The following is a 72,089-nucleotide window of genomic DNA, read 5'->3' as shown; positions in this document are numbered from 1 at the left end:
CTGGCAGTTAAAGCAGATCATTAATTCAAATATCCAACGTTTTCAAACACAATGCAAAATGAAAACAAAAAAGGCATTATTCTATGCATATATTCATGCAAACATAAATCCCGTATATCTGTCGTTCAAAGATGGTAAATTAAGCAACTCTTGATGTAACAGAAATACAGGAGACCATCATCATAAGCAGCGAGGACAATGGTTTCAGAAATGATTATCTAAACTTACGACATTGTAAGAATGTTACATACAAGTCACCACTCAATGAGTGGCGGTAAAGAGAGAGAGAGAGAGGAAAGATTAATGAGAGAGGGAAAATAAATGAGTTTCATCGCTAGTGGTTGGAATGATTGGCACACGGGACCATTATTTCATATAATTATAAAGTGCACATTTCCATTCTTCCAGTGACAGGCAACACAAGCCCGTTCCATATTTATATAATAAATTCATCAGCTTCTGCGGCTGTCTCAATAACGTTTAAAATCATGTGATTCATCTTGACAGTTGAAGTCATTAACGCAGAACATTCTTTTTTAATGTGTCAAGGAAACTTAAGTGTGACGAACATCTTTAATTTGGAATGGGTATATAGAATGGTGTTGACTCTCTTTTCTCAGACTGGTCATAAGCTGGTGAAGAGCATTCGTAATAGGTTGTCCAGGCAAACAGCTCACAATTGGTTGTACTCCTAGAAATCTCTCAAGGTAGCTTGTATTTTCATTAACACATTCATTCATTCATTCATTCATACATTATATACATACATTCATTCATTCATCCATTCATCCATTCATTCATTCATTTATTCATTCATTCATTCATTCATTCATTCATTCATCCATTCATTCATTCATTCATTCATCCATTCATTCATTCATTCATTCATTCATTCATCCATTCATTCATTCATTCATCCATCCATCCATTCATTCATTCATTCATTCATCCATTCATTCATTCTTTCATTCATTCATTCATTCATTCATCCATTCATTCATTCATTCATCCATTCATTCATTCATTCATTCATCCATTCATTCATTCATTCATTCATCCATTCATTCATTCATTCATCCATCCATTCATCCATCCATTCATTCATTCATCCATCCATCCATTCATTCATTCATTCATTCATCCATCCATTCATTCATTCATTCATTCATCCATTCATTCATTCATTCATTCATTCATTCATTCATTCTTCATTCATTCATTTATTCATTTATTCATTCATTCATTCATTCATTTGGGATTTGATGGTGAATCGGAGAGATCCTAGCCACGACACGAACACTCTGTTGGGCTGTGATAGTTCTGTATAGTGCAGTAACCTCGCACTTGCGTTTAGGTGTGGCAGTGTACTAACAATGGCAATAATATCGGCAGTAGCTTTTCTCATCTCTCTTCCCCTCGTAACGCTCTCCGGGGCGATCTCGATTTACATCATCCACACGAGAGAGGAGGTGTTCGAAGGAGCATAGAAGATTCTCTACCAAACTTTGTGCCTGGTGGACTTGGTGAGCGGTGCTGTGAGATGCATTCTACACGCCATCCTGAGTCTAAACGACGGGGCGTGGCCGTACGAGCAGCAGTTCTCATGCCAGTTCATGGCAAGTTTGGGATACATGTTCCTTGCCGCTTCTCTTTTCATCGTTGATCTGATAAGTCTTGAGCGCTACATCGCAGTTGTCCGCCCTCTTCACCACGTTACCATGGTAACGTCGACTAGAGTCAAATTGGCAGTAATAATCGTCTTATATTACGCAAGTTCTGGAATCATTTCCTTCCTGTTAAATTTTTGTGATTCGCGAATTATGATGGATGAATTTTGTCGTAATTATACCACACCTTTCAGATATAACTATCGACGCTCGGATAAGATTTGCCTATTAGTCTTTGATAACATCACTGCGATAATCCTCGTAAGTATTATAGCTTGTGATCTGCATGTGCTTTTGATCACCTATAGGCAAGCACAGCGAGCCCGCCTTCTTGTTGGAGCCGTCCCGGTCCGCAACAGTAACCATGACAAGGAGCATGATCCTCCACCGGCAATTAAGAGAGTGAACGTTAAGGGCGTGGCTACCATCCTTCTAGTTACCTTTAACAATGGTGTATCGGCCATAGCTTTCTACGTCCCTTATACTGGGAAATACCTGCTTGGATTGGACATTCCAGTTTGGGCTTTGGATCTCTCCTTTTTGCTGGCTTTAACAAATAGCATTGCAAACACATTGGTATATATTCGCACGAACAGTTTATTTCGTAAAGCATTTCTCAGCATCTTACATTTTCATTGCTATGAATAAGTTTCATGGGGCAGCTGAAAATACTCCTTGAACAGTCCAAAACTATATGGATTATTAATTTTTCACTATCAGTGGATTTGATAAACATTAACGTCTGAAAGCAATGACGCAGGACTTAGTATTTCAATGCATTTCTTTTCAGTGATTGAGAAAAGTTGGGATGAATTACAGATGTCTTGGAAACGACTGTATCTTTAATATTTGTTCTCGGAGTCGTGGCTGAATCAAATGTTGTAAAATAGTCGAAACTTATTCTTTGTTTGACATACGTAAATCTATGTTTTTAATGCAAACAGATGCGTAAAGAATGTTATTTTTTGTATATGGATTTAATGTTAATAAAATTTTGTATTGATTTGGTAGCGCTAAAAGATATTTGAAATATCCTAATCTTTCGAAGAAAGGATCATATATGAGAAATCAGCGTGATCGCCAAACGGTTTTACATACACTGTATGCCTCCGAGAAACACGAGTTATTATGATTTTATTTAGCATATGAATACAAGTGGAGTTAGGAACAAAAAAATCAAAGTCAAATATCAAAATGGAGTAAAAGACAGAAGGTAAATATACAGCATTGCAAGACCTAGTGAATGCGTAATTAACTGAATACATGTACAGTAATCATAAGTATGCGAAGTAGGTCTGGGCCTACTTGTTAGCTTTTACTCAGTGCTAGCCACTCTCGTGGTGTTGAAAATCATAGCTATGATACACTCAACATTACAGTGAGTAAGAGAAATTCTCAAAATGGAAGGATATCATTCTTTGAATCTGGAATTTAATGAATGTTGAAAGTTTTTCATTAACATATTTGTACCTATCATACTAGCTGAGAAATGCAATGTATGTAACTTAACCAATGGTTGAATGCATGTAAATTTTCTATTGATTTAGAGTAAACAAGTGTTGTTGATCTTAAATGAGACCGGTGAATGCTTCATTATGTCATGAGAGCCAGTGCTTTAATTATGTGATTTAACTTCAGGTGTGAGTTTCGTCAATTTGTCTCCCTCTGCAATTTAAATTTGTGAAGATCGTAACTGCTGATCTGTAAATTAACAAACATGTAGGAAAAAGGAACCAGTTGGACTCGAGCCTGTCATCTACTGCTTTCTGGGCAGCGACACTACCACCAGACTGTCCCTGGTTGCCGGACACGATGAAAATGAAGCAAATACCCAAGCTCCAAAATTCCGACATTGTTATATTAGGTAGTCTAAGGCGGACATGACATTTCAAAAGAAAATAAAGATAATTATTCGGAGGTTCAGAGGGGTGAAAGTTCAGGTGTGAGTTCTTCAATTTGTCTCCCTATACCAGTTCAACTAGTCCCACTGGTTTCCTTTTCCCGACATGTTTGTTAATTTACAGATCGGCAGTTGCGATCTTAACCAATTTAATTTGTAGAAGGAGACAAATTCACACCTGAACCTTCACCCCTCTAAATAATATCTTTCTTTTATTTAATGTGATTTATCTTTTCAATAACAATCACATCGCTGCCTATAATATAACACGGCTATGGTCAACTCATTTTTTATTTCATTTTTTTTTTCATTCCATTAGTAGGACAGTTCTCGTTCATCTGTTAACTACACATTGCAATATAAAAATGGAAAATATCAAACTTGTATTCTCTTAAATGCATTAAGTACATATCTGTGACAATATTTGATGTCAAAACTTGTCTGAAAAAAAGTGTAGAAAATAGATGAATAGCAAATAAAACGACAGGAAATCTGAAACCTAACAAACGAGTGTAGCACAATAATTGCTCTTCATTACATGTTATGTCGAAATGTTCAGAACAAATATACACCTAATCTGTTGAAACTGATCGCAAAAGTCAATTAGCACAGTTAAAATAAAATCAATAATCATCCATAATGATGTTGCTGGCCGACTCAAAAGTAACATTCGACTAAAATGAATCAACTCTACTTTAGCTTTCACAAAAGCCGAAAACGAAGAATTAGATTTGTAGACTTAAGCTCTGAAAACACCGTACTATAAAGCATATGTATCAAATTTCCATGCTTTGCTTATGCCAGGTTTCTAAACTAATGTTCAAAAAGAAACAGCTGGAAGAGCTACATACATGGGAATAATGCTTGCAAAATACAGATCCTGAAATTCAATCTCATTACTAAACATGCTAAATGAACAAAAATTTCAAAATATCGACATCTTAATCGTTGTATTTATAGCAACAAATCCAATTACATGACTTACGGTGGTTTTACTTTAATGCAATGCATATAATATATGCACACACACACACATATATATATATGTATAATATATATATATATATATATATATATATATATATATATATATTATACTTTTGCATATAGTAGGGCTGCAGCTTATAGCTGCATTTTGACAAACGTGTATAAATTGCTTTGAAAATGTTGTCAATAACATCATTAACTTTTATTCTCATAGACATCTGCAAACCAATAAACAATTTCAATGGGTGATGTCGCCCATGGGTGAGATGATTGACAGAAATATTTTTTTTTTTTGTGGCTATATTTAGAGGTAGTGCGACAGGCGACATAATTATTGGTTTCATATCTTCTCCATATGACCATCAGTGACCATCTCACGATCTTTTGACATGTTGACAGATACAGCATCAACGCTGAGAATTTTCTTTTAGGAAACCTCAGAGTGGATGACGTATATCAAAGCCATCGTGAAACTGTGTAAACTGTGGTGCTGACTCCCTTTTATCAGACTGGTCGAGAAGTATTTTTTGATGGTTGATTATGCACACAGTTTATAATGCGTTTTAGTCCTGTATGGAGATCTTGAAACTTTGTTGGTGACGTGCATTTTATGGATGAAATCGAACAAAAATTCGTCGCAGGAGGCAATGTGCTCGTCAGACAGTAATCATTTTACAGCTGTTCGGCAGAGTGACGACAGGTGTGAAAGTTCAGTTTGCAATGGGAATGATATCGGCAGTAGCTTTTCTCATCTCTCTTCCCCTCGTAACGCTCTCCGGGGCGATCTCGATTTACATCATCCACACTAGAGAAGATGTTTTCGAAGGAGCACAGAAGTTTCTCTACCAAACCTTGTGCCTGGTGGACCTGGTGAGTGGCGCCGTGAGATGCATTCTTCACACTATCCTGAGTCTGAACGACGGGGCGTGGCCTTATGAGGAGCAGTACTCTTGCCAACTTGTGACAACCTCGGGTTACATGCTTCACGGCTCTTCTCTCTACATCACCGTTCTGATAAGCCTCGAGCGCTACATTGCAGTTGTTCACCCTCTTAAACATTTTTCCTTGGTAACGCCGCTCCGAGTGAAAATGGCAGTTGCAAGCGTCTTCCTTTACGAGTTGTTTTCAGTTCTTTTCTCTGTTTTAAATTTGTGCGATTCTCGAAATATGCTGGACGAATTTTGTCGTGACCACACCACATCTTTTAAGCATTACTACCGACGGTCGGATGAGATTTGTCTAACGGTGTGGCAAAACTTCAGTATAATACCACTCACAAGTAGTATAGGCTGTAACGTGTGCGTACTTCTGATCAGCTATAGGCAAGCAAGGAGAGTTCGCCCACTGTTTGCCCAGAGTGACCGTGACAACGAGCGACAAGCTCCACCCCCAATACGGAGATGGAAAGTTAAGGGTGTGATCACAATCTTTCTAGTAACCTTTACCAATGGTTTGACGGCCGCAGCTTTTTATGTCCCGTACGCTGGGAAATACACTTATGGATTGAACATTCCTACATGGACGCTGGAGGTATCCTTCTTGCTGGCTTTAACTAATAGCATTGCAACTATACTGGTTTACATTCGCACCAACAATTCATTTCGCAAAGCATTTCTTGACATCTCACGCCTGCATTGCAATGACTGACTTTCCTGTGTAGTGTGATGGCATACGCCCTCCACATCCAAGTACCTTCTTCACCATCACACTAATGTAGAGGACTTTATCTAATTTACATAAACGCCTGTAAACATTGACGCAAGAATAGGGCATTGAGTATTGTCTAGATGCGTAATCAAAAGCGACCAGACTGGTGGAGGAAATAGTTATCTTTTATGTTACACATTTCATTCTTGGGATATGTAAATTCTAATTGGATTTGAACCCATATCACAGTGAATAAGGTAATTCTCTGTTAAGAAGAAAGGCAAATACTATTTACCGTCATGCTAAGTGATACTGGTTTTCGATTAAATTTTGATAGTAATATACCTCTAGACTACCGAAGACAGAACAAATCTTAACTGGTTGAATATCAATGATACGTTAAAAATAAAGAATATTTTCTTGTAGATGGAGATAAGAATTGTACATTAAATTTTTATTATAAGAGATGTACAAAGTAGTATGAGCTCGTGACAGAAAACTTAAAACGGTTTATGTCAATTTTATGATAGTATGCAATACTATGATGCAATAAAAAGTAGATATGAATGATATCACACCATCTGATAGTTGTTACGAGCATGAATAATGTGTTCTTGAAAATATGGTATCATTATGTACTCTCTAAAAAAAAAATCGAGTGAAAATTTTCACTCTAAAAGGGGTGAATTTCGAGTGAAATTGGAGTGAATTTTGAGTGAAAATGCTCACTTTCACTCATTTTGGAGTGACGTCAGGGATCACTCGAAGATTTTGGAGTGATCCCTGACGTCACTCCAAAATGAGTGAAAATGAGCATTTTCATTCAAAATTCACTCCAATTTCACTCGAAATTCATTCTTTTTTGTATTCACTCTTTTTACAGTGAAAATTTTCACTCGATTTTCTTTTTAGAGAGTAACCAATATATTATATACATACACATATACATATATATATCCATATGTATGTATGCATATATATATATATATATATATATATATATATATATATATAGATATCACATTTAGCGAAATTAGATTACTATCGTGGACAACTCGCAAATACTGTCATACTGTCATTTTCATATGATTACTACTACGCCAGGTTATGTCTAAAACAAGAATGAATAACGAGAAAATTTCAATGTTCTGAAAGATGCATGATAACATAACCCTCGTTCAAATTGCACGTAAATTACCTATCAGTAATAGTAATAGTAATAGTAAAAGTAATGATAATAGTAGTAGTAAAGATAATGATAATAATGATAACAAAATAACCATAATAACAATAACGATAATAATAGTGACGATAATAATAATGATAATAATGCGCATATTTCCATCAAAGTCGCTATGCGTTTTTATACTCCGTAGCCGAATAATAATATTACAAAATACTACAAATTGTATGCAAAAAAAAAGACACTGCTACAATTAACAGCGATTTTTTTTTTTTTTTAAATCGATGCGTTTTGAGAGGTCTTAAAGGTCACTTGAGTTTGTGCAGTACAGACAGAGATGGGCAAAGTGTTTCAGATGGGCGCCATGACAGAAAAGGCACTTGAGCTGTAGTATTCAGTGTCGAAGCGGGGATTAGATTAAAGTAGTTGATACATTGATCGGAGTGCACGAGGGGTGTATACATGTAGACGTGCATGAGGTCAGATATGTAGGATGGAGTTTCACCAGTGAGTTGGGTTTTTTATGTAAGAAGGAGTATTTAGCATTTTACCAGCTATAGGGAGCCAGTGGAGGTTGTTGAAGAGAAATGCATGGTGCATGCGTGGTGCTGGTATGTGAGTGGTCGCTCTCTCTGTGATTCTTGCTGCTACACGTTCATTGGTACCAGTCCCGTCCTGTTGAAGTTTAGCTATGATAGAAATAAATTTATGCAATACGTAATCATGATCGTATCACCACTAATAAGGATTATTGCCCATTTATCATGTATATAAAGACGAATTTGATGATGATATTATGTCATAATCATTCGGAAGAAATAAAAACGTTTAGCTCTTGTTTCGCTTACAATACTACTACTACAAGTGATAATGATAATAATAATGATAAAATTTTCTTCTGTTCAGAAGAAGAAAGAGGGCACGGGCGATAATCCTTGACGGAGTTGGCGTCAAAGATTGTCGACCCGTCAAAGATTGTCGTCTGGAGACAATCTTTGATGAGGGCTGGCGGCAAAGATTGTCGCCTTATTTCATATCCGGATAAATAAACCTTCGGCATGAATTGTATGTAATTGATACATCGCCGACTGGATGATGATTTTAAATGCTTTTACTATTAATTGTGATTTGTTTACGGGTTAATCTAATGTTAGGAGCAAAGGCAATAAACACTTTGATTGAGTGATAAGGTCAGTCCGTGGGATGATTAACACAATATTGCTTCTTCTTTTTTTTTTTTTCAAAACGTGCTTTTTTGCAAGATTGCGGTATAGGTAATACAAGTTTCACCTTTATACATGTACTTCATACATCAGCTATAATGGCGACATTTACCATTAGTTAATGCTTTTTTGATACAACATGACAGTAACCATCAGCGTGGAGCATTTTTCTTTTTGTCAGTGACCTCAATTTGACTGTCTGACGAACGTATAATCATCATATCATTGATATGTATGGAGAGATTGTACACTTGACTCACTTTCCTCACGTTAGTGGAGAGATTTTTCGAATGGATAGTCACGTAAAAACCCAAATGCAGCTGACCTATCCTGGTAACCATGCAAGTTTGTTTCTTGCGTGTTTTTTGGTGTGCGGCAGCGAGTGATTGTCATCACATGAAGACGGCGCTGATGGAAGTGATAGTTCTGTTGCAGCGCTCAACGCACATTTAAATTCAGTTTCCGTTTTCAGGTTATGTAGTTTGGTTGCAATGGGAATAATATCGGCCGTAGCGTTTCTCATCTCTCTTCCCCTCGTAACGATCTTCGGGACGATCTCGATTTACATCATCCACACGAGGGAGGATGTATCCAAAGGAGCACAGAAGTTTCTTTACCAAACTTTGTGCCTGGTGGACCTGGTGAGCGACGCGGCGCTGTGAGATGCATTCTTCACACTATCCTGAGTCTCAACGAACGGGCGTGGCCTTATGAGCTGCAGTTTTCTTGTCAGTTCATGACAATATCGGGATACTTGGTGCTCGGTTGCTCACTCTTCATCATTGTCCTCATAAGCCTTATTATATATATTGAGGTCTTGCACTCTCTCCACTACGTTACTATGGTAACAGCGTCTAGAGTCAAAGTGGCAGCGATAATCGTCTTGATTTACTTTATTTCTGTTGTCGTTTTCTTTGTTCTCGATGTCTGTAATTCACGAATTGCGCTCTAAAAAAAAAATCGAGTGAAAATATTCACTCTTGAAGGAGTGAATACAAAAAAAAGAGTGAATTTAGAGTGAAATTGGAGTGAATTTTGAGTGAAAATGAAAATTCACTCCAATTTCACTCTAAATTCACTTTTTTTTTTGTATTCACTCCTTCAAGAGTGAATATTTTCACTCGATTTTTTTTTTAGAGAGTACTGTAGATGAACTTTGTCGCAATTATACAACACCTTTCCGTCACGAGTACCAAAGATCGGATGAGCTTTGTTTAATAGCCTTTTTTAACGTCAATACGTTTCCACCCATAAGTAGTATAGGCTGTAACGTGCATGTACTTGTGATCACCTACAGGCAAGCAAAGCGAGTCAGCCCTCATGTTGGAGCCGCTCCGCTCCGCAACGGTAACCATGACAACGAGCTTGTTCCTCCACCGGGCATTAAGAGATCGACTGTTAAGGGTGTGACCACCGGGCTTCTGGTTACTTTTACCAATGGTCTGTCGGCCTTAGCTCTGTTTGTCCCATATACTGGGAAATACGTTTATGAATTAGACATTCTTTCTTGGACGCTGGAGCTCTGCTTTTTGCTAGCTTTAACAAATAGCCTTGCAAACATACTGGTTTATATTCGGACGAACATTTCATTTCGCAAAGCATTTATCGACATCTCCCACCTGCATTGCAATGGTTGAGTTTCATACAGTGGCGTATCTAGGGGGGGGGGGGGGGCAAGGGGGGCACGTGCCCCGGGCGCCACTCCTTGGGGGCGCAAAAAAAAAACGAAAAAAAAAAGAAGAAGAAGAAGAAGAAAAAAAAAACAGAAAAAAAACCGAAGAAGAAGAAGAAAAAAAAAAAACAGAAAAGAAGAAGAAGAAGAAGGAAAAAAAAAAAAAAAAAAACTCGCCCGGAAGAGGGAGGGAGAATGGTGGGGGGGGGGGGGGGAGGCAGAAAACCAAATCAAACAGGATAAAAACAAAACATGATGATGACGCGGAAAAAATGACAATGTTTATTGTCTGATTGTGTTCACACAAAAATTCCATGTTCTGTGAGCTGAATTACAAAAATTTTCGGCTCGCTTGCTGCGCTTGCTCGCCAAAATTTATATAAAAAAGAAGGTAAGAACAAAACGTGATGATGACAAAATGACAGTGTCTATTGTGTTCACACATGTCATTTCATATCTATAGCAGGCAAAATGTTTTCACGGAGCAGCGGCTGCAATTTCTTTCGTTCTGAAGCGATCGCCAATTGGATCAAAAGAAGGCGCCAACAGCGGGGGGGGGGGGGGGGCGCAAAAAAAAAAACCAAATCAAACAAGATAATAACAAAACGTAATGATGACGCGGAAATATACAATTTTCGGCTCACTCGCTCGTACTAAGTAAATTTAGAGTATTTTTTTCAAGTCCTCAGTTTGTTGGTATAAATCGTTATCTATAAGGCCGTCACTATATCTTGATTAGAATTATAAGATTCAATAAGCAAAAAATGACAAGAGTTTCATGATTTGTAAGCTGAAATAAAAAAATTTTCGGCTCGCTCGCTACGCTCGCTCGACAAAAAAAAAAAGAGAAGAAGATAAGAACAAAACGTGACGATGACGCGGACAAAATGATAATGTCTATTGTTTTCACTCATGTCATTTTATATTTAGCAGGAAAAATGTTACACGGAGCAGCGAACGGTTTCGAACATACGGGGGAGGGGGGGGGGCAAAAAAAAATCAAAAAAGATAAGAAAAAAACGTAATGATGACGCAAAAATATACAAATTTCGGCTCACTCGTTCGTACTAATTTAGAGTATTTTTCAAGTCCTCAGTTTGTCGGTATAAATCGTTATCTATAAGGTCGTCACTACAATTGTGAGATTTAATAAGCAAAAAATTACAAGAATTCCATGTTTTGTAAGCTGAAATACAAAAATTTTCGGCTCGCTCGCTGCGCTCGCTCGCCAAAATTTATATAAAAAAAAGATAAGAACAATACGTGATGATGACGAGGACATATACAAATTTCAGCTCACTCGCGCGCACTGTAGAGTATTTTTTAAATCCTCAGTTTTTTGGTCTAAATCGTTATCTATAAGGCCGTCACTATATCTTGATTAGAATTGTAAGATTTGGTAAGCAAATAATGACAAGAATTCCATATTTGTAAGCTGAAATACAAATATTTTCGGCTCGCTCGCTGCGCTCGCTCGCCAAAATCTATCAAAATTCATTACATTTAAATCACCCTCAAAAGATCCCTTTTAAGTGCTTGAAAAAGCATCATGTGGACTTAAAGTCCCTACCGGGATGGGGATGGGGTTGAACACTTTTTCAGAAATTAGGGGCGCAATTTTCGTGCTTGCCCCGGGCGCCGTTTTCCCCAGATACGCCACTGGTTTCATATGGCAGCTTCAAACAATATACATTCCAAAGCTTTGGAAATTTTTAACCATCAGAGGATTACACTTGATTTTTATGAACGTCTGAAAACAATGACTCAGGATCAACTATTATCATGCATTAATTTAATGTTCCCCACGATTGACTGACTGATAAGAAGTTGGGTGAATTGCAGTTATGTAAATAATTGTATCGTGAAAAATTCGTTTGCTGACAGATTACATGACTCTTAATAGAAAATAATCTCTCGTTCGCCTGCAGTTAAAGCGTTTATAGAAATACGTAAACTGAAGCGTTAATTTGATGTTTGAGCTATAGCCGATAAACACACAGGAAAGTATACCTTCTTTTACTTTTGAAGAGAGGATGAATATGATAATCAGGAGAACTGTACGTGTCATACAAATTCGTAAAATCCTTCCGTCGAGATTTACGTCGATGTGGGGCAATTTGTCAATCAGTTGCAATGGACTGTGTCATTGTTAAACTATTTTGATCAAATGTGTTAAGAACATAAGATAAACATACTGCACTACAAGAGACGTACCGTACTGAGTACAATGATCTAGGTGCTATAAATAAAAGTAAAAAGAGAGGTACTTGGTTGTTGTTGTTTTTTTCACTCGGCTCTAACCACGCTTGTGGCGTTGAGATTCTTAGCCATGAGAGACGGAATTTGTCTCGGAATACCAGGTAACATAAATTCTCAAAACAATGATGGTGTCAATATATACGCCCCATTAACTGTGTACAACGAAAATATAACGGCGTAACTTTTGAACCAATGTTTTGAGTTACATAATTTTGCAGGGGTATTTTTACATTTATTGACTAAGTTAAGTCTGAAAAATGAGTATGATTTGGTTAGTCGTGATGATAGAGTGAGCACACATTAAAGACAAAATGATAACTTTTCAGAGGTCACAAGAGTCATTTTGGGGGGTCTGTGAAACATTCTATTTCTGATTCATGTTTATCTAGTGCTTTATCTATTAAAATTTTTATGAGCCACCTTACGACCCCCCTGAAAATAAAAGAAACACACACACTCTCTCACACACGCACACATCACACCCACCCACCCACACACACAAACACACACACACACACACACACACACACACACACACACGCAAACAAGCACACACACACACACACAAGCACACAAACACACACACACGTAACACAACTCTTATCCTGGCACTGGTCTTGTGTTTTCCGTCTAGGTGAACTCAAACTGTAAAATCCATCCTGTATATTGAAAGACTGGGGACCGTTTCATAAAACTTGTCATCAGTGACAAGTTGTCATATAGATGTGACAAGCTACTGAAATCCTTGCATCTGATTGGCTGAGAGCAAATTTGTCATTGAAATGTGGCAGTTGTCACTGATGACAAGTTTTATGAAACGGGCCCCATGGGACAAACTTGCCCGGTTTTGACTGCATTACTCTCAGGTCACGTTCTGTCTTTATCATGTTTATCCAGGGGTATTTCTATTAAAGATTTCTCCGCTTTTCAACATGTGACTAGCACATTGAAGCCTTACAGTAGTGAACCATGACTCTATAGTGACCGCATATCGGTAAAATTTAGAAGCTTTGAAAGCTTCCAGATCTAAATTATAGCCAAGAAAAGTGGAGTAATAACGGAAAAGCAGACAAATAACCCCAATGAATCGTATAGGAACTGCGATGCGCGAGAGACAACCGGAAGCGACAATGGCATCGAGGAACCCCACAGTGCATCAGTGACAAGAATAACTCTTCAGCGTACGCAGAAGTTTTCTGCTTGTTGGCGACTCAATATACTATGGTTTGTCAGTTAACGACATGCGCAAAGCAATGATGACGAACAGTGCCTATTAGAGGGAAAATGATTGACATACGCAGCTCTTCTTCTTTCCTGGTCCCCCAAGCTCGCCTGTTACCACAACTGCGACAAGCAACACAAATTGTTTTCATACCTGCCGCCTACAATGAGCTTCAGCGGTTATCTCGTTATTGATCACGATCGTTTGATGCACCATGATAGTTAAATCATCAGCGCACAGCTATTAAACCTCAGTGTGGCTGATGCATATCACAGTTTTCTTTGAATTAGGACACTGGTGTGTTGACTCCATTTTCTCAGACCTTTTTAAAAGATTGATCATGCACGTGGCTCGCGCAATACAATGAGTGTCTGAGTTGAACGGTTTTGAGTTGAATGGAGATTGACATCCTTAGGAAGGATGTTAGGTACGAGCTCATTCTCCTTGTACGTGGAGATCTTGCAAATTTATTGGCGCCTTTTTGTGGATGAAGTCGAGCAAAAATTCGTCGCACGACGCAAGGTGCTGTTCAGGAAGTGATTATTTTGCAGTCGTCACGACACAAAGTGAGAGGTGTGGAAGCTCAGTTTGCAATGGGGATAATTTTGGCAGTGGCTTTTCTCATCTCTCTTTTCCTCTTGTCGTTCTCCGGGGCCATCTCGATTTACATCATCCACACGAGAGAGGATGTGTTCGAAGGAGCACAGAAGTTTCTCTACCATACATTGTGCCTGGTGGATCTGGCGAGCGGCGCTTTGAGATGCATTCTTCACACTATCCTGAGTCTGAACGACGGAGCGTGGCCGTATGAGCTGCAGTTTTCATGCCAGCTCTTGACAATCTCGGGATACATGCTTTTCGTTGCTTCTTTGTACATCATTGTCTTGATAAGTCTTGAGCGCTACATCGCAGTCGTGTGCCCTCTTCAACATGTTACCATGGTAACGCCATTTCGAGTGAAAGTGGCAATTATAAGCGTCTTATTATACAATCTGTTTGGAGTCCTCTTTTCTTGTTTAGATGTCTGTAATTCCCGAATTATGTTGGACGAATTTTGTCGAAACTATACCGCACCTTTCCGGTACCGACTCTCGGATGTGATTTGTCTGACATTCTGTGAAAACTTCAGTATGATGCTACTCACAAGTAGTATAGGCTGTAACATGCATGTGCTTATGATCACCTATAGACAAGCGAAGAGAGTCCGCCGGCTTGTTGGAGCAGCCCCGGTCAGCAACAGTAACCATGACAACGAGCTGGTACCTCGACCACGAGCATTAGAGAGATCGAAAGTTAAGGGCGTGGTCACAATACTTTTGGTTACCTTTACCAATGGTTTGTCTGCCGCGGCTTTCTATGTCCCGTACGCTGGGAAATACACTTATGGATTGAACATTCCTACATGGACGCTGGAGCTGTCATTCCTGCTAGCTTTAACAAATAACATTGCAAATATACTGGTTTATATTCGCACGAACAATTCATTTCGCAAAGCATTTCTTGACATCTTACACCTGCACTGCAACTGCAACGACATATTATACACACCATATTTGAGGACCTTCTTTACCCCAATGATTAGTCTTGATCAGCATGAACTCTTGAAAACGTTGACGAAGAAATGTGCATAATGTATTTCCTTCGCATAACTGATAGCAGGTTCTGGTGATTTCGCAGTTGCCATGCGAAGAAAATAATAGAATGTTAATAGAATGTTCAAATGTTGTAAAGTGAACGGATATCAATCTAATGACAACAAGCAGTAACTTAACTGTTAAGAAAGATACAATAATGAAAAGTGAGTAGACGGGTATAGGACCTATCACACGGACTATAATAATCATTCTGCTGTGTGCAAATTGTAATCAAATCAAATTAACTTTAATATAGTTTGAATCATATCGAAGTGAATAAGCTAAATTATTTTAATTTATTAAAAAAATACCCTCGTTCTCCTTTACTCTTGAATGATAGGAGATACTGATTTTTTTTTTTCAATTGTAACATACCTCTAAACTAGCGCACAGAGAACAATGATTTTTAACTGAACAAAATGGTTGAATGTCAATAATGAGTGAAAAAGTAAATAGCACTCCGTTGTAGATGGAGATTGGAATAGTGAATTACAAATTGAGAGGGGCGTCCAAGATAGTGACAGCTCTCACTCGTAGTATAACACTCGTAACTGTTCATGTCAGCTTTACAAATAATGTCAATTTGTGCATTTTCTTTTTTTTTTTAGCTTGAGAACATCGGCTGTTTTTAATCATAACTTCTAGAGTATTCCTTGCTATAGTGGGGTATTGCCGGAAAGGTTTTGATCGACTTACATCGAAATGTTTATAAAAAAAATGGCGCTTAGCTCAAGTAATTTGCAATAAAACTCAGTTGGAGAACTGAGCGAGCATAAAAACCCCAATAATTATATATGATTAATCTACCTAGTCAAACCTCAAACGTTCACCTCAAATGAAACGAACTAATTTTTAGGGACGTCTAAAAAGATGTGGAAGGAGATCTTTTTTTACTATACCAAATTCAATTTATTTACTAGGTAGATTTGAGCTGTTTCTCAATTCAGACTTTCAAAAATGGAATATAACGTCTATGTGCAAACATCAGCTTCCATCCCATTTCATTTAGAATTGAGAAAACTGGATTCAAATCATCTACAGGCATGTCTGTTTGAAATATCGTCCATAGCCACGGGAAGTTCAGTATGAAATGCTAATCGGTAATAGGGAGCTTTAGATTTTATACGCGCGGACGTTCAAAGGGAAACACTGCGCACGCTCAAATCATGTTTTTTTCCCTTTGAACGTCCGCGCGTATAAAATCTAACGCTCAGATCATGTTTTTTTCCCTTTGAACGTCCGCGCGTATAAAATCTAAAGCTCCCTATGATACAGGAAAACGGTAAATATAAATAACTATACATTATTTGATTTTTGTTTCTGGCCCGAATAATGCGTTAGTGAAAATGGGATGTATTTCTTTTGGAAAATAAGTACACATCCATCGATAACTCGCGTATACAAGCATTTATTTGATCTTTTAAAATTACTTCTTCAGGTTATACCTAAAAGAGAAATGAATGGACATGTTTTAAAACATAATATTACCCTTTTACAAATTCCATGTATGTTGCATGTCTATCAAAGTAAGAATAAGATTCATGTCATGCGCAATTGACAGTACGACAAAGTAGATTATTGGGCCCACCCTTTGACTGGTCTAAAATATTCAGAAGAACCTTATTTTAACTATTAGTAAGGAGAAGAAAGAAAGCTGGTAGTTTAATTCTAAACTTATGTTTCATTTATTTTGTTAGTTGAAATAATATGTTAAAAGATATGTATATCACGACGCACGCTGCGCCGTTTTAATGAAGATATCTTTTATAATATATGCTTTTACTGGATGTAATTTCATCAAAATTGAGAACTTTCTTTTTTAGTATTTAGCATGTTTCAAAATTAAACTTGGAATCACAGATATAACATCTCCTGAAAGCTAATTTGTAGAATGAATTCGCCTAATTTCGGATAATTCCATTTTGGCGTGATATCAAACGATACAAAATATGGCGGGAAATACGAATACGATTTACCTTTGATGAATAATATCGAAATAATGAAAAAAATATGGAATGTCAAAATTAGCACCGCTGTCTTTCTCAATAGCGGTTTCATATCTTGTACATTATTCGCTTTATTATACCTCCCAGAAGACGAATTTGTTCATGTGATGCATTCCTAAAATGTTGAGATATAGGCCTGGATAACGAGTATACTTTATATAAGAAGTTGGAAAAAATCTAACCTTTTTAAGTGACCTCGATGTAATGGCTGTATTATAAAGCTTATCAGAATAAAAGACTTTTATTTGATAATTTGATTACATGCGTGTTTCATATCATTCATTACTTCTTGATGTCTCACTTTTCACGGAAGACCAATTAGATAGACTTCCATCATTCAAAGAGTTGTGCAATACTATTTTTTATTCTGGTGTATCCGTTACCTTGGTGATGACGGCCCAATTCTCTAGAGATTGTCTCAAGCTGACCTTCTCAAAGATCGTAAAATAATCACTTATTATCATGATTGCTATTGATTACATCATTACGATACGATTACGTTAGATAGTTAATAAAAAGTTATCTTTTTTTTTTAAATCATGTGTAACTTTCGGATATATTTCTGGAAAAAAAATGGATTCTAAAGTGAATGATTCAACTCTGGTTTATTATGTATTCTTAGAATTTATCAGCTATCTGCAAATTACAGTATCATTACCGCAAGAGTAGGATTTCATCGGGGTCATCCCACCAGCCTGACACCCACGAGTCATAATTATGGCCCACGAGCTCGACACTAAAAAGAGGTCAATGAGTCACACAGCCCACGAGTCAAACATCCCATGAGATCGACACTTGGCAAACAAGGCTCATGAGGAAAAAGGCCCACGAGACCAACACTGCGTACATTTAGCGCCATATGATGCAATTAATATGTGTTGGACTCATGGGCCCTTTTTTCCTAAGGTGGGGCTCGTGGGTCTTGTTTGCCTGTAGTGTCGGAATCATTGGGCTCGTTTTTACTTATAATGTTGAGCTTATTGAATGTATGACTCGTGGGCTGTGTGACTCATGGACCTTTTTTATTATTTATTTACCGGGTGCACAGGTGCACCTCTTCTTACAGCCGCTATTATGACCATGATGAATTTGAAATCAATCGACGTAGATAGGCATTTGGTATCACATCTTTATATAGACTACTACGAGGAACATGATTGGTCAGATCCCAATAGGTGTGTCAAAATGCAAACGATTTGACACATAGAAAGTCACAAGTTTATCCCAGAGAATTTTAATTAAAGAATAAATCATGTAAATGGCATCATAATATTTCTGTTTTAAATTATGTTCATGTAATTGTATACTAATTGAAATGAAAGACTGTCCTTTGAGTGATTAGTTATATTTACATTAATTCGCAAGGTTCCTATACTCAGGTATTCAGTTATAATCAATATAAATGAAAACAATCAAAATCTTCACACGATCCATTGATATCTGTAAACCACTGTAGATTCCATGAATTAATGCTCATGGTACTAATTTTACCCCAATATTATCCTAACTTCATTTTTTCAATGTAATTTCATACATACACACGCTATAACCTCTGACCACACGAGCATTGAGAATCAGGAGTTTATGCGACAAAAGTTACTGTACTATAGGGCTCTCCATTATAGCTCAGTTGGTATACCATCGGTCTAGCAATCCATTATTCGAATCCCGATGGACACCCGTTTTCTTTGCTCAAAGTTGTCTCTAATAAATCAATAAATCATTCGGTTCTGGTCAGTTTTCCTTTTTTGTGCTTGCTTTCATTATACATATTCTATATTACATATATTATATATATATATATATATATATATATATATATATATATATATATATATATAATTCCATTAATGAAATGTGAAATTCATAATGTTGGCCTATCTTTCCAAAATTTAAAGTGACATAGGCGTTCGCTGTGAACAAATGATGAATAATTATATTTATGATATTTCAAGATTATTTTGATATTGACTTTCCACCGTTCTCACATATTGCATATTGTCAGTTGTGTTCTATGGGAATTAGTTGCTCTCAAAAATAGATTTCAGCAATAGTGTAATTTCCCCTTTAATCTCATATCATGAAGAAACGCAATAAATGTTTTGGATGAGTGACAAGATCCTTCGGCTCGATCATGACCATGATCGACTGCCTTTTTTTTTCATGCTTTTACAGATTGCATTTTGGCATGACTGCAACAGGCGACACAGTTTCATATTTACTTCACTCATCAGTTTCATCATTGTTGATGGCTATCTAATAATCAGATGGGGATCTTTTTCATATCATGACCGTTTATTCATCAATGAAGATCATTTTCCCTTGCCAGTGTAGAACTCAGTGTGACTAACCAACAAACGTATAGTTATTGGTGTTTATGGAGAGACATTGCAGCACAGTTTTGGCTACCATCCTTCAGAGTTGTGGAGAGCTTTCTCCAAGGGCTGTGGCAGATTGGTTAAAATGGGGATGATATCGGCTGCAGCGTTTCTCATCTGTCTTCCCCTCGTAACGCTCTCCGGGTTGATCTCGATTCATATCATCCACACGAGAGAGGGTGTTTTCGAGGGAGCTCAGAGGTGTCTTTACCAAACTTTGTGTCTGCTGGATTTGGTGAGCGGCACTGTGAGATGCATTCTACACATCATTCTGAGTCTGAACGACGGGGCGTGGCCGTACGAACAGCAGTACTCTTGTCAGCTCCTGATAGCCTCGGGATACATGCTGCTCGCCAATTCACTCTACATCATTGTCCTGATAAGTCTTGAGCGCTACATCGCAATTATGCGCCCTCTTCATCATGTTACCATGGTAACACCTTCCCGAGTTAAAGTGGCAGTTATAATCGTCTTGGTCTACTGTTGTTCCTCCGCTGTTTGCCCTGTCATAGATGCCTGTGATTCGCAAATTATGCTAAACGAAATGTGTCGCAATTATTCCACGCCATTTCGATACCGCTTCGGACGCTCGGATAAGAATTGTCTACTCATCTTTTTCAACATCAATGCGATACCACACGTCAGTGGTATAGTCTGCAACTTGCACATACTTGTCATCACCTATAGGCAAGTAAAGCGCATCCGTCTTCTAGTTGGTGCCGCCCCGGCCGGCAACAGTAACCATGACAATTCCGAACTTGTTCCCCCACCTGGGATTGACATATCGAACGTTAAGGGTGTGGTCACCATCCTTCTGGTTACCTTTACCAATGGGCTTTCGGCTCTAGCTCTTTATGTTCCATTTATTGGGAAATACATTTACGGATTGGACATTCCTACTTGGACACTGGAGCTTTCATTCCTGCTAGCTCTAACAAATAGCATCACTAACATGCTGGTTTACCTTCGCACGAACCGTGCATTTCGCAAGGCATTTCTTGACATTTGTGGACCCCTACGGAAACCATCTTGGCTGTCAGAGTGCTTCACCCAATGATGAGGAAATGAATTCAATTTAATTCAACTTTATTCATCTCACACTTGCATTGCAATGATTAAGTTTTATGTGACAGAAAAATAATAGTCTAAAACTAAGGACCTTCTTTACCATCAAAGGATATCACCAATCATGACAATCCATGAACGCCTCCAAAAATGGAGGCAGGAATATTCTGTGTGGATTTCTCTTCAACGATTAATCACAAGTTCTGGGCCCCGTTTCATAAGATGCTAGGATGACAACTCTTGCTGGAATGGCAACTTCCAATAGCAATAGCCAATCAGGAAGCTGGATTCTTGTCGTTATCATGACAATTGCCATTCCAGCAAGAGTTGTTATAGTATCAACATTTTTATGAAATGGGGCCCTGACGAATTGCTGTTCTGAAACTTTCTGTGTTATGAATATTTTGTTCGTTGATAGTTTGTATATTGCAAAGTGTACAGAAGCGTGAGTAGAAATTTGAACTATGTTTGCTGAAAGAACACACTGAAAATTAATGAACGGACTATCTTTAAAGGACTTAGTAACTGCAGTACAAATAAACGCATGTTGACTTGTGCTGATTTACAATTAACGACTTGATTATCACTTATGTGGATAGTGGCCACGTGGATATCTTCAGTGCATACTTTAATACATTATACATTGTTATATCACTATCATTATTATTATTATTATTATTTTTTTTTTGCTGTTTGTCTTCACTTTGTTTGGAGCCGGCAATGCACACACACACACACAGATTTTCCAAACCAAGATTCTGTCAGTGATATCCTCTGTCAATCTTTGTTAAATAGCCAATAAATGCGATAAAGAAAATACATTTTAATGAACCTTCCCCTATATAGACTGAGCATAATCCAAGACCTATATACCAAGTCACCTATAGGCGACTCCCGTTATAACGAAGTCCACGGAACGGGCAGTTTTCTCACGTATATCAAAATGTCGTCATATCAGAACAGATAACTTGTATAAAGATACCTATGGCTAAGACTATAGCTGACTAATTTTGGGTCCTGAATATTACTTTGTTGTATCCGAAATTTCGTATTAGCCGTGTTCGTTATAACGGGCGTACACTGTACAATGTCTTTTGTAAATATCTTTTTAATTTCTCATTTACGTCAACGATGCAGCTCTTATAATATTCCGGTGAAGTACATTTTGATAAACATCAGTACACGATCAGTACACGACAGTTAGACCTTAACGTTACCATGGTTACCGTCTGAAAAGCACAAGTCATCGTAATTAAACAGGCTCCTATGGGATGCCTTGATATGAGGAGGATGTTCACGTAGAGTAGCCAGCCCATGTTCCGCATTCTTTTGTGCAAACACAACTATATGCTGTTTTCGAATGTTGATATAAGCCTTTATCTAACTGATCACAATCTTTAGTTGTTCAGTCAGGAGTAACATTACGTTTTACACTTCACTACAACAGAAAAAATACAAAAAATGTCATTTTCTTTTTATAATCGCTGAATGGAGAATGTTTAGATGATGGCATCATTAGCACGTACATTACTATTTCAGTCTTGTGTTTGTAAATTGCAAGTCCTTTAATTCTTGTGCGGATTGTCTTTAAAGCAACCACTTAAAGCAAATACGATATAGGTTTTATTCGAAAGACCATTTTTTTTTTTAACATAGGCCTAATGTTATTCGATGTTGTGAATAACTTCTTTAGATTGGTTGAGGTGAGAATTCAGCTTTTAAGCTTTTGGCCAGACACTTGGAGACAACTGTAAGAAATGTTAAAAAAGCATACATGGAGAGGAATTGAAAGTTTATATGATGAAAATTGGTTTGGAAATAAATTGAGATATCTAAAATCAAAGTAAACAAATTGAGCCTAATAAAAGGTGGAACCCCAGATAGGATCGCTTTGTTTTGGACATCTCAGCTAGTTTCAAAACCAATATTCATCAATTAAACCAGGGAGGTGTAAGAAAAGGAGAGACAACTCCTGCTCTCCTTTGAAGGATGCGCGGCACCGCCGAGAAGTTATGCGCTTAACTACAGGTGGAAAGCAGGTGCTTTGACAAAAGAGAGCATCAATAATCGGGACTAGCACTCTCATATCTAGAAATACTTGCCCCTATTGCATTTCGCTCTCTCTCTTTCAATGTGATGGCAACAATGAATTTGTGTACCTTGAATTGGAGCAGCGAATCAAAATGCAGTGTAAAACTGACAATTTCAACAGCAAATAGTTTAACAGCACGCTGGAGCACGCTTTAGCGGAGTACATTATTTTGAAAGATCAAAATATCCCAGATTAAAGGCTAGAAAACTAACATGCGGAAATGTGCGCATTATGGAAAATATTAGGTTTTTAAGAGGCCCTAATTTTCATTTCATTTCGATTTACGCATTACGAAGAAACTATAAATACATGTTTATAATATTGAATTCTTTCCTCAACTACTCTTAATCAATGCGAGTATTCGATTTAAAATTTTACGGGGAAATAAAACTTGTAATTCGACGAAAGGTGAAATGCGTTTTTCGTCTCCGAACTTCGCCTTGCAACTAGAGCGGTGCAGAGCATGACTTCAAAGCGTATAGTGGAATGCTAGACATCCCATTGTATAGTAAAGCTGGTATCTCACTGAGCGGCGAACGCTTGCGAACGTAGCCAATTTGAGATTCGCCAACTTTTCTGACGAACGTTTGCGAAAAATCAAGGTTCGCTTCTGCCATTAGCGACAGTTAGCGACTTTTAGCGATGTTTAGCGACAATTAGCAACACTTTCAAGAGCGAACGTTTGCGAAAGTGTTTGCGAAACACAGATGGCGACTATTAGCGAATGTTAGCAAATGTTAGCGACAATTTTGCAAATGTTAGCGACAGTTTTGCAAATATTAGCAACTGTTTGCAAATCCTTTGCGACAATTTTGCGAATGTTCTTGGACCTAGAAAAGTACCAGGCGATTATGTATAGTCAGACCCATAAAACGAACGTAAAACCTTCCACTGAATTCAGATCTCTTGTGACAACCGTTCAAGATGGATTTCCAGTATATGGAAATAAATTTCTGCCAAGAAGAGGCTCAAGGTGTTGCTATCCTTGTAGAGCTGCTTTGTCAGGCTATTGTGCAGCATAAGAGAAATAAAATAAAGAAAAACAAGAAAGGAAGAAGAAAAGAAAGACTGGGTCAGAGAGTGGTTGCAGAGGACAGACTTGCAGCAATTACATGATGGAGATGTCAAGAGCTTCAAGAACTTTCTTAGAGTGGAACCATGTCTGTTTCAGAAGCTTTTATATAGGAACCATATGGTTACTTGTTCGCTAGCAGTGGCGAATCAAATAAAAATGTTAGCGACACCGTATTACGACCGTTTGCGAATTCTTACAAGTGTTTTGCGAATGTTTGCAACTGTTAGCGAAAATACAAATTCGCAAAGGTTCGCAAAGAAATTTTGAACATGTTCAACATTTCTTTGCGACAAGAAAAACTGTTTGCGACAATAAAAACCGTTTGCGAACTTGCTTGCGACTGTTAACGAACCTTTTGCAACCCTTTACGAACCCTGGCGAAATCCCAAATTCGCTACGTTCGCAAACGTTCGCCGCTCAGTGAGATACATGTGTTTGCATGAATTACGAGGGAGTTGTCTCTCCTTTTCTTACACCTCCCTGATTAAACTTTGAATTCCTCTGAGGATTGTGCTCTTTCATATTTCAGAAGTATTTACTCATTATCTCACAAATATTAATAAAAATACGTTGGAAACCTCAAGCTTCATCTCAACCAAAAATGGTTTTTAGAAATATGCTCTACTCTATTTCCCACTTCAAGTGGACATCGCGAAAGCAGCACTCTCGGGAGCAGGTTCCGTGACGTCATTGAAACCACATATTGCGAATTGTTTCGGCCGACGACACGCTTGCGTCGTCCGCAGAGCCAGAGCGCAGTGCAGAGCTGGGAAGTACAAGTGGCCGTCGCAAGTAAGAATATAACACCCAGAGATATTGCCTTTACTTAATTTACAGCCCTCCTCTACCCCATAGTAAGGAATACTTACTGCATGTATGATTTTCCTTTGATAAATAACTGAAATAAGTCTTGTGATGTTATCAATTGATACGGTCATTTTAGCACGTAGTCCCATGCATATCAAAATATGAAAGTGAAGGGTGCACACTGTTAGATGTAACGTCGTTAGCAATGGTTAGACGTCTACATTTTATACAATCCTAACGGTTTGTTAATGAGTAATAAGTAAACTTAATAGCTCCTATCTTTACTATCTAATTCGGTGCCTCTGATTCTAGATCTAGATAATACTAACGATGCAGTTCATTATCCTATTCCGGCTATTCCAAGCAAGTATCGGACATGTCGGACACCGAGAAGTAAATTTAGAAGTAGGACAACGTTAGACGTCTAATTAAAACTAAAACGTAGTAATAGGGTAAAATTTATGTTAGCTATCACAGTATCAAAAGGTAAACTTATTATTAGACCTAGGTTCTTCTTCTTTTTTAATCTTCAAAGGGCTCTATTAGGGTTCTACTATGTATTTCTTTCTCTTTTTGGTAGACTTTGCTACAATCAAATACAAATTGTTCACATGAATTCTTCGATTCTATAGTGATAAAAAAAAAAAAAAAAATTGACTCCTCCGGGCTCAATTAAGTTTGTGAGGTCTTTTCATGAATGTAAAGCAATGGCAATTAAGCCCACTTGTGTAGCGAGTGAGTCTTAGACTGTTTTCAAAATGAAACAAGCATTCAGTTCTCACTGATCCACGAAATAGGCCTGTGCATAATATGTGTTATAAAATGGGCCTGTAAATTCATGAATTCATCCTTTTTTCCCATCTTGCATCCCCCTACACCTGCAATACTGTACAAGGCTTGAGCCATGCATTTCGATTTTGCCAGACACATGGCTCAGAGTGGATCAGTAAAAATCAATGCATGATAATTGATTGACCAATCAGATTGCAGAGATTCTGAAGCCCATTTTATAATAGTTTTTAACTGCATAATAAATTATTGTAGATGATTGATCTGTTGATATTGCTTTCCAGAAGAGACTAGATGGAGTACTCATACTGTGCAGCAGAGATAGAGATGTTCATCAAATCTTTGACAGCCAAGAGTTCAGGGGTGAAGACTGCCTGCTGTGATGTCTACTCCCTGACAATAGAGGGAGACATGCTTGTCTGTGATGTCACCGATGGGCAAACAGAAAAAAATGAGGTAAGATGTGAAGCAGGATTTTGTACTTAGTTAGTATACCCCCTGTCTTTATTCATTTATTTTTAGGTCTTTGTCGCAGTGACTGAGTGAATAAAAATAGCCGCATTCACAGGCACAAAGTAGCAACATAACGATGGTGATACAAATCTCAAAATTTTCACAAGTGTTTACACAGACAGAAAAAAAGTGGGATAGCAATTGTGATCAAAATCTCAAGTTTTTTTTTTTTTTGCAAGTATTCACATGTACAGAAATATCCTAATAATTTCATATAGAACCTATGTGACCTGTGTACATTTCCTGTTCACATTTCCTAGGCAATCCTGGATGAGACTAGTCATGAAGCAGCCCTCCAGCTTAAACAACATGAAGCTCTTGATGAGATTGTCCCCAGCATCCAGGTTCGCTGCTCCAGGGCATTTGCTGAGTGAGTACCTGCCCGAGTATACGGGACTCGTCCTCAACGGGTTAAATCAAACTTGGTATTCTAATTTTTGTTTTTGTTATTTATCAATAGCTATGTCATATGTGGTTATCTGTTCAGTTTAAGTGAAGGATAGTATATGATTTATTGGGAAGGGGAAAAAAACCCAGCCAATAAACAAGAGAGAAAGACTTGATTAAAAAAAGAAAATCATATTAATTTCACAGCTGTGAGAGAAAATGATATGAATTTTAAACATTAATTGGGCATGTTCAGGCGCTGATATATACAATTACACCTTCCCTTCCAGGTCAAAATAGATTTGGATTGCTTGCATTAGCAGTTCTTTCCCAGTGCAAAGAAGTTTGTATTCCATGTTTGTGATGTCTTCACAGTGATGGAGAGCTCTACAGTTGGGGGCTGTGCGGAAAACCAGAAAACGTGCTCAGCAGCCAAGGAAGGGAGGATAGCGGTCGTTATGATGAGGAGAAGAAACATGAGACCGACCAAACTGGGACATCGACAACACTTGAATCCATCGACCCCTTGTTATCATGCCAACCATCAGACACGGCAGTTATCGCAGAGCATGTAGGTGATGATGATGAGGAGGAGGGAGAAAATGGTCATAATTTGGTCAGTTTGAAGAACTCTTGTCACCATGGAAACAAGATGCGCTCCCCTGTGACCTTCACAGGAGAGTTTGAGGGCCAGGAGGAGTTGATGAGGGAGATGGGGCTTCCCCTCAGCTTTGTGCGATCTCCAAGGGACTTTGATGAAGAGGTAAGTTGGTGCTCATGAAATAGTTCACACCAGTTTAGAACATTTTTAGCATTGCAACGCACTCAGTTTTTAAAATTTTATTTGTAGAACACTTACGTATGATTCAAAGTTAAGTGTTTTTGTAAGTCTGAACAGAAGAAAGAAAAATTTGGGAATATGTCACAATCAGACAGTTTGCAGTTCCACTTAATGCGTGTGCAGAAAAAGGTTATTTGAGATAGCAGGCATGTTGGTTTTTAAATTCCCTGAGTTAAGCATCTGTGATGTATTGATTATTTTAGGGCGTAATCCTTATAAATGGTGTTTGCCTGAATGTCCACCCAACAGCAACAGAGTGCTCATTAAAGCCTAGTATTTGTCATTATTATTGGAAAAGGTTTGTTACTGCACAACAATGAAATGGATACTTCCATAAGTGTAAATTGATGGGCCATTCCAGTCACCTGGTCTATGCAGAGCTGTCCATTCTGTGTTTGAACATGAATGTACCATGAATTGTTCCATCAGGCAAGGTTATACATTACATGTATGTCGCTTTGACCATGAGTGAGGTGCCTGAACCAACTGCGACAAAAAGGGTGATTTGTCAATACAAGTATGTGCACATGAGCTACATACAATGTAATTACGAACTGGCCTATTCAGCCCCAAGGTTAAAAAGATATTTGATCAGTACAAAATATAATATGATCATTTCAATCCATATCTAGAAGCATGGATCATCTCTCTCCTAAACACACTTAACTCAAATCACAAAATCTATTGGAAATCTACTGAGATTTGCATATGTAGCTTGACAAGCTATAGTTCATGACACAGTTTTTGCATGGAACATTATTTGCAGTTCGCAGTTGGTGAGGAGACTCATTTCATTTGCTAACATGGTTAGAAACATATTTCAAATTTATGACAGAATTACAGGTAAGTTCCGTAAATTTGTGTTTAACCTCTATGCCTTCACACTTTTGACATATTTACCATACCTATTCATTTTCATAATTTCTAGCAGGAATCTGATGGCATATTGAAGCAAGCAAAAAGTAAGAAGAGCAAGAAACGGAAGAAAAATCCCCCCAAACGGCGGAGGAACAATGAAGATGGGAGTCATGGCAGCAGACATGACAAGCCAGGGACGGGGCAAGATCCCATCAATGTAGCAGATAACGTGCTGAACGAGGACAGTCATGGACCGGAGGAGGTCACTACGTGGGAAACCTACTGGGAGAAGTTTGGGCACGGCCTCGTGTGGCAAAGCTGGGTAAAACGACACCCAGAGTTTGGAGCATGTGATGCAATGAAAGGCGACGAGCTCTCCAACCCAGAAGAGCATCAGAAAGTGGAAGGCGCTGGGGACCTGTCGTTTACTACTGCAGTCCAAGAGGAACAAGAGAAGTTTGAAGAGGCTGGTCTTGCTGCAAGTGCAGATTGCCACAATTCTGCAAACGAGTCTCAGGCACTTCACCAATCCATGTTGACACCTTCTGACTGTGAGATCAAGATAAATGGTGACATGGGAGAGGAGTGTCCCAAATCAATGACAAACCAGCGTGGAGCAGAGATTGAGGTCCCAGACTCCCCTAGAGAGGACTGCCCAAATAGAGGCAGTGGGAGCTCTGTTTGTGGCTCAACAGAAGTTTCCCTTTGTAAGGTGCAGGTGGAGCATTCTGAAGACACTCCTCATTCGGGATCAATCCACGAAGAGTTGGAACCAGTTGCTTGCGACCAGGTGCAATCTTCTCCCCAAGTGAGTGAAATTAGCAACGAGTGCACATTGGCAAACCTTGAGGAAAATCACTCTGAGGAACTTGGTGCTCCAGACACAAAATGGACCCCTGAAGTACTTGAGGAATGGAACTACCACTCGAGTGAGGTGTACTGGTATTATCATCAGTGGTTTCACTCATGGCAGGATAAGCTGCAAGATGTTAATTCACCTAATACCAGTGGGGTGGAGCATCAGGGCAGTGATGCCGATGTGGGAGTGACCAAAGTGTTTGAGACTCTTACAATTGATGAAAAGCATAGTGAACTTGATGCTGGTGTAGACACTGAAGCCGTGGGTGCAGGCAACAATGCATCAAGTCAGAGATCTGATCCTCCTCGCCACAATGTGAGTGACTTCCAGGATGGCCAGAATGAGCTTAGTTGTTCCACACAAGGAAATGCCTTGCCTAATGATTGTAGCAAGCTAATGCATGAACTTGCAGAACATCAAAGGCCAAGCCAAACAGACTGTGCTGAGACATTGAGTGAGGATATGAAGGAAGCTGTCAACGAAGGGAACACCCTCTATCATGAAGGACAGGTTTGTGCAGCGGGCAAAGAGCCTGAGGAAGCCCTTGGATCAACAGAGAACTGCCTGTCAGATTCTGAACTATTGCAGAGATGTGCTACAGTTCCCATCAAGTCTCCAACAACCCTGAAAGACAACCAGACATGTGAAACAGAACATTCTGGAATTGTTCAAAGGGACACCGATGACCAAGGCAACCTCATCACTCTTGATGAGAAGTTGGTAACCTCTCCTGAGCTTGAGGTTTCAGAGCTCACTTATCACCATGGAGGGAGTGAGAACACAGATGCAAGGGAGAATGCCTGTGACACAGATCTAGGAATTGGGGAGCAAACTGCTGAGGATTTCCAGAGTGGATTAGGGGTCACCGAACTGCAGGGTCCAGATGAGTCGGCTGATATCGGAGAGGATGGAAACAGAAGTGAAGACGACAATGAAGACATGGAGAAGATGGGACTTCCTCTCGAGTTTGATTTGACCTCGTCCAGTGCAAGAGAGGTAGGTGCAGAGAAACTGGTATGATTTGCTATGATTTTGGATAGATAGTACATGTTTTGTGCCAAAACTATACATAGTAATCTGATTTCATTGATAGCACTAAGCCTCCAAGCTTCAATGATAAAGTCAGTGATTGCTTTCAGTCATGAGAAAGTGCCATCATCCCACCCAGCGCTACAAAATGCTATGATGTATGGATTTGTCAAATGCCAATCTGTGATTGGACAAATGCGATAACATGATACATGTCGCAGATCATTTGTAATTTTCTCTCAAAGCCAGAACATTTCCTGTGGTTGGAGACTGATCTCATGTAAACTAATGATGAACAGTGATAGCATGGCTTAAAGGAAGTAGGACACTCCTTGCGATTTGGTTTAGTACGCAGCGTGTGTGCATGAGGGGTAAAGTCAGTGAAGCTGTGTATACAACCGTAGTATTGCATGGCTAATAAGCTAAGAGCCCGTTGATGCTGCAAAAAAATAGCTATTGCATAAAATTCAATGTGAATAATGAGTCACTCACAAAATATACTTTGATTACAATTAGATAAACAGATGATAACATTTGTATCCAGGTTTACCCAGAGAATGGAGATAACATCAGGGGTTCTTACTGTTTTGGAGGATCTCTTACAAGTATTTCAAAGCTTGTGGATGGGTTATTGTATAGTGTTCTGCCATGCTAGTTATCTTCCATTCATTGCCACTATTTCTACCCCAGCAGGTGAATGTACACATACTGTATGTATATGCTGTTATTTTGAAGGTTTAATTTCATAAATCAGTGTCGGACTGCATATTAACAGCACGCTATTATATGTCGCCATGCACTATGGAGCTAGTGCATTTATAACAGCCTCAGTGTCAATTTGTGAAAAAAAGAACATTTTGCAAAAATGTCACTCTGTGACTTCCTCATTCGTAAAAATATCTGTACTTGAAAATAACAGCTTATACAGTGTGTCACAAGTTCAACTGAAATGCATCAGTTTGGGCATAGCTGCCTGACTTCATGCAACATTTGAGTATATGAATATAAGAACGACCCAAGTCCATGGAAGACCATTTGTGACCCTGCACCTCAAAACAAACAAAAAGTCGCCAGACATGAATTTTTAGCTGAGACCATATTCTGAAAGAGCAGACTTTAAGCTTTAAAGTGATGTATAACTCAAATCTAATGGACTCTCCTAACCTATCTAAATATTGGAAAGAAAGCACAAACTCAGGAAAAGTGTGAACTGAGAAAAGAGGCTTTGAAGTACAGTGTCTATTCAAGCGCTTAATCTGTACCAAGCCGTGCTGGCTGTGCGATGAATGGGACAAAAAACAGGAAGTAAACCACCAGAGTAACAACAATGAAGAGATTATCAAATTAAACTGAAATTAAGCAAGCCTCATTAACACATTCTGTCCATAATCAATGCCAACTTTCAAAGCTGTAGCACTATCTTTTCAAAAGTTATTAGAGTTGAAAGCGAAGAGTGTAGACAAGGTTTTCAAAAATGAAAAAGGGATTCTAAAGACACACCTAATCACACTATTCTACCAAAAATGTTCCAAAGAAACTGCTAAAAAACCACACTTTCCTGCCCGTTTTATGATACCAAATTTTAGTATAATGTAAAAGAAGACCCGCTCTTTCAGAAAATATGAAGAAGTCAAGTTCGGCTAGGTTGACCCATTTCACTTATTTTCAGTCCTCACGCAAAATCAGTGTGTGCGACTTTATGTTCGTTTTGAGGTGCACGGTCACATTTCGAGTAAACTAAAAAAAAATTCATATCTTTTTTGTTTGTCCAATAATATTCTATTTAACTGTGATGGGAAGGCAACATTGTATATACAAATTAGAACATATATTATTATGACAATTAACGTTAACATTAATTGTGGAGACGCCATTTTATGTGATGGACTTGGGTCGTTCTTTGATTCATATGGACTTGGGTCGTTCTTTGATTCATATACATGATATTCTGCTATAGAGATGAGAGAAGGACGAGAGAGGGCGCTATAATATGAATGTAAGAATGACCCAAGTCCTTCATTCTTACATTCATATAAGATTTAACTCATTTATTTCAGGCACTTCCGGGGGTAATTAGGACTTATCATTTACACACAAGATGAGTCCATGCACAAGCTACAATTTCCCATGTCAAACTGAATTTGGCCAAAAATTGGACTTGGGTCGTTCTTATATTCATATACTCATTTATTTCCTCCTCTTAAAAGGCAAAGGGCGGAGGAAAGAAACGGAAGAAGAACTCAAAGGGCAGTGGCGGAAAGCTGGAAAGTAATGGCTCCCAGAACAGTGGTAAGTTTTTGACATCCTGAATACCAAGCAGAGAACATGGATAATAATGATGCGCGTTGAGTCCAAGTGTGGGCATCGATGCCTGTAATGAGTGCATGAAGAGTTTTCATTTAGCACACGAGGCACACAATGTGATGCAACTGTATGTTTTTACCAGATACACTTGTAAGACAATTATTTGGAAGCAATGGCTGAGATATCCAAAAACAAAGTAAAACAAAGCAATCATAATAAAAGGTGAGCCCCACATTTTATTATGATCTTTATATTTTTTAGTTATCTCAGCCATTTCAAAATTAATTTTCATCAAGTGATCTTTGAATTCCTCTTAGAATTATATGCTCTTTCATGAGAGGTTTCTAATTATCTCAAAAAGATCATCATTGAAAAATATTAGAAACCTGAAGCCCCACCTGAACCAAAACTGTTTGCCTTCATCGTCATAATTATTGCCTACTCATAGGGTTATATGTGAAATGTGTGCACTTTTGGCTTACTGGCACAGGAAAGGGTTAAAGTGCAACTGTTAAAGGTGTGTGATGAAATTGGACTTTGGTGTTTCTCCACTTCCCTACCAGGTACAGTCAACTGGAGAGGTGAAGCAGACAGACGTCAGCAGGGCGTGTCTGGTCTTGGATGTAATGATGGGGATGAGGGAGATGAGGATCCTCCAGAGGAGCGGTATCACAAGCAAAGGAGCAGGTGCCCACTTCAAATGAATATTTACCATACCTGGGCCCCGTTTTATCAAACGATATGTAATTGATTATAAATTCCCCTCCTACACAGGCTGCCATAGGCTTACCATAGAAATCAACTACATTGTATATAATCAGTTATAACTCTTCATAAAACAGGGCCCCGGTACTTTAAACTTCTTTTACAGCCCAGTCATACCGCTGTAGGAGTAAAAGATGAAGTGCTGTTCATATACAAATGATGCACAGGTCTGAGTGCCTCAGTAGGTATTGTATACATAAGGTAACTCTGGATTGTGTAACCCTTGGGCTGCATGCACTTTGGCTTGGACTCGTTTCCATGATTTCTGCATGTTTAGAAAAATATGCTTCATCTGATTTATAGAATGGTGGACAAAGTTTGGCCAAAAATAAAATTGTTTGTGCTCCAATTATCACACAGTCTGGCATGACATTTTCACCAGTCAACACAGTCATGAAACCACCCGAATAAGGTTTATACAATCTTTAAAATAGTATTCATTGTATTACAAGTGACTTGATGTTATGTTTTTCAGACACCTCTATGCATTTATTTGTGATGAGAATTTCTCTTTGATTTTTTAGTTTGTGAATTAATTTTTGTCTCTGGCAGCCATGAGCTTGATGGGGAGGAGCTCTGTGTTGATTACCCTCGGGTCTTCCAGAAGCTTGGACTCAGCTGTAATCGTGAAGTTCAAAGGTACTGTTTGAAAATACTCTGCATTTTGCTTTTTCATGAAGTCTTTACTTTGTATATCTCAAGGGCTTTTCTGTACCTTTTTACACCAGCAACATTAACCTTCTGATATGGCATTGTCATGGATCAGATCATCAGCTTAAAAACTCTCCGGACCTCGTGGACACATTTATCTTGATACTAGTTGTTATTAATGAGGAGGGATTATGTAATCCTCTTAAGTGCTGATTGCATCACAATCGGTGTGTGGTTCTCTCTTCAAACATTGTGGCCTTGTTTTGTTGAGGAATCCAGGCATGAATTGCATTGACATATACAGAGTTTCAGGCAATATATTGATTATCTCTTTATAATGAACATGGCATAATTCTTGTTACAACAAAGTAAAAATTCAAGTCCCAAAATTATCATAATCTCTTTACACATTATCGTGTTTGGCTTTAACAAAATATCAGTATAATGAAAGGAAACTGCCGGTCCCAAGGACTTTTTTTTTCTTTCTCTATAATAGGAGCCACCTGTACAATCACAATTATATTTTATATTCCTTTTTGTTCATACTATACATGTTTAGAATGCAAAAAGAAAACAAAGAAAAAAAAAAGAACAAGAAAATAATGAGAAATTTCTAGCACATGAAAATGTTAGGCATAACTGAGAATCATTTCAAAATATTCTTTTTAGGTTCAGGGATCAGAGACCGTTCCACCAGGCAAAAGTCCTCTACTTCAACAAGCGACTGAAGAAATCCCATGACCCCAGTCTCAACCTGAGGAAAAAGCCACTGCACATCAGGTTCACTGAGGAAGAGGAGGAACCCCGGGAGGAGATTGAGGAAGATGTTGGCGATGGTAGCTCTAACAGTGATGCATATCCTAGCAAATTCAGCAATGGAGACAATAACCTGAAGAAGAAAACTTTCAGTGTTAAAAAGAGCAAGGTCCTGCAGAGGGTGAAAGGATTCCTGGAGAAAGAGAAAGATCTGGATGATATCGGAGTGGATAACAAGATTGACACCAGGATGGTGAGGTGGGAAGAGAAAGATGGGGATAGTAGTGATGAGGCTGAGGAAGCGCGGGATATATCATTGGGTGTGGCTGAGGAAGATCAGGATAAATCAGCACGTGTTGGGAGAAGTGATGCAAAGGATAGCCAGATTCACATTGCTCATAGTGGCACAGAATGCCTTGGTGGAGGAGACAAGTTACCACTGTCACTGAGTTGTTCCCATGACAACAGTGAGACCAAAGATGCCTTTCTAAGGAACGCGACTGGTGGAGGTGATGCGAGGACTACAAATAGATTTGTGGAGAAAAGTCCAGAAGAAATCACTGGTCTTTGTCAAAATATGTGTGGAGAGAGAGTTAACCAAGTTGCTCCTGAAGCGGCAGATTCCACAAGTGATGACAGTGGCAAAGTAAGTGAAGAAAGTGAACAGACAAAGGTGGATAAATGTGATGATGGACTCATTGGACACAACAATAAAGTTATTGCTCTTGAAGAAGAGTTTGTCAAAGAGCAAGGACTTGCCAGTGATAGAGATGCAAGTAATGGCATCATTTCACCAACGAGCCAAATTGTATTAATGGAGAAGGAATCAATAGCAACCCACCTCCCAAGTGACAGCCACAGTGATGCAGATACCTCTGGAAAGGTTGCCGAGGTGATTGGGGTCAGTGGGGATGACATGGATACTAAAACTGGAGAAGAGGAGAACGAGGAGGAGGAGGAGGAGAAAGCAGACCAAAAAGATGATGCAATCCTGGGTGGTGATGATACCAACAAAGTTTGCCAAGAGAAGGCGCAAGAGATGCTACAGCAGCCAGGCTGCAGTGATATTTCTCATGGTCAAGAGATATCTGGGAAGAATGCAAAGTTCAGAAAATACTGGGCCCAGCGGTACCGCCTCTTTTCACAATTCGACAAAGGCATCCAGATGGATGAAGGTAATAAATTCTATACAACATTTGTACTCATTTCACATCCATTATGTCTCAATAGCTTCTTGTGTTTATATGGATAAACAGGCACGAGCTCAGAGTTGTAAATTTCTCTGTAGTCTTGCATTTGTGACCTTTTTGCTTTCAAACCATGTGTGCAATTATTTGATAAAGTGTGGAAGATAAAACTGACTCATTTTAGTATAGAGCTGTCTTTTTTGTATTTGTTTGTGCAGTTTCGAATATAAGTTTTGCAGCTTACTGTGCTGTGATTTCCAAATAAAAGAAATTATGTACATCATTGTGGACGTCCCAACTGTGACAGGAATGGTGTGCTTTTGATGCAGTACGTTTTGTTGTGCCTCATTGTGTAGGAGATTGGCAGGGAAAGGAATTGATGTGATTATAACAATCGTATGCCCTGTGATAGATTTGATACATCATATATTTTTATGTTGTTTGATTGTAAATGAAGGTTTGGATTTGTTCTCTTTCAGAGGGCTGGTATTCAGTGACTCCAGAGAAAATAGCAGAGCACCAAGCAGAGCGATGCCGCTGTGATGTCATAGTGGATGCCTTCTGTGGAGTTGGGGGTAATGCCATCCAATTCGCATTCACTTGTGAGAGGGGTGAGTCTCCTGTTAGGACTGAAAAGGAGAGAAAAGAGAGATTTGCTCTTTAAACCCCAATACAGGAAATTCAAATTTTGCAAAGGCAGGCAAACAGAATTGTTCCTACATTGATTCTGCTCCTTTAAAGTGAACCCCTTCACCAAACAACTCGTGGTACAGTGAACCTCGGATAAGTCGACTCGAGTGAGTCGAAAATCACTTAACTCGAAGCAAAATAAAAAGTCCCGATTTTTCCCTATGTATTTTCTCTAAGAAATATTTGGATAAGCCGAAGTACGAGAGTCGAATTTCGGCTGTGTCGAAGTAAAACATTCAGTCCCTTTTGTACAAAATACATGTAGTTTACATCACTTGAGCCGAAGAAGATTTGTCTGGCATTCTCATTACATTTTCGAGGAGAACAAAAAAATCGGTATACATTGTTGTCGCAGAACCCCGTCCCTGACCTGCTGCAGGTAAGCATGCACACTCACTGTACCGCTCCGCACGCATGTCGAATACATACACATGTATACATGTATACACACAGCACATCGATCCATACTTTATCCATACACACAGCACATCCATACTTTATCCATGTCAAGCCAGAACTCCTTGGTCAACCAATCGCTGCTTTAATATTTTAGTGACAAGCCAAGTGGGCGGAGCTTGTTTGTGCGTGCCCAGCTGGCTGTATAGTTTTGTTCAATGGAGGTGGGATGGGCCTGGGAGAGTGTTTGTCTGAGGGTAGGTTGACAGAGATGGCTACCTATGTTGCACCATAGACATAGCACATGCACATTGCCACATTAGCGCAGACATTCTCAGAACTACGTTTAACTACCAGTATTGATACAAATTCCATGTTCAATTTAGAACAAAATAAGAACATTATCTTCAAGAACAGACAAATTTGAATGCAAACACACACACACATGCATGCAAATGTACTATAATACATGTACATAACTGTGAGTCGAAAAAAAATCGACTCTCGCGAGAGTCGAAGTTCACTTAAGTCGACGCATTTTTGTCAGTCCCGAGAGCTTCGACTCATGCGAGGTTTACTGTATTCATATGTCAGTCTGTATGTTTTGAAATGAAGGAAAATTATAGATTGTGCTTTATTATGCCTTTGATGGTATTCTTGGAGTTAATTAGTTTTTCATTGTGCAAAGATTGAGGACAATATAAGATAGCATGGCACGTTGTTAGTACAGCATGTTTGCAGGTGGTTAATTAACAAACATTTCATGAAACAAAATCTTTTATTATTTCTTAAACAGAACACTTGCTATTAAGTTGAGGTTATACCAACTTTTGCAATGCAGAAAAATGTCATTGCCCTCACAACTGCTACAGAGGTTTCCCTCATAACATCTACTCGAACCCTATCAAAGATTACTGGTAGATATTTGATATTCATAAATTTCTTTGGGGTATGTAATTTCCAAGACTCTAGAAGATATTAACTCTTTATGTGCCATGTTCGCACGTCCAACTCAGTCGACGGCGTGCCACAACTTCGCGTATTCTGCTCAAACGCGCAAACCCGCCAAACTGATTGATAAATTGCTAAATGCCGCAGTACAATGAGAGCGTTTTTCGCGCTTCCTTTCCTCTCACATATAGCTTGCATTTTATGTTGTGATTGACTAACAAGCGATGACTCCTACTGGATTTTCGTGTAAATTCTAAGTTTCTGTCACTGTTTTTTTTTGTGTGTTTCTTTACGGTAATTTAGCTTTGAATCATTTGAAAAAAAAAAAACAATTATAGATTTGTCATACAAGTTTACATCAAAGCAAAGCTTGGCATTTTCTCTACGACTTTACTCTATGTCCAGCTTAACAGAAATCTATAGAAGTCACATAGATTTGAAAACAGAATGCTTTCTCAAAGCAAGACAACATTGGTGTCTCAGAATAATGTGGCACACAGGGGGTCTCCACCATGGCACATAAAGAGTTAAAAGGTAAACACCAAACTATTTGATGTTCTATTCTGCTTTTCCTCTGGCCAATGCTATCTGTATGCTGTGTAGTGATTGCCATTGACATAGACCCTACCAAGATTGAGCATGCCAGACATAACGCAGCTGTCTATGGAGTCGCTGACCGCATCGAGTTCATCGTCGGGGACTTCTTCGAGCTGGCGAACACGCTGGTCGCGGATGTCGTGTTTCTCAGCCCTCCCTGGGGTGGCCCCAAGTACCTCAAGGCGGAGGTTTTTGACATCTTCACCATGATGGACATCGATACATATCCTTTTACTGGTAGTAGATGTTGAGTGCCCCAGCAAGATTGAAGTGAAGTTCATGATAGCTTAAATGAATGAATGTTGCATGTTTTATCCTGGGATTTGTTAGTATTGTAAGTATTTTGCAATGATCCAACAAAAGGCATTGTATTGAGTGGTTTGACTAATTGATGAGGGGACTTTAGCAACCGTATTCAGATTATGGTCTTTGTAGGCGAATTGGCTCTTTAGTTTGGGCTTCATCTTTGAAGTCCAATGTCATGGGCAGGTAAAAATTTCATGTGAAAATCTGAAATGTGTGCCAATATGGAATTCTACTCGGTACATTTGTACCTGTAAGATGTGTCTTTTGAGTTAGTACTACAGTCATTGTAAGACCATGTACCCAACTTTATCACCAGAATTTGTCGCTCACTGTGTTTCTCCCTTGACTATGATTCACGGCAGCCATGTTTGAGAAGGCTCGACAGATCACAGAAAACATCGGCTTCTTTGCACCCAGGAATGCTAATGTGGAGCAGGTAACATACTTATTTCTGTGTGGCGTCTAAAAAAGAACTTCTAGCAACAAGAAAGAGTACTGAATAATCGCCATCTCAAATTTTGGGCTAGATTTGATGAGAAGTTTTGATTGGTTGCTTTGGTATTCTGATTCAGCAAGGTCTTCATCCATTTGTCGACAGATTAGTTCATTTGCTTTTCACTTGTATGTTATATGCAAGTTTCCATCACCTGCAACATTCTTTTGGCTCCTTTTTCTACATGTCAGATGTATAATGTCAATTGGATAGCAATTTCATTCCGTTGAATTGCTTTAAACCGTTGAGGATGAGCCCTTGTATACTGTAAAACATGATATATTCGCGGCATGATTTTTTTTTTTGCGAATTGGCGCCGACAGCCTTTTTTGCGGCATGAAATTTTGCGAACTGCCACTGCTATTCAATGCATATAGCAGGGCTGCCAACTCTCACTCATTGAGAGTGAGACTCACTCATTTTGGTCCTTTCTCACTACTTTATTTCATTTGCATGCACTTCTATTGATCTCACTCATTTTGACTCCTAAATTATAGCATTGGCCTATGGGAGTCTCACTCTCAACTACTTTCCAATGTTGGCAGCCCTGCATATAGTGTAGACAAGAACTTTCGCGTGCATTTTAATATCACGAATCTTCGCGCTCGCGAAATTCGCAAAATTAAAATGCACGCGAACATTCCTCGTTTTGCGGTACTCAGGCAGGTGTCTTTGGGAAATATGTGTTGTAGCAAAATCAGCCCGTCCTCAACGGGTAGAAGACCACATATTTTCAGCCAGCAGTAGGTACATCATACCTGTACCATGTCTAAAATGCCGTATTGATTTTTTATATTTTATTTCTTTATCATTTTTTTTTTTTACTCTATTGGAGGGGAGGAGGTTGTTTTGTCAAAATTACCCATTCTGGTGTCACTTTGTGTGGTTTTTAGTTGGAGAGTCAGAGAGCTCATAGTGAATCTAGTCGTATGCAAGGTAATTCAGTTTAAGAAGGCAGACTCATAATTCTGTGACCCTACAAAATGCAATAGAAAAACAGAGAAGAAATTGTCATTGAAAATGACTGAATGATATTGAAAATATTCCAGGTATTTTTCTTTTTCTTCCCAATATTTTGCATCATGTAAGTGTTTTTTTTTAAATCTTTCTTTTCCTGCACCCTTTGTTGTTGTTGCTGTAGCTGGCATCACTGGCTGGACCGGGAGGTCGGATGGAGGTAGAACAGAACTTTCTCAACAAGAAAATCAAGACGATCACTGCATACTACGGAGAACTGGTCGAAGGGGCGTGGTCATAGCGATTAAGTGGAAGGGCAAAGGTCAAACAGTTGACCCCTGGTAGATGAATACAGTGGCAAAAAAATGGTAGGGCAACACAGAACAAAAGAACAGTTGAACACAACTTCCTCAACAAGAAAATCAAGACGATCACAGCATACTACGGGGAACTGGTCGAAGGGGCGTGGTCATAGCGATTAAGTGGAAGGGCAAAGGTCAAACGGTTGACCCCAGTAGATGAATACAGTGGCAGAAATGGTAGGGCAACACAGAACAAAAGAACAGTTGAACAGAACTCCCTCAACAAGAAAATCAAGACGATCACTGCATACTACGGGGAACTGGTCGAAGGGACGTGGTCATAACGATTAAGTGGAAGAGCAAAGGTCAAACAGTTGACCCTGCTAGATGAATACAGTGGCAGAAATGGTAGGGCAACACAGTTACAAAAGAACAGTTGAACACAACTCCCTCAACAAGAAAATCAAGACGATCACTGCATACTACGGGGAACTGGTCGAAGGGACGTGGTCATAACGATTAAGTGGAAGAGCAAAGGTCAAACAGTTGACCCTGCTAGATGAATACAGTGGCAAAAAAATGGTAGGGCAACACAGAACAAAAGAACAGTTGAATAGAACTCCCTCAAGAAAATCAAGACGATCACAGCATACTATGGGGAACTGGTCGAAGGGGCGTGGTCATAGCGATTAAGTGGAAGGGCAAAGGTCAAACAGTTGACCCCCCGATAGATGAATACAGTGGCAGAAATGGTAGGGCAACACAGTTACAAAAGAACAGTTGAACACAACTTCCTCAACAAGAAAATCAAGAAGGTCACTGCATAATGGGAAACTGGTCGAGGGGGCATGGTTGTAGCGGTGAAGTGGTAGGGCAAAGGTCAAACAGTTAACCCTGATAGATGATGAATACAGTAGCACAAATGGTTGGGCAGTGGTCAAACTGTTGACCCCGATGGATGAATACAGAAGTAAAACTTGTGGACAAGCATTGATAATGGATGCAGTTGCACTTGCAGTGACTGGTGGTCCGGAACATTTACTGTGTTTTCTCCTAAGTTTGTTACATGTATAGCCATATCTGATGTGATGAAAACAATCACTTCATTTTCTTCAAAGTTTGTTGCCAGTATACTGTATTTGAGATGATGATATGATAAAGAAAAATTTTACAAGTATAAAGCGATATCCTGTATCCAAGTGTGGCCCTTCTCCTCTTGCCATGTTTTGTCACATTAAAGTGAGAGTTCCATGTGAACACTGTTTAGTCAGAGACCAAGAAGTTTATGTCATTACGGGTGCCATGTGGTATTCATTTCTCTTTTGTATTTGTTTTCATGCCTAGATGTACACGTATCAAGGGTTCACTGAAGTGCAGTTTAAATATGACGCACATGCCTAAAAATTCAATTTTTGAATCTTTGCCACAGTGTGATATAACAGCTGCTGTAGAATGGTCATTATTACCATGGCAAAATGAAAGTGCGTGGAAGAAATGAAGAGTTTGTTCGCAAAAACCGATAAGTCCATATTTGCCAAATGGAGATATTTGCGATTAAAGGTCAAGAGAAATAAAGAGAATAATAAGAAAATTTGTGCTTCTTTTGACCATAACTTCAAAAATTAACCTTTATATGTAGTGACCAATATATCATTTAAAAGGTATCATTTTGTACTTTATGACAAAGACCATACTTCAAAATCTTCAAAAATGGACTTATCGGATTTTGCAAACTCTTCAAATATATCACAATATTCCCTTCTGTTGCATGTATTTTGACAGCGATGATGAACAGTCAAGCTGTTATATCATAAACATTATTAAACAACAGACCATTTAACAGTTTGTTTTAACCCATTAGTATCTGAAATGCCTGAAACTGCCTGTCTTATTGCTCCCTAAATAGCCCAAAACCACCTGTCCATTTTTTTGATAGTTTTATTCTTAATCATATTTTGTTTTTGTATAGAATATATAATTATTTAGTTTGAAAGAGGTCAAAGGTCAACAACAGTATGTCATAATTATTTCAAGGTGACACACCATTCTCTTGGTAAGGTTTCAATAGACTATCAAATAAACAAAACTTGTGCTAGACGAAAATAAACATGCAGTGAGCTATTATACATCAGTTAAAATATTGTTGAAATGAGAGCAATATTTCTGTACCTGCCAGGGAACCATAAGCCATTATGTACAGAATCTTCAGTTGCTAAATGGTTTAATAAACATGAATAATTCTTCATGCTCCTTAGAGAACAAATAAATAACATTTAGAGTATGTTGTTGATTTTTTTTTTTCAGTGAAGCACAAGAAACAAGAAGACATTCTTGCCCTGTGGTGGTATATCTTTATTGACGAACAAAAAAAAGAAAAGAAAAAAGGAATAGGCATAAGCTTTTCATTTTTTTTTTTTAATGAAGATGAAACAGTTTGCATATGTCAAGGCTGTGTTGTTGTTTTATTTTTATTTTGTACACAAAGTATAGTTTTTAAGAATCTTGTCCATGTAAAGCATGGCAATCTTTTGCTACAATTGCAAGGATTGTGAGATGTGAAATTAATATTTCATAAAATGCATTTTTTTTTTTTTTTTACCAATAAATGATAATCTCCTGAAACGAGGCAGATGTTACATTGGTGTCATTGTACATTGTAGTGTCCATACACTACTTAACTTCATTAGTACCAAGTGTTCTGAGGATACCGAGTCTGGGATTAAAGGACAAGTTCACCTTCATAGACATGTGGGTTGAGTGAATGCAGCAAGAACACATTAGTGAAAGTCTGAGGAAAATCTGACAATCCGTTCAAAAGTTATGAATTTTTGAAGTTCCTCCTCAGTCATGGCTGGATGAGAAGACTACTATAGGTTGTGATGTCACATGTGTACAACAATATAAAGGAAGTATAGAGAAAATTCAACATATTTTCACTTTTCTCGCATAACAAAAGAATGCTCAACCTCTCTCTTTCAGAAGGCAAGGGGAATGATATTGCCCTTAACATACATCAGTAACAAGTTGAAGTAATTGGCACTTCTTTCAAAAAGTAAAGTTTTGTGAAATTTTCTTTTTATTTTCTTTATATCGTTGTACGCATGTGCCATCATACACTGTAGTAGTCTTCTCATCTAGTAGATACTTTAAAAATTCATAACTTTGGAACGGATTGTCAGACTTTCCCCAAACTTTTATTGATGTTTTCTACTAATGTTGCATTCACTCAATCCACATGTGTATGAAGGTGGACTTGTCCTTTAATATTGGACATGGCTCAACTTAAAGGGACTGTACAGTACTGGTTGAGGTGAGGATTCAGCTTTAACAAATTGCCAGATTATTAGAAACCATTCTGTGAAATGTTAAAGAGCATACAATTCTAAGGGGAATCAAAAGTTTATTTGATTGAAATTGGCTTTGAAATGACCAAGATATCCAAAAACAAGGTAAAACAGAGAGAAACTATAAAATAAAAGATGTGGCCTGTCAATTTTATTAGGATCACTGTTTTGGATATTCTAGTCATTTCAAGACCAATTTTCATCAAATAAACATTGAATCCTTCTTGAAATTACATGCTCTTTCATATTTCATAAGAGATTTCTCATTATCGCACCGAAAAATGTTATAAACCTGACATTAGGTCTCGACCAAAACTGCACGATCCCTTTAAAGGGGGCAACCAGAATTTTTCTTGGTACATACAATGTAGTCATTTGTTTCAGCAGGAGTACAGGAGATACTCAGGAGGGGGGGGGGGTGGATCCAGGAATTCTGTAAAAAGTCATCATCATCATCATCATACACTGCACTCGTGTTAAAATGAAGCCCTCGGGACTGGTGGTTTTCTTTTTTTACATCAAAATTTCGTCACAGCCGAATTGCAAAGTACAGTGTAAGTAAGAATACATGTATACATGATAATTTTAGGACCTGAATTTTTACTTCGTTGGAATGAGAATAATGTTATAACTGTGTCTGTTATAATGGGATTACATCGTTTCAATACATGCAAGAACATTACTTTCACCACAAGTAACAACTTTATCATTATTACCTTTTTATCATATCTTTTTCTCCAAAGCTGTTCAAAAACTTGGGATCTTTTGTACAAAGGGTATTTGGTATGAAGAGGTCTTTGGGACCTGAAAATTTTACCATTGTACACAGTATTAGAAACCAGGATTAGGACAAATATTGTCAAGAACAGTTGTATATGTACACACAATGGACAGAAAATAAATGTTTAAGACAGAAAAAAGAATTTATGACACAGGACCAAAAGAAGAGTTCGTTGTTCTGTGAATTACGTGTGAGATACATGTACAATGTACTTCCTAATACCTGTATAAACTGTATATCCTTGTACCGAGTTTCAACTACCGGTATACTTTGTTCTGGTTTCTACATGTATGTAAAGTTCATACGTCATCAACACCAGCAACATCAACTGAAACGGCAAGCTCTTTTATACATCAACAATCCAACTTCATCGGGGCAAAATTGATACTTTGTAGATATGACTGCAGCCGCTATCAAAAATTATGCATGTCACTTGGCAGAAGAAAACGCAGAAGAGCTGTGCAGATTTTATGGTCTCTGTACAAGAGCAAATCACATTTTTTTTATTCTCCATTTCCAGTATTTTACAATTTCATGATAATGTCCTAACCATATTTCCTCTACTTATCCTTCAGAATTCTCACCATCTGTGCACTCCTATTTTGCAGACAGTGTCCGTACTAGAATGGAATAGTTACCATGCCAACAAAGATTTTCTGCATCTTTAATGACCAACATTCAATATCATCTATAAAATGTTTGTATACACCAAAAGGACAGACCTTTCAGGGGGCAGGCCTTGCAATTCATAATAATCATTTTTGGCAAAATGAAAGAAATTCTCCCTCTTGTCACCCCAATGTGTGTATACAGCATGTACTTATCTAAAACAAGTACGGTCAAACTTTTAGCATTGTAGACAGAAACTAACATTGATACATATCTTATAATGGAGGAGGGAAGATTCACAAGATGATGGAAATCCATTGTGATAAGTGTCTCATACTCATTAACAGAATAATTATATGGCACTATACAAAGGCTCTGGATCATCATCATCATCAAGTTTTACATGCCTCGAAAAAATGTATATGTGTGTGTAATGACGTATGTATGCATGTAGGTACAAATATGTGTGATATGTGTACATATGTATACTGTATTTGTGTGTGTGTGTGTGTGTGTGTGTATATACATACACAACATTAAAGTATACATATACACATACATGTATATACATTTTCTTCTCATGTCTACAAACAAATTTTCAATGTTATATCAGTTGTTGTTACAACTTTTTGTGGTCGTAATCTTGTACACAAGGTAATTCAAAGTACTTTCATTTTCTTCCTTCAGTGAATAAACCTTTTGTTTGGTGAGATATAGGCATTTCATTTTATACATTACCATGTGACATGTCTGTTTTATGCAAGCAGTGATTAAATCAGATAAATCAGAATCAAACCTTCACATTGGATGACCAAAGCCGATGATGCTTAACTTCAAACATCACAAACAGAAATTTCTCCAGGATTTTTGTGATTTGTCAGACATTCAAAAACATGCAAGTTGGTACACAACATAAACTTACAACATTAACCCTAAAGGGGCCGGGCTTTTTTGGCTATGCTCAGGCCGGGGGGGGATGGATTCCGCCCCCCCTTGAGATCTCGGCCATCGGTGGCGCGATCGCGATGAAATTTTGCATGCGTGAGACCTGCGTCATAATCTACAAGATTGTGTCATAAGATTTTTTGAAACAATCAATTTCTAATTTTAATTAATTAATTATGCAAATTAAGCTCAAGATCATATTTTAGCCTAATTAAAAGCATTGAGAGTCTAATTTTTGGTCTGTAAATCTGTTGCAGCATATTCAACGATTGTACATCACAAAAACTTCCAAAATTCATTTCAATTCTTATGTATTTTATTGTTTTCAGAATTTCTTATGTATTTCTTTGTTTTTCAACTTTTGTTTTTTCTTTGTTTTTTCATTGGAAATTGTCACTGACCACTTTTCTACCATAATTAGCACAAAACTAATCAATGAAAGTGATTAATTGTAAAAATAATCAGGTTTTTATGACTTTCACGACAGAGCACTGTTTTCCATAGGAAATGTACACAAAATCACAAAATTGTGCCCGTTTTGGGGCGACATTCCGTTACAAAAACGGGCGTGGCTTCGCAAAAGTACGCGCGGACGTCGCAAATTTGGTCTCAAAAGTTGCGCGAGACTTGAACAAACAAAGTCAAGAAGCCTCGCGACGAGGCCTTCTCGCGTAACAGAATTATAGCGCGAAACGTCGAGGGGGGGGCGGATTCCGCCCCCCCCCGGCCCTTTTAGGGTTAAAAACAGGACATTAAACAGGCACCTGAAAAAATAGCATTCTTCTGCCAGCAAGTTGAAATGGGATACAGCAGTAGTTGCAAACATGACAGTTCCACCTTGGCACAAAGATTAGGATCTTGCATTCACATTTTCAAGTCATGGAATAACAAGATCCACAGAGATGCTGGTAAGATAGCTCCTACAATGTGTTGCATATCTTTATGAATGGCACCATAATTCTTATGGAGCTTTACAAGATAGCATGCTGTAATATTATCATACAATAATCAAATTTAAACATGTTTTCCAAAGGAATTTAGTGAAAGTACATGCTTCAGAAACCCTCCCATCCATGGCCGACATGAGAAATGGCTTCTCTCTCCTGAAGTTTGAGTGAAATGTGTGGGGTATAAAATAAACTTCACGATAAATAAAGGAAAATAGCGTCAACAATACGATGACATGGTGGTTATCTTCACTACACATCTCTACTAAACAAAGACAAATACACAGTAGACATCTTGCGCTAGTCGTCATCATTCCCGATCTCTTCATTGTCGTCGTCGCCATCGACCTCTGCGTTGGCCTTCTCCAGGTTTTCGAGGTGTCGGGCAAGCTCTTGTTCTTCCGTATCCGTGACGACCTTGGGCTGAAATTCACATGACGGAAACAAAGAACAAATATATTTAGCATTTCCAAGATTATAATGCTATGACTGCAAACACAATGAAGTGAAGAGGTAGAAAAGAAAAGAAAAAGAGCAAAAAAATCAGATAGGAAAGAATGAAAGACAAAGAAAGCAAGAAAATTAAGAGTAGAGATGGGAGGGCAAGAGAAGATGAAAAGGAGAAGAAGATGAAGTACGAGATAAGGCAGACAAAGAAGAAGAAGAGATGGATAAAAAGAGGGCAATGAAGAAAATAAGGAGAAAGATGTTGGAACAAAGTTTTTTGATACCATTTCTTCCTCTTCCTTTCCCTCTATATTGCCGTTTCTGTACTTTGTTTGTGGATTGGTACATCACACATTTCTCGAAGTCTTTCTTCACAAATTAGAATGGATGTACTGAGCTTTGCCTTAACTGTTGAGGAAACTGGTTCAAGTACACCAATTGTACGACTATCACTCCAAGAAGTTGTATTCAGTGCTATCCCAAGGGGGTGATAAATCGTCTCATCGAAGTGCGATGTCATACTTATATTTTTACTGTTCATCAAATTTTTGTGCACCATGTTTGCATGCTCTTATTTTTGCTCACGCATACAACCATGCACAAACTGAGTGATAAATTGCAATATGCAACGGTACACTGAAAGCATCATAGCCACAGCTTTGTCATAAACTTAATCACAGCAAAGCCTGCAATTTTCTTTACAACTTTGTTGTAATGTATTATTCACACAAAAGCTTTTATGGAAAGTTATCACTATGAAAAACAGATTGTTTTCCAAAAGTGTTCATGCGTTGTAGTCTAAGAATAATGTGATGCACAGGACTTTTGCAGTATGGCACACTCATTAATCTTGAACAAAAATCAAACTACTGTAAAATCAGAAACATTCGCGGCATGAAACTTTCACAAAATGGAAGCAACTGCCTTTTTCATGGCATGAAATTTTTGCAGATTTGCGTCTGGCCTTCAATACAATGTATAGACAAAACTTTTGTGTGCATTCTATTTTCATTAAAGGGACTGTAAAGTACTGGATGAGGTGGGGGTTCATGTTTTAAACATTCCTAAGTGAGATAATGAGAAACCTCTTACGAAATATGAAAGAGCATGTAACTTTAACCCTAACTAGGCCGGGCTATTCAGGTAGATGATAGAGCCGGGGGGGGGGCCTCCCAGGCCCCCCCTCCGGATCTCGGCCGTCGACCGCGTGATCGCGACGAAAATTGGCACACGCATTGCCTATGATGTAATCTAAAGTACCATGAAGTTAATTTTTTCAAAAATTATCATTTACACTAAATTATGCTAATTTATGCATAATGATGCATGAAATCAGACAATTTGGTATAAATCACTAAATAAAGTTCAAAACAGGCACATTTTTTGTGTAAATATTCTTTTTAGTGTCCTTAGCAAATGTAAGAGAAAAAAATTGCGCAATCAGAAACAATTTCCTAAGTATTTTATTGTTTTTTGAATTTCTTATGTATTTCTTTGTTTTTTCGACTTTATGTTTTCCATTGTTTTTTCGATGAAATTTGTCCATGACATTGTTCCGAACAAGAAAATGCATTTTTAATTGATTTTAATCAATAAAACCCCAAAATAATCATGCTTTTATGAAGTTTGCCTGTAAACACAGTTTGCATTGAAATTGTACACAAATTCACGTTTTTGAGCAATTTTTGGTCTGACATGCACGTGCATATTTATGCGCAACTTCGGAACCGCGCACCCGGGCATCGCAAATTTGGTGTCAAAAGATGCGGGAGACTCGAAAGAAAAAAGTCATGAAACGTCGCGGCGATAGCTTCTCGCGATAGCGATACATCGCGCGAAACGTTGAGGGGGGGGCCTCGGAGGCCCCCCCCCGGCCTAGTTAGGGTTAAGAAGGATTCAACATTTATTTGATGAAAATTGGTTTTCAAATGGTTGAGATATCCAAAAAAAGTGATAATAATAAAAGGCGACAGGCCACGTCTTTTATTAGGATCTCTTTGTTTCACCTTGTTTTTGGATATCTCAGCCAATTCAAAACCAATTTTCATCAAATAAATTTTTGATACCCCTTAGAATTGTATGCTCTTTGACATCTCATAGAGTGGTTTCTGAATATCTCGCAAAACGTTAAAAGCTAAATCCTCACCCCAACCAGAACTGTACAAACCCTTTCATATTAGTTTCCTGTGAAATTTGAAAAAGTTTCAAGCACATGAAAACTTCTGGCTTTACAGTAATTCTGACTAAATCTGATCCGACATGCATGGGCACATCCAGGCTCGACATATGAGACTCACAGCCATGATAACTTTGAAGACGCCTCCGCTGGCGATGATGCTGGTCCTGATGGCCTCCACCGCCTCTTTCAGCTTCTCAACGCCCTCCGCCCTCTCTAGCGTTTGCGTTGTGATGACGTACTGGGGTGGCGCAATGAGGTTAATCTGCCGTGAAGGAAAAATAACAAAACTTGTAACTCATTTCAGATACAGTCAACTCCCATTATATCAAAGTCCTCAGGACCAGCAGTTTTCTTTGTTTTTTATGTCGAAATTTTTTTATGATAAACAAAAAACAACAAAAAAAGACAAAAACAGGAGCGGATAATGTAGGGCCCTGAATTTTCACTGTGCAGACAGTGGTTGTAAGCGGAATTTTGTTATAACCTTGTCCATTATAACGGGAGTGCACTGTGCAGCAAATTCAAACAATATCAGAAGGTATCCAGAGAAAGCTTCTCACTGGAAATGAGAACACTTTCTCTCCCCTTCCAACCCCCCCCCCCCCCCAGCTCCCCTCCCCAACGACCTCCCCTCCCCCTCCCCCAATCCATCTCTATCTCTCTCTCGACATGACGTTTACTCTCACAACCTACAACTGAATATTCATATTACAAGGGCAGATCCAGGAAATTCCGTATCGGGGGGGGGGGGGGGGGTGCAAACAATATTTATGGGGGGAGTTTCATCAAGTTATTCATTGCTGACAAGTTGTCAGTCTCTGACAATAACCATAGTAACAGTCAGTGACCAGAGCATCTCGGCCAATCAAAACCAAGGATTTTGCTGAAATTGTCATAGACTGACAACTTGTCAGCGCTGACTAAATTGATGAAACACCCCCCTGGTTCTACTTTCGGGTTTTATTTCATTTTTTCTTTTTATTTCTTTTGTTTTACCAACAATAAGAGGGGGCATGTGCCAAGAGTGCCCTCCTCTTGATCCCCCATTGTATTCAAAGTAATCAGGAGATTTTGCTGTGAGTTTACAAAACAAAAATTTTCTACAATTTTTATTCTAAAAATACTAAGATTTTGATGCAAATATAATTATGCTAACAATGTAACCTTTCTCCTGCAAAGTGTGACTCAATGTGTTGTGCATTTGTATAACTATGTACCAAACTATGGTCATTTGTTTGAACAAGATCTCATTTTGGCAAGAAAATTTCCACAGTCCCAAGCATCTCATTATCACAGGCTTGCCAGTAACAATGCTCACGCTATTGATTAAAATTAAATAATGCTACTACCTCTTGCGTTACAATTACTTGTACGGATAATTATTAACAGCATCACCGTAACCATTAATATCACTTCATTTAAAACACATAGAACAGGCAGTTCCTTTTACCAGACCACTGTGCTTCATTTTACCTTGATCTGCATTTCAGCCGTTGACATATCCAGGCCCTTTGTGAGTGCGTCCTTGACTGCGTCGATGCCGTCGTAGCCGTAGCATGCCACCTCGATGTCTGTTGAGATTTTTGTTCAGAATAAACATAAGGAATGACAGCATGAATGTTGCCACAGATAAAAATTAATTTATTCCCTCGTGTATGAGTGACCCTGTGAGATCCTGGCTGACATATGAATTAGTTACCATGGCCCGCAAGGAAGTAACAGATGCTTGTAAGCATTATGTTTTTAAGTCCCCTCCAAATGACGAGGAAATGAGGAAAAATTGTCTTGCCTTGGGGCACAGCATCACTGCTAAGTTTGACTCAAACCATGGACGTCATTCTTCATGATTCCTTCTTGGTCTGATCTACGAGCTAAAACTGCAACCTTTAAAAAGACCTTGTGACAATATATGAGGCTAAGGGGTTACATAAATGACGATGTCTGAAATTGCTTTCAACATTGACAACAACAGACTAAAATATAGTGCAAAATATGTTGGCAGTTACATTTAATAATGCAGCAGTGAAGATCAGGTAAAAAAGCCTAGGCTACTATAAACAGAAGCATGATATATAATATCTTACTATTTTAATGTTCAAAGTTCTGCAATGCTACTTTCATATGAAAACATTTGGTAAATGGTAACAGGTGACTCCTCTTACCATAAAGTCCTTGGGACTGGCTGTTTTCTTTCGTTATATTGAAACTTTGTTTTAACTTAAACAAATCAAAAATCAAAATACATAGAGCAGATAATGTTGGGGCCTGAATCTCTACTTTGTTTTAACCGGAAATTTGTTATAATTGTATTTCTTTTAACGGGAGTGCACTGTATTAGTGATGGGAACATACAGCATTGTTGGATACTAATTCTGGGCTGAGAGGCCTGTGCCTACCTGATCTGATCTTGACAGCTTGTGGTGTGAGCTTCCTCTCGATGTTTTCTAGAAGGACCTTGTGCGTCTGCTCATCCAGATTACACTCATTTAATAGTTCTGGCTCACTGGAAGAAAGTAAATGCAGATTTAGGTTAAGCTGAATGTGAAAAGTAGTCCATGAGGATTCAGAAAACATATTGTAAGATAACAGGATATTGAGGTAGTTGGTTAAACATTGAAATAAAATTATTTTCTATAAATTCACTTTGTTCAAAATTATGAAGTACTGATGAATCAAGAATACTAATACTTCAAGGTCCTGTTTGCCTTTGAGAACAGTAATTAAAAAACAAATTTTACAAGATATGACATTTAATGCATATGTGTAGGTCTGTTGTACCACAAAACATCCTATCATATAAAAGTTTCGTGATAAAGCCTAAAATATAAAAGGAGATATCTGTATTTTTCTCAATAAACCATAACTGTAGACAGTTTAGTCTGGAACCATTTTTACGTGATAAAGCCTAAAATATAAAAGGAGATATCTGTATTTTTCTCAATAAACCATAACTGTAGACATTTTAGTCTGGAACCATTTTTACTATAACTATTGTTCACATTTTGTTTATTTAACAACAAGATCGTTTTTACCTTTTAGAATTATTACAGTGTTTTTTTTTTCTATCCCTAACTCGCATTTGAGAACTATTTTAAAGCACTAATGCTGAGTTTTTGTTTCATCTGCAAATGGTAAATGATGCCTTTAAGTCTGTGAATAGCCTTCAGTCTTTGGTGAGCACAAAGGGAGACAAAGGGGCCGATATTGCATTTGATCGTCAGGAAAGAAATAGGAAGCAAAATGCCATTCAATGTTCACATTGCTGTTAATTCAGAAGGGAAACTCACAAACACATAAAAAAATTTGAAAGTGTGATCGAAACTAGGCAAAAAAGACGAAGTTTGCAAAAATATTAGATTTCACATGTGTTGATATTGATATATCATTGAGTGCAATCACATATAACTGCAGATTAGATTTACAAAATGATACCATTATAAGTTTTCCTTATACACGATACACAAACCTTAACTCTTATGTTTCATTTTCATCCCCCCCCCCCAAAAAAAAAAAAAAAAAAAAATGTATTACATCCTGGCATGAAAAAAACACTTGTAATGCTTGAGCAATATCAAATCTATAATGGAGAGATTTGTTGCTCACTTATTCCCAGAAAGATAATCATGTCCTTTATCTTTTGTACACATAAAAAAACAAGCAAACAAATAGGACTGATATCTAAAACACTTCTCTATTTTATTCAAAGCTCTTAGAAATGAGTCTCACTATATCTTTTTCAAAAGACTCTGGTTCCATCACTTACTTCACACATGTCTTGAATGCATCATATGCCCCATAGCCAACAGCATTGTACTTCTTGTCGAAGTGCCAAGCAGTCTTTGCATAGAGCTCCTCGAGCTGTGTGTTGGTGGTGTAACCCAGGATCTCCCCGACATGCCTTAAAATGCTGTTGACCTACGAGAGTTCGGAAGAAGGAGTTGTTAAAGTGAAAACAAAACAAAATAAGTCAAAACAAAACAAAACAGTGAAAACAGAGAATATAAACACATTGACCTTAATAAGAAATAAAGTGGCAAAGTGAAATTCATTTTGTGATTTTTGGAAACTATGTAGTATATAAGTAAAGTGTAGCATGCTAGTGTCATAAAAATTCAGATGTGAATTAAATGATCTTCTTACTAGATTGTAAGCCATCTAGGCGTCAAGATGTAAATACATTGTACCTAAAGAAGGAAAAAAGTTCTAATGTAACCATACTGCTACATAATCAACTGACACAGGAACAGAGATGTACTAGGTGTTACCAAAAAACATAGTTTGAAAACTATATATCAGATAACACTGACATTGATATGAACAATAGCTGAATAATGTACAATTTTGTTGGAGGTGATTTGAATATGAGAGCATGAATCAATTTCGTTAAATCCATGATTTATTTTGAAGTTAAGTTCCAGATTTTGGTCAAATTTGAACTCTCTGAACAAAATTGAACTTTACACAAGAACCAATGATGTGTATGTGTGGGTGCTTACAATGACCCTGAACAATAGACATGGATATCACGAGGACCATCTTTTCAGAGCTCTGCTGACTAGGCTTCTGGACTTTTGCTCCACGGCACATGGATGCTTTACTAATAATTCATGATGAATTGCCCTGGGTGCGAAATTATTTTTCCCGCATAAGTTCCGGACCCCAAGTCTCAAAACTTCAATTTATTGACGGAATAAACGGCAATATAATGTGAGATACTATTTTGTATTACATGCAATACTTTCGGTGTGTTGAAAATTTTAAAAGTTCAATAATTTAATTACGAAATGTAGTACCCCCCCCCCCAAAAAAAAAAAGAGCAAAAAGTGGGATTTGAAGCAAAAAGTGGGACTCGAACCTGGGAACTCGAGTGTATGAGTCTGAACGTACACCATTTGCCACACGAGATATCGCTGCAAGCAGGCGTTCTTTTCCCATTCTTAGAGCGTCTTGTTAATGATTACGTCATACGGTCTAATGAATATTCATACATTCTCTCACGAAGTCCGGAACTTATGTGGGAAAGATAATTTAGCGCCCTGGGCACTGCTAGTCTGAATTCATGGTAAAGGGTAAAAATGCATGCACATGAAAATGAATAAGCACATGTTTTCATGTGCTTGCATACACTATATTTTAGGATGAATAAAGACTAGCTGTGATAGTGGAATTTCTCATGAATATGTAATAGAGCATTCCAATCCTGGCCATCATTCAGGACCATTATCAGGGTGTTAACCATACACTCCAGTTGACCCCTGTGCATAACTAAAATTTGGATAGAGGGTTGAAAACAGAGCAAATCTGAAACCCAAGTTGAAAATAAATCTTGAATTTAATGAATCTGGTTTATGCTATTATTTTCAAATTACCTCAAACAAAATTTTACACTATTCAGCTATTGTTCATATCAATGTCAGTGTTATCTGATATATAGTCTTTGAAATATTAACTCTTTATGTGCCACGTTCGCACACCCGACTCACTCGACGGCATGCCAACTTAGCATATTCTGCTCAAATGCATGAACCCTCCCAAGCCGATCGATAAATCGCCAAATGCCATCGCAGTATAATGAAAATTTTTCTCGCTGTTTCGTTCCTCTCACATTATAGCTTACATTTCATGTGGTGATTGACAAGCAAGTGGTGTTCCATACTGATTAATAGTGCATAAATTCTAAATTTCTGTCACTATTTTGTGTGCAAAAGTCACGGCTTGTTACAATAATGTAGTTCCTGGTCATTTCAAAGAAAAGCAATAACAGATAATACAATTTACATTAAAAAAAACTTGACATTTTCTCTACAACTTTGCTCACTACGTGTCCAGCTATACAGAAATCTATAAAAGTTACATGTATGGATTTGAAAAACAGAATTTTTTTCCCAAAGCATGACAACCTTGGTGTCTCAAAATAATGTGGCACACAGAGGATTTCCATCATGGCACATAAAGAATTAAAAATCAAAAGTGGGAAATGTTTTTAGTAACACCTAGTACATGCACTATAATAATGGCAATCAAAGTTCTTTGTGCATTGACAAGCAAAATACAGGTCTACAGGCTAACCACTTCAACTTTGATAATCACGTACGATGTATGAAGACAACCTAACGTAAGCTAAAATTTTGTCTTCACTACGTATGTGATTACATGTATGACATCTCTTTCTTATTCAAAATTATGTGCAATAATCAGCTGAATATTTATTTTCTTTGTTCTGCATTCGACAACATATCAATATATAGCCTCATTTCAAGGCAGGTGTCTATCAAATTCATTCAACATAGATTCAATTTTGTACTTACAGCTTTTGCCTTTGCAAACTTTTCCTCACACTTCTTGATTTCTTCTGCTGAAACTCTCCTCTTGGACAAATCGATGTAGCCTGTCCAAAGGAAATGGAAAAGGAAACAATGTGATCAATGAACAATGAAAAAAAAAACAAACAAAAAAACAAGTGCTTTTCAGTAAGAGTAAGATTCCCATATGAATGACCAGAAAAAAATGAAACACAATCACTTTTGATTCTTAGTGGCAATTGAATTATATTTTTGTTTCATACTAGAAGACAGGTTTTAGTAGGTGGGAGCTTTAACAATCACGATGGGATAACAGTATACACAACAACTTAACCTACAGGTCATTGGATACACTGATTTATGAATGGCTACCACAAATCATAAACTTAAATTTTTTTCAAAGAGAGAAAAAAAAAGTTTCAAAGAGAGAAGAAGATGAAATTAAATACTCATCTAACATTACTGCATTGTTATCTCTCACCCTGTATTAATGTTATATAGGAAAAGAAAAGAATTCCCTTTCAGGAAGAACTGAAAACTGAAACTAAAATACACTGAAAGCCAGAATCATATTGAATAGTACCCTTATCATGCAAAGACTCTTTGTCAGAAATACTATATTCAAAATACGTATTCCATATGGTAACAAATTAGGGAAAGAGTTGGTTTGATGCCTTATCTCACCAAAAGACTTGGCATATAGCACTTTCTCTATAACAAACATGGACAAAACTTATCTACGTCATTATTGCTCTTGATGATACAATTCTTATTTACTCATGTCTTTGTTTTTCCTTCAGTTTTAACGGATTTAATAAGAGTGCTTCTCTTTTGAGCTGAAAAGTGAGAGATTGCGTGGTTTCGTCATTCCCAATGCCTGTATTGTTTTTAAGAGACACTTTTTCATTTGGTCCCAACTAAATAGTATGAAATGGACATTGGTAACGATAAAATACATGGGAACTCAATAGGATGTATAGTAAACGCATGCTGGACAGAAAAGGTAGTGTTCCACTTACCTTTATCTTTATCTACTCTGATAACGACCACGCATTCATCACGCCCCACCCTGATGAGCTTATTGATGGATCGGATTCGCCTCCTGGACAGTTCGCTGAGCAGAATCATGCCTTCGATGTTGTTGTACTCCAAGAGGTGTACGTATGCACCCATCTCTGCAATGGAGCGCACCTTCACCATGACCACATCCTCCACCTCGGGGAAGTGCTGCTCGTAGAAACGACACGAAAGTGGCATCTTCGCTTGGTGGACTCTATTGCAGCTGTGATGAGTTCTGTGGTTGCAATGATCCTTTGATGATGTTTCTTCGTTTAAGTACTGTGCGCACAGAGCCTCAACAAATGGGGATTTGGAGCAGCAGATCTGGGCACGGGAAAGATATCATTGAAAAAGAGTACCGTACATTGTAGATTCTGATAGAGTCAGTGTCAATTCAGTGCAGTAATTGGATTCCTCTCTTTACATTTTACATCTCAGATATATCCCTTAACACGTATCGTAGGTGACAACATTGCACATGTTCCATAGCCACGTGTGGTCCATGCAACATCACTATCCCTCGGCAACCAACATAAATACAATTGTGACCCGCCACAAGAAAAGGATCCTAAAGTTGCCGATGGCTGAGCCGAGGCCGAGAAAATTGAGTTTGAAGTCAGATCATCAAAATCGGTCAAAACGATCGGATTTCTGTTTTAGCTTCAAAATTTCAGCAGATGATAGACAAAACATCAGACTACAAAATTATGTCTGAAACAGAAATTTGATGGTTTTGACCAATTTTGATGATCTGACTTGAAACTTCTGCGACTTGCGGATCCTCTTATTGTGGCGGGCCACATATCATCTCAAGAAAAACACTCTTTTATTACACCAAGGAGGTGATCATCCTGGAAAGAGAATCCAAATGGTTTGACAGGGGCGTTAAGGAATGCAAGTGGAGAGACCCACACTCAACAAGAGAGGAGGGGCTATGCGGAGGTCTCCGCTTCAATATTCAATTTACCACACGCGTGGGACTGTGCTGTTCGCAAGATTCCAAGCCGTCTTTGCTTGTGCGCTGGACGAGGTCCAGTGCGCGTGCGCTCTGCACAATCTCGCACAATATAAGGGCCATTCCATCAACGGAAGCGCCATTTGCCCGAAGAAGCCAATAAAATATTGATATTGATTAGACGTCTAATTTAAATTGACGAAAGTCACAAAACGTTGCAACGACAACGTGCAGCGAGTTTCCAGGACAATATCCTGGTCCAGGTTTTTTTTTTTTTTTTTCTGTAATTCTGGCTATATTCAAGTTCTCATTTTTCATTTTCAAAGATATATGTAAATGATTGATTCACTTTTTTTTTTTACCGTATTGTAAAATTCAATACTGTTGCATCGTTTTATCAGAAAATGAGATGAAAAAACGAATTGACTTGAATTGAATTGAACTGATTCAAGTAATTATTGATTTCCCACACAACCTTTAACGGGTGGGACTGAGACGCAGTGCAGCGGCGTTCTGCCATACGCCTTATACTACTTCAGTATCACTCGGATATTACCCACTCAGAAACTACGCATTTCTAACATTCGTATCAGATGTTCGAACTTACATTTTCCAAGGGTGTATTGTTCAGTGAAATTCGACGAAAACACGAGGAATTATCAGTACATTATCAGAGACACGTGTGTGTCTACTGCTCACACCTCACCTGTGCTGAGTCCTGACGCAATATCAAAGTTAAGTAGAGCGAAATAGAGTGTCATAGCGCCCTCTGTTGAGTAGCGCGCCGGATAAATTACTGTGTTGCAAGAAGCATCGCTTTTTTTACACATCCCGTACATAATTGTACGTAGAGTCTACGTACAGTACCTTTGTACGTGAGACCTTCCTCATACATTTTCGCCAGGCCAAGAACCCATGCGAAACGTGGTAAGATGGAATTACTAATCATGTAAAATGTAGATGCATGCCCGTATTAACTAATTCATCGTCACTAGTGTATTCTCCTGTACGTAGATATGTAAGTTTCCAAAAGAGCCCCCATGGTCATTTGGCGCATATCGCATGGCCATGGCCGCATGGGGTCATAATCTGACTCTGAGAAAGACATTATACTACCGGTCGCCGGTAGGGCCTCTGTACCTACCGTAATAAATTAATTTGTGAATAGCCGATAGGCTCATACTGCATAGTCACACTATAACCTGTAGAGTGTTAACTCACGTCACTTAACCATGCATGGTAACTGGTTACTGTAACGTTACATATACTAACAAGAGCATACCGGCGGTGGCGTGCCAGTGCGTCCTGACCAAAACAAGGCTCGTTCGCATTACTACGTACAATGACGTCGTGTATGTTGTCTCCTACTGCCTGGTACTTGTCGGCTATGACAAAGGGACAATGTTAAAATGTTTGCAGGGTCTATGTCCAATGGCCCTTATGGGCAGGATTAGTTGGGTTTAGTAGTTTAGGCAGGATTAGTTTAACTTTAAGAAAGGTGGTATCTACACACGGACTAACTGCGACCAGCAGCCCCAAACGCGTAATGTATGGGGCTGCAGACTGTAGCATTCAGCCAGGATCATACTAACATGGGTAGTAAAGTATCGCGGATAAATATCAACTAAAAATAAAAATTTTTTTTTCAGTTTGAAGACTTACAGGTAAAGTTGAAGTGTTGACAACAGGTAATGTGCAACGTTTGGTTGCAGCCAAATAGTCCCTTTCTGTTCGAATTGATGAATATAATGTGACTCGGTCGAGAGGAACCTGGGAGAGCTACACTGAATTGACGGCCAGCGCATGCGCCCAGCGATTCTTATCCGGTCAATGGATTTGAAGTTTGTGCGCATGTGATGTGTGCGCATGCGCTGGCCTAGCCCGACCAGACGCCGTGCGCTAGCGCTAGCACAGCGTCTGACGGTGTGTGATACACATATCTACGAAACCCCATACACATATCTACTAAACCCCTCGAACACGGCCACACAACAACAAAACTGTTGAAAATTTCTACATTGTTATCACAAATTTTACGAATCACTCACGTGAATTGAGATGCTTGAACTATGAGCATGGTATTTCAGTCCATAGTGAGCCCTCACGCAATATACACTGAGCAAAAAGTCCAGTCTTGACCCGGAATGCTGAGATTACGTTGTACATAGCGTCCACACCGTGCAGCCCTGTCGCGACTTACACTTGTGTACAGCGACAGGGCTGTGTATAGTTAGCGCTGGCCGTCAATTCAGTGTAGCTCTCCCAGGTTCCTCTTGACCTAGTCAGCGCGCAGCAAAAGGGCCTTGTTCAAAGGCTAAAATCGCCGAGACTGGCATATCGCCAATGCGCAAAGTGTGACGCAAAGGTTGCATTGAAAGCCAAAGAATGAACGGGAGGTATAGAGATGAACCCGTAGAAAAAAGTCTTTTCAAGACCACATGGGATCAGTGTGGAAATTAACAAGTGAACATATTGTATTAATAAGGTTAGAAACATTTAAATATGCATATTATAAAAGTACCTGTAAGCCTTTTGCTGGTAAAATACGAAATTTATAGAGGCACAAAAATTTGTGTTTCTTTTTCACCGTACAGAGATAGCACTCTTTTGACTCAGTACAGCACTCTTTTGACCGTAGTACAGAGATAGCACTCTTTTGACTCAGTACAGCACTCTTTTGACCGTAGTACAGAGATAGCACTCTTTTGACTCAGGGTGCTCCCACAGTATAAACGGAGGGCCCAAGGGTTAGCAGTGGTGGAGCCTATTTCACAAGTATTCCTAGACAGTCTGTTTGCCACTTGTCTTACTGAGCACTAGTAAAATTTGCAATTAGAATAGCATAAAATAAAACAAAAGCTGTTGTGCCTGGTAGTGTGCATCTGTTTGGTGATTTTAAAGACAACATCTGCAAAAATCTAGTCTACGTGCTATTGAATAGTCTGGCATCGGAACCTACATTGTAGAGTTTGTACTCACTAGTAGTAGAGGTTGGTCTACATCTGCAAGTGGAGGTCTAGAATTCATTTAGATAAAGATTGTGTGAGTTGTTACACAAGTTGCTTGTAATTGTGCCTGTCTGTGTGGAAGAATTTTCATGCATGTTTGAGTGACTGGATGGTGATGAATGCACAAGACATGATAGTTTTTCATCAACCCAACCATTTGTCTGAGCATTGTATTTTCCTGTAATTTCTTCTTTGCCTTTGCATCTTTGACTGTAGGAGGATCTACTTGATCAAAGAAACACTCGAGTCCAAAATTCGCCATGTTTGGTTCATCGGGCACATTTGGCTTCAACCAGGGCAGTTCAACATCAAACAACCCGATGAAGGACGTCGAGGTGACGTCGCCACCAGATGACAGCATCAGTTCCTTGCGATTCAGTCCTGCCTCCATTCCCACCACTTTTCTGATAGCTGGGTCATGGGATAACAATGTGAGAGAACATGCTGAGTGTTGAATATTTGTAGTTTTCTTCTCATAAAGCAATGCGAGTCAATATTTTTGAATGTTTCTTGTCCCTTGGTGTGGGGGTGGGGGGGCTTTGGTTGGAATATTGATCAGACCTCCTGCTGCCTGCCTGAACTTAGTCCAGTTTTAGTTCTGTTTTGATGTATATCTATAAGTCTTTGCTTTTTCATGCACTCTGTAAAACAAAACAAAACAAAAGCAAAATGAAAACAGCAATATAAAATAGCTGTAGCTTGCTAGCTATCTGAAGGATATTTGGCTTATAATTCTCCATAAAATTTGACTATCTTTCATATGTTATTCCTGACTATAAGGTAACAAAATGGTAGTCCACCCATGAGGAACATGCAATGGAGGTGTCAGTAGGCATGAGAGTACTTGTGCCATCTTTTTAATACTGCCCACTGACTTTGCCCTGTAGGTTCGTTGCTGGGAGATACAGAGTTCGGGCCAAACGATTCCCAAGGCCCAGCAGACCCACAGGGGGCCCATCATGGACGTTGACTGGCATGATGTGAGTAGAGGCACCTGAGGAGTGCCATGTTCATCGTGATTGCATTGGCATGAATTAAAGAATGTGTGAATAAATGAATGAATAATTGAATGCATGAATGGATGATGAATGGATGAATGAATATGAAAATTAATGATTGAATGCATGAATGCATGAATGAATGAATGAATGATGAATGCATGAATGAATGAATGAATATGGAATGAATAGGCCTAACTGAATGCCTGACTGAATGAATGTAAAAATGAAAGAATAATTGAATGTATGGATGAATCAATATGAAAATGAATGAATGATTGAATGCATGAATAAATGAATGAATGACTATAAGAATGAATGAATGATGAATGGTGAATGGTTGAATGAGTGATGAATGATGGTGGTGATGATAGTTGTCTTGGCACTCTTGTGCCTGGATGATTCAGCATGCTGACTTCAGTAATAACAATGATGATGACAGTGATGATGATGGTGATCATCTTCTATTATTGAACGAGGTTCATAGTCCAGTAAAACTTAAGGTTAATACCTTGTTTTCAAAATATTGTTGGATGTTTGCAGGATGGCACCAAGGTCTTTACAGCATCCTGCGACAACACGGCAAAGATGTGGGACCTCAACAGTAACCAGGCCATTCAAATAGCACAGGTGAGTCTGAATATAAGACCTGCAGGGTCCTACTCAGTATTTTAAAGAAAATGTGAGGATAGCAACTCTTGCTGGAATGGCAACTTCCCATAGCAACAGCCAATCAGGAAGCTGGATTCTTGTCATTACCATGACAATTGTCATTCCAGCTAGAGTTGATATCATATCAACTTTTTTTATGAAATGGTGGCCTAGATGTGATGTGAATCGAAGGGTCAGACTTTATGCATCAAATACAACTACACTGTGTACACCACCTCTTCACTCCAAGTGATGCATTGGATTTTAACATGAAGCGTCTCTAATTTAGAGAACCAGTAAGCAAGAAATGCAAAGCAAACTTGTTCAGGCTGTTGAAATTTTCAAATCAGGGGTCAAATGTCATCGAATAATCTCCTGTTGAGATTATCCACAGTCATGATTTTAATCAATTTGTCAGGATGTTTGGATATTCCAACATGAGTGATACAAAGAAGAAAAAAGCCCATTCTGAATATTCATGATGCAATGTGTGCCAGGGTAAAATGTGGACTAAGATAAAAGAGAGTCCTAAAGTCATTACAAAATTATATGTTGCCGGTTTGCTTGTGTTTGGTTTCTTACGCAGCACGAGGGTCCGATCAAGACTGTACGCTGGGTGAAAGCACCAAACTACTCCTGTGTCATGACTGGTAGCTGGGACAAGACAATCAAGGTACATGATGACCTCTTAGTCATCATAGGTTTTCTTCAATGTTTAAATGGCATTATCATCATCATGGTCACATTAACCATTTAGCAGCAAGATTCTGTACATAATGACCTATTGTTCCCTAGAAGGTACAGCAATATTACTCTCATTTTGACAACTTTCTAAATTATGCATAATAGCTCACATGTTTATTTTTGGCTACTGTAAATTATGATTATTTTAAGGCCTATTAAGACTCCGCCGAGAAACTTGTGTGTCACAGAAGTAATTCTGACATATTTTTGTTGACTTTTGACCTCTTTTAGAATACGTAATTATATATTCTATATAAAAAACAATAAAATTGTAAAGGATAAAACTAAAAAAAAAAAAGTGGACAAGTGGTTTTGGGCATTTTAGGGTGTAATAAGACAGGCAGTTTGGGGTAGTTCAATTACTAATTGGTTAGAACATAATATGTATCATTGTATATATTTTGATATGAATGTTGTTGATTTGTCGTAATGATTTTATACTTTACATACTTTTCATACTTTCAGTCTTATACTGAAACTAACAATTCTGCCGAACTGAAAGGAAATATTTTAATGTATACCCATACAAGACAATGTCGCATCAACCTACATTGGATTTACTGGGTTATGAGAAAATAACACCTGTCATGATAGCAACAGTGAACCGGAACTGTGTTTGCCTCTCTTTAATAGTGTAGTTACACTATTTATGTGTTTTAATCTGTAATTGTCAGTTCTGGGACACAAGAACGCCAAATCCAATCCTCAGTATTCAGCTGCCAGAGAGGTGCTACTGTGCAGACGTGGTAAGATACTGGTCAGCCTAAGACCTGCTGATGATCTTCTTTCTCTTAGACTACCAATATTTGGCCAATATCTGTCTGTTGTGATGCTACCCTGCAGAAACTGGTTCTACACCCTCAGTGTTGGTATTGAGCCAGAGAGGTGTGTTAAAAATTACTTTGTAGATACATTATACATCATACCGTATATCGATCCAATGTTGTTCATAAACGATGCTTGTGCTACTTCGCCCAATACTTGCATCCCACTGGGGCCCGGGGACATGGCCCAGTGGCACGGCCCCAAGACCACAACTATTCCAAGTAAATTTCAACTCAATCTTTTGTTATCTTTATCTCTTTGTCTTTATATCGTTATCTTTTCCAGATCCAGAAATAATACCAACAAAACTGTTCTGCATTTCGATATTTTTGAAGCACATAAATTTGTCGGTTGAGAATGAGTAGGGCCTTAAGGTGCCACAAACACTATGGCTTTAGTGGCAATGTAACGCCCTTATCATTCTCAACAGACAAACTACTCGTGACTATACTAAATCAATGTAATTTTGAAGCAAATTAGTTGCTCATGAGTACACTCTACAGGTATTATAAAAAAACAGTTGGAGCTAAACGAACTTCATGTTGCTCCATACCTGTTGTAGCTTCTTGTGATAAGAAGGTCAGTGTATAATGAAGTTTAATTGACCATGATATGGTGGTACTGTAATAGGCATCTTTGGTCTTTTGTGGCTAGATGTACCCCATGGCAGTTGTGGGAACAGCAGACAAGAATGTCATCATCTACCAGCTTGAGAACCAGCCATCAGAGTTCAAGAGGATAGATTCACCGCTGAAGTACCAGGTATGATAGATAGATAGATAGATAGATAGATAGATAGATAGATTTGTTTGATACTCAGCCAACTAAATGCTGGAAAAACTGAAGTACAGCATTGAATATTGACATTTATTTTGCAAGCATGATATTTTGTGCATCTATTTTGCAAGTAGTCAGATTAGTGATCAAGAATCATAGCAACAGAATGAGATGAAAGGATTATTCTTAAAAAGAAGCAAAATTAGTGATATCCCTCAGAGAAGATATGAAATGCATTCGTCTCAAAAGAGGCAATGACTTTGGTGGGTTGTTATTTTCACAAACATCAGTCTACTCACAATTTATTTGCAAATGTAATATTGAAATGATCACTGAAATGCTGCATATGAATGCATTTACGTAATTTGGCTTGTTCTCACACATTATCGCATCTTTTTCTTTTTGTCAGCTGCGATGTGTGGCAATCTTTAAGGATATCAAGAAGAACATGCCAACAGGGTTTGCGCTTGGCAGTATCGAGGGTCGGTGTGCAATCCAGTTCGTGCAGGCGGCCAATCCGTGAGTAGTAGTAACCTGGGAGTAGAGAAGAGATGACATGTCTTTGTCTTGTGGCACTCTCTTTCAATTTAATCTTCTCTTTGATAACATGTTGTGATGATTTTGGTGTTCTTATTTTCTATAATGATGCTGTCATTGACATTTGTTTTGCGTGTGTTCATATATCTTTTTTTGTTAGATACAAATGCATATTTGTTTTTTGTTTTTGTTTTTGTTTTTCAATGGGAACAGAAAGCTGCAAGCATATCAAGTGTGTAAGGCAAGATTGAGAGTATCAGTACAGTATATGCATGGTAGGGAAACTAAAATGTAGTTACACAGGTATCTCTTACATTGTTGGATGCTAGAAACTAATGAAGAGGGTAGTATGAATATTATCATTAAAGAGATGTATGATCTTTGTTCATTAAAGGACACCAGTGAGTAGAATTTCTAGTATTTTAAACTGACTTCTACATCATTGCTGTTGGATGATTCTTTGATACAAATATGTGAATCAGTCTTATTGGCTGTCAGATCAATGTGGCTATTCAACCGCATCAAATGAACCTCCATCAAATGTTGATCACAATTACAGAAAAACCTCCCTCACTGTCAGATTACAAGTTTTCACACTATGTTATAAAAATATCTTTACTCCATGTAAAGCAAAAGGTACTGAACCATAACATCAAACAGCACCTGATGATTCTGTTTCTTTGTGTATGTTTTTGTTTCATCGCAATTGCTGCACCTTCCAGTAAGGATAACTTCACGTTCAAATGCCATCGCTCAAATGGGACGTCATACAACAGCCAAGACATCTATGCAGTAAGTGTCAATGCCAGCTCTGCAGCTACGTGTTAGTACCATGAGTTCAAGTATTTTAGTGTCATGAAATGGATTTAAGACAGTTCAACAGGTGAGCTTCTGCTGTACAAAATTTGTAGATGGTTGCGGCAGCTTCCAGTTCCTTTGATTAGGAGGGAAGTCGGCCGTGAGTTAGCAAAACAATATATCTACATGCAACCTCTTTCCCAGTAAAGTGAGTGTAAAGTTCTGCAAATGTACAGCTCTTTTCGTGGTTTTGTTTGATATTGCATATACCCTCAAAAGACCTACAGTATAATTCTGTAATATATTGAATGCAAAGTGATTTCACCAGACCCCCCCCCCCCCCCTTTTTAACAATTTGCATAGAAGGAAGCATATGCCATTTTACAGCATCAACTTTAACAAGCTACGTTGTATTGCTACTGCAAAACAATGCAAGTCTCGATCAATGGTGTATGTACAAGTACATGTCTCACAGTGTTATTGTGCGTCATGGTACGTGTAGCCGTGTGTGACCACACAGCCTCCTATTACTGCATAAATGTGGATGACAAAACGATGTACAGTATGTATTGCATGTAGATACGTTCTTTTTCGAAGTACATGTACATGACCGACAAGCATTGAAAAGGGGCAAGCATATTGGTCCTTACATTGTTTTGCCAACAAAATTAATTTCATTTCATTCCATTTCTCAGTGGAACACCCCATGATATGGTATAAAAGTTCTGAATTTCTGTGCCGCCTTCTCTAGATGAGAATTGTACTTTGATTTTGAAACTATCTAATGTTCTTTTTTTGTCATTGGTAGACATTGTTTGACAGAAATGACAGTGGTCAGTAACTACAAAAAAAAAGAAAAAGAAGAAGTGATCACTGGGCCATTGGCTTTTGAAATACAAAATTGTGATTGGCAGATCATTTGCTGGGATGGAACTTCTGTAATTGATATGTAGAAGCACCTTGTCAATAAATGTCAGTGAATTTGAAATGAAAAAAATCTTTTGTCAAGAGTTTGAGTAAGCCTTAATATTTTGTGTTTCACAGTAACTAGGGTGTGCAATATATAAAGAATATTTTCTTCACTAGATAAGACCAGATTATTATGCACTGGTGGTCAAGAGAATAAGATATCACTCCTCATCAATAAGCCACACATTCAAATGATCGCAAGACCTAAAATAATAGCCACTAATGCATCCAAACTTGTCACACTGTGCAGTGTTGATACTTGGTGAATTTGAATGTTTATCCCCACCCACACTGTATTTCGACAGGTCAACTCCATAGCATTCCACCCTGAGTATGGCACACTCGCGACTGCGGGATCAGACGGCAAGTTCAGCTTCTGGGACAAGGATGCTCGCACCAAGCTCAAGACTTCGGAACAGATGGAGCAACCAATCACGTGCTGCACTTTTGATGCCAAGGGTCAAATCTTTGCCTACGCCGTCAGCTACGATTGGTCCAAGGTACAAAGGATGATGATGATGATGACACGAGTGATGGAGATGGTGGTGTGATGATCGTGAAATTGATGATAGTTGATGATAGCAAAGATGATGGTGATGATGATGATGGCGGTGATTGATGGTCATAATGATGATAGAGGATAAGATGGTGATGTGATGATGATGGTGATTGTGATGATGAGTGTTGATGACGACGATCATTGATTGGTAACAATTCAATTCAGTTTAATTCAATATAGGTTTATTCACAATAAAACAAGAACATGCAGCTCAAAAGCTAAAGTTGTTCATTTTACAAATCATATATGAACTTAATTTGAAATAAAATTCACGTACGTGCTTGGTGATGATTATGTGTTTGTGGATATTTTGTACAGAGTGTTCAAGTTTCTGCATGACTTACGACAACATGCTGAGTTCTTATGCCATAGTAGCTTGCCACAAAGTTTGCAAAAGTTATCCGCTCAGTATTCTTTGTTTTAATCAGAAAAGATACAAAAATATGTTTTTTTATATGTTCCAGTTATATTTTTTCCCTAAAATTTGAAATTGCTGGCATGTTATGTGAAATATAGCACTACTTTTGTACCATGATATGACTTTTTCCTTCATGTTTGTTTGCTTATTTTTTATTCATGCAAACTGTATATTAGTGTGTCTTTGTTCTGTACAGGCTGGAAGCCTTGCATTATGCTTATGGTGTATTTATTACAAGAGTAAGAGTATAAAAATATGACTGTGTCAATCCATTTCTTCTTCCTACAAGGGACATGAATTCTACAACCCCCAGAAGAAAAACTACATCTTTCTCCGTGGCAACGCCGGCGAGGAGCTCCGCCCGAGGAACAGAAGGAGGTGAAATGACTGCCCTAGCACAAAGCAAAACAAAAAACAAAGCCCCCAAAACATAATGAAACTTACATGAGAGTATATGAATGCTAAGTTTATTCTAAGTTTCATAACTTCAGGAGGAGGAGGAGGGTTCCTACAGTTTATATATTTGAGAAGCAAGTTGCACTCGTTATGCTCAATTCAGAACTCCACGAGCATTTTTCAGTTTGATTATTTCATGGCACGCCACAGAGAGAGTCCATTATGTAAGAAGAAATTGTAGGTTTATGCCTAGGTGACATACATATGAACCACAGGCTGGTGTATTTGATAATAATGTGTTGGATGCAAGACGCATTTGACATGTATCTATAGTAAAGCTTTCTTTGGTTACTCATACATTTCAAAATATATTTTTTCTTCCTGTTTTTTATTCAGAAAAGGATTGTGTTATTAATGTCCTAGTCTGAATGCAGACTCTAATTTTTGTCTTAATGTATGATGTTACACATCCTGCTATCGTATGCCTTTGTCTGCTGTAGTTGGATTCTGTTGCAAAATGTTTGCACTGTTCTGTGTTTGAGCAAGAGAGGGCGCATTCTCTGCTGCTGAGGTAAAAAACAGGTGTCAGAGGGGACTGTGTATAGCTGACAGACAAAAATCTGTCGCTGCCGTGTGTGCTTCTTCAACTCCTGCACATGTGGTTGGCCTAACTGTAGATCTTTAATACCATTTAAGACGAGTCCCAGGTATACTCGGGCAGGTGTCTAAGGGAAGCGTGTGTGTTATGTAAATCAGCTTGTCCTCAATGGGTTATTAAAGATGACTGTAATCGAGAGGAAGTAGGAAGAATATTGTGTTCCAACTGAGTGTGTCAGTGTTGATCTTTTCTCTCTCTCTTTCTCTATCTTTGTGCTCAGTTCAGTGAAAGCTGCAGGGTTTTAAGTGTTGTTTCACCATCAAGTGGTGGTCCTACCAACAAGATAATTGTCTTGCCATAAACCTGCACACGAAGCTTTGTGGTCCCTCTATCCCATTGGGCACCGCTGGTCCGCTTTTCTCACGTAACACACGCTATGGACAACTACATGTAGACTGCATTTGTAGTTTGCAGTTGTAGGGCTTTAATTATTAAAGGGTTATGATAATGAATTACTCATTCTGTGTCATTGCAATGACACTTGAAGGCAGATTTCTTTGTGAAGTTGCAGCTTACATGTGGCTCTGAAATATCTTCCGCTCATGTGTGCCTAACAGCATTTCACGTGTTACAAAGTTATGTGATGGATAAAGTCCTCTTTAACCCTTACTGGTTCAAGGACTTTGGACAGTGTGTACAAAGCTACGGGGTTTTCTGTGCCAAACGGCACTTGAAGCATTCAAGGGGTTAAGTCAAAGGTCTGTTATGAGCAAAGTTAAAACTTCCTCGAAACTCGTAAAGAGACACTAATTATGACCGTCTTTTGCAATGTCCTCCATATTTCAACAAAATTGTTATCATGTGATAGAAACTCATAGCAAAGCACATCCTGACTTCATAGATTGCATCACAATACTCTTGAGTGCTGCAGTGACAATCAAATTTGTTGTGGTTGTTGTTGGTACAATTAGCAGTCATTTTAACTTTTGTCTCTTTTCCTTTTAAGTTTGTACATACGTCCCTTTTGCAACCCTGAGAATTAGATTCCTTTCATAAGCTGGAATACTGTAGGGGTACAAGACCTTTCCCCAGAATACTAACAAGACTGGAAACTTCTTTGCAATGGAGAGGAAAACAATTCTGGTACCAAAGTGAATTTATTCAGACCCCCCAAAGAATTCCATTATGTTCTCGGTACAAATGGGGAGCATATTCTGGAGTGAAGTGGGGTTAGTTTTTCATGTCTTTTAGAAAAACTCTCCGGTGTATTACTATGAAATTTCATACACAATGTTGGGAGACACTGCCCTGCAACCATGCAAAATTTTGTGACATTTCCCAAAGGGATATAGAAAATATATATAAAACCAAAGGGTTTTCCATAATTGCTTAATAATGGGACTTTGTGACCACAAATATGGTTTCTAAAACCCTATTGTTTCATAAATAATTATGTTGTAGTTGAGAGATTTTAATTTTCCTTTTGCTTCCTGATGATTTAATAATGTCACAGTTTTTTGCAAATCTTTACAAAATGTGATTCTATTTTGTTTTCAATGGAGAGGCAGAATAAATGCAGACAAACAAAAACCAAAGATATATGTTGTCATTTGCAGAGCAAATTAAGCAGTAGGCCTACATGTATTTCTGGTAAAGATTCAATCCAGTCTTATAATGTATTGCATTTAATTGAGATACATGTATCTTCCAAGGTGCGGTGTTAATATCACATTCACTCGATAGTCATGTCTATGCAAACCATAGAGCTATCCTTCATTACTATAAACCAGCTGAGGTTGGCAGGTGTAACCAGCGAGGCATTGTACATGTCCATATTCCCTCTGTCTATCTGTTTGTCTGTCTGCCTGTCAGTAGTTGTCGCATAAGTATAACTGTAAAAGTGGATATTTTCACGCTACTAATTTTTCGCGCTTGACCTGGTAAGAAGAGTTTTGTGTATTTTTAATTCCATGGAATCAAGACAGTAAGAACAGGAACATATGGCAAGCAAAAATATTCGCATGCTTTTATTTTCGCACTAGTTTCTGGTTGGGCGAAATGCGCGAAAATTTCAACACCGCGAAAATTTCCACTTTTGCAGTAGGTTAGTTTTGTCATCCATCTTGTTACCTATAAGATACATGGGAGAACTGACAGAGCTGTGTGTATGAACCCTTTGTGTACCCAGACTCATAGCCTATTAAACTTGCCAAGCTTTTTAATCAGCATTCAATGATCCATCCAAACTTGACATAGACTAGTTGTAAAGGGAGCAAGCCAGCCCAGGATTACATAGCACTGTGCCTCAATCCAACAGTCTGCAAAAATTTTCAGCATATTGAAGGAGGCAGACTTAACCAGAAGAAGATTAGAAGAAGAAGAAGAAGAAGAAGAAGAACAGGAAGGCCATGGCAACACAATAGGGATTTAAGGGGGATTAGGTAATCTCTATTCATTGATAATTAGTTTCCAGACACCTACATGCCAGTTTAGCAAAGAAAGCACTCCAGTCATTGTGTGCCAGTGAGGGAAGGAAGCACAGTGAGGGTCAAGGGCAGTGGGCTTCAATAGTTGTTGTATTCACTATTCCTTGTCCAGCCATGACAAATGACTCTATAGAGGAAACAGTCCGGTGATTATTTGAGTCAAGTCGTCTTCTGAATTTTCTTCCCTGTTTTTTGTCAGTTTCCCCGTGACAGTGAAGTACTACATATACACTTAGTTGATATATCCTGGCAGAATCATTAGTTGTTACTTTAAGGAGATTTCCGCAGAGTAAGACTTTGTAATTGATG

General features: G+C 38.3%; 3 protein-coding genes across 3 annotated transcripts; 2 read left to right on the top strand and 1 right to left on the bottom strand.

The window, feature by feature from the left end:
• Positions 1 to 28,766: 28,766 nt before the first annotated feature.
• Positions 28,767 to 43,062, top strand: LOC140234070 (uncharacterized). The gene is made up of 9 exons (XM_072314149.1): positions 28,767 to 30,060; positions 32,301 to 32,382; positions 32,961 to 33,084; positions 33,715 to 33,801; positions 34,483 to 35,744; positions 36,236 to 36,367; positions 38,397 to 38,613; positions 39,054 to 39,132; positions 40,331 to 43,062. Exons 1-9 carry the CDS (start codon positions 28,780 to 28,782, stop codon positions 40,445 to 40,447), a joined length of 3,381 nt encoding a protein of 1,126 aa, XP_072170250.1. The 5' UTR covers positions 28,767 to 28,779; the 3' UTR covers positions 40,448 to 43,062.
• A 1,320-nt stretch (positions 43,063 to 44,382) lies between these two features.
• On the bottom strand, positions 44,383 to 58,735 carry LOC140233658 (eukaryotic translation initiation factor 2 subunit 1-like). The gene is made up of 8 exons (XM_072313759.1): positions 58,624 to 58,735; positions 57,022 to 57,385; positions 56,009 to 56,088; positions 53,464 to 53,615; positions 52,097 to 52,203; positions 51,174 to 51,271; positions 49,819 to 49,962; positions 44,383 to 47,497 (listed from the first exon to the last, which is right to left on the bottom strand). Exons 2-8 carry the CDS (start codon positions 57,257 to 57,259, stop codon positions 47,375 to 47,377), a joined length of 942 nt encoding a protein of 313 aa, XP_072169860.1. The 5' UTR covers positions 57,260 to 57,385; positions 58,624 to 58,735; the 3' UTR covers positions 44,383 to 47,374.
• A 2,530-nt stretch (positions 58,736 to 61,265) lies between these two features.
• On the top strand, positions 61,266 to 71,571 carry LOC140234499 (mRNA export factor-like). Its single transcript, XM_072314540.1, has 10 exons — positions 61,266 to 61,455; positions 61,912 to 62,004; positions 62,566 to 62,652; positions 63,260 to 63,346; positions 64,092 to 64,163; positions 64,897 to 65,004; positions 65,429 to 65,538; positions 66,279 to 66,348; positions 67,629 to 67,823; positions 68,590 to 71,571. The coding sequence occupies exons 1-10, from the start codon at positions 61,285 to 61,287 to the stop codon at positions 68,680 to 68,682; spliced, it is 1,086 nt and encodes a 361-aa protein (XP_072170641.1). The 5' UTR covers positions 61,266 to 61,284; the 3' UTR covers positions 68,683 to 71,571.
• The last annotated feature ends 518 nt before the right edge of the window (positions 71,572 to 72,089 follow it).

This window comes from Diadema setosum, chromosome 10 (assembly GCF_964275005.1).
Source record: "Diadema setosum chromosome 10, eeDiaSeto1, whole genome shotgun sequence".
Classification (NCBI taxonomy): domain Eukaryota; kingdom Metazoa; phylum Echinodermata; class Echinoidea; order Diadematoida; family Diadematidae; genus Diadema; species Diadema setosum.
Note: the sequence above shows the minus strand (reverse complement) of the source record. Positions and strands in the feature narration are given on the sequence as shown.

What these genes read in the sequence shown, in the direction of transcription:
- LOC140233658 (XM_072313759.1), bottom strand. Translation starts at nt 57,259, where the DNA reads ATGCCACTTTCGTGTCGTTTCTACGAGCAGCACTTCCCCGAGGTGGAG. An exon ending in AGTTTGCAAAGGCAAAAGCT is followed by an intron (nt 53,616 to 56,008) that starts GTAAGTACAAAA and finishes GAACTCTCGTAG; the next exon opens with GTCAACAGCATTTTAAGGCA. An exon ending in GCATTCAAGACATGTGTGAA is followed by an intron (nt 52,204 to 53,463) that starts GTAAGTGATGGA and finishes ACTTTCTTCCAG; the next exon opens with TGAGCCAGAACTATTAAATG.
- LOC140234499 (XM_072314540.1), top strand. Translation starts at nt 61,285, where the DNA reads ATGTTTGGTTCATCGGGCACATTTGGCTTCAACCAGGGCAGTTCAACA. An exon ending in GCTGGGACAAGACAATCAAG is followed by an intron (nt 63,347 to 64,091) that starts GTACATGATGAC and finishes TGTAATTGTCAG; the next exon opens with TTCTGGGACACAAGAACGCC. An exon ending in ACAGCCAAGACATCTATGCA is followed by an intron (nt 66,349 to 67,628) that starts GTAAGTGTCAAT and finishes GTATTTCGACAG; the next exon opens with GTCAACTCCATAGCATTCCA.
- LOC140234070 (XM_072314149.1), top strand. Translation starts at nt 28,780, where the DNA reads ATGGGAGAGGAGTGTCCCAAATCAATGACAAACCAGCGTGGAGCAGAG. An exon ending in TAATGGCTCCCAGAACAGTG is followed by an intron (nt 32,383 to 32,960) that starts GTAAGTTTTTGA and finishes CTTCCCTACCAG; the next exon opens with GTACAGTCAACTGGAGAGGT. An exon ending in CGCATTCACTTGTGAGAGGG is followed by an intron (nt 36,368 to 38,396) that starts GTGAGTCTCCTG and finishes TATGCTGTGTAG; the next exon opens with TGATTGCCATTGACATAGAC.